Genomic DNA, 64,931 nt, shown 5'->3' with positions numbered 1-64,931 from the left:
ACCTGATATAAATGATGAATTGATGGGTGCTGATGAGTTGATGGGTGCAGCACACCAACATGGCACAAGTATACATATGTAACAAACCTGCACGCTGTGCACATGTACCCTGGAACTTAAAGTATAATAAAAAAATTAAAATTAAAATTAAAAAAAAGTTATATTCTCATAGAACTTCCGTAATGTTATTTCACTATCTCTGGTTTTCATTATTGCTGTTGAGAATTCAACTGGGAAACTCACTGTTACTCGTTAGGTAAACTGTCTTTTATCTTTGATTTCTTTTAAGATCTATTTGGCTTTAGTGTTCTGAAATTTTATGATGATTTTTCTAAATGTTGCTTGTTTTTATTTTTGTTTAAAGTTGGGCTTCCCTAACTTGAGGACTATTATCTTTCATCAATTCTTTTCTTTCTGGAACTGTAATTAAACCCATGGTAGACTTTATCATTCTAGCCATGTGTTTTAATCTCTATTTTATATTTCCATATCTTGTTATTCGTATAGTACTTTCTATGTAGTTTCTTCAGATTTATTTTCCAGTTCATTAATTATCTCATCACCTCTGTTTAGTTTGCTGTTTAACCCTCATACATTGAGTTTTTAATTTTAATGCTCTCATTTCTAATTTCTAGAAGCTGTATTTGATTCTTTTAAAAATTCATGTGGTCTTTCTTTGATAGTCTCACATTTCGTTGACATACTTTTGATACCTTCTTCATTTCTTTAAACATACAACCAATGCTTATTTCACAGTATAAATCAGATAATTCCAATTATAGTTTTTGCAATTCTGATTCTTTGGTTTGTTTCTGTGGATTCTTATTCATACAGGTTTTTCTCATGTGTGTGTGTGTGTGTCTGTGTGTGTGTGTTGGCTTTTTTTGTTGTTGTTCTACACAGGTAATGTACATCTCAGCCCCAAACCCGCATAAATGCAGGATTGGGCTAGGAAATCTCAGTAACTATTCACTCTTTTATTTCCCTCCACAAAGCCAAGTTTGAGACAGTCTCAGGTGCTTCATCTTTACCCACTGATTATGTCACCTTTATCGGGTCCAGACTTTAGGCAGGCTCTCAGATCCAACTTCCTACTTTGAGCCCAAAGAGTTTTGTTTACTATCCTCTATATGTGCTATCTCTTAAAGCCCAAGTTTTAAGCCAGAAATGTGTCAATCCTTTGACAATGGCCCAGAGAAGAAACATTGTTTCTTACTTTGCCACTCAATAAACACACACATTTGTGTGATTGTGTTCATATATATATATACACATATATATTAAATCAAAAAATATGCTTTTTATGATCCACCGTATTATTTTGTCAACTACTGTATAATAAATTAACCCCAAAACTTAGTGGCTTAAAACAGCAAACATCTATTTTCTCTGTTTCTGTGAGTCAGAGATCAGTGCACAGCTCAGCTGGGTCCTCTCGTTCAGGATCTCTAATAAGGCTACAGTCAGGGTATTGGCTGAAGCTTTGGTCATCTCAAGGTTCTACTACCACTTCCAACTTACTCCCAAGGTTGTTGGCAAGATTCAGTTCCTCGTAGCATATTGGAATGAGGTCCTTAGTTTCTCACTAGCTGTTGACCAGAGACAATCCTCAACTTCCTGCTGTGTGGGTCTCTCCCTAGGGAAGCTCACAACATGACAGCTGGCTTCCAACAGAGCAAGTCAATGAGAGAGCCAAAGAGGACCAACAAAATGGATGGCCAGTCTTTTCGTGATAAAATCTCAGGAGTGATATCCCATCACTTTTGCCTTATTTTATGTGTTAAAAGCAAGTCACTAGATTCAGCCAACACTCAACAGTAAGTGACTACACAATGTCATGAATAACAAGAGGTGTGGATCATTAAGGGTGATATTATTTGCTGCCTATTGCACCTACTGAATTGATATTCATGTTTGTGAAACACTGCTCCAGGCTACCAGGGTAAACATGGATTTTAGTGGTTATTTATCTCTTTAGAACAGTAATTATTTTCTCATTCCTGGCCTCTGAGGATTTCTGTTGCTTTCACACCAGCTCAGCCATGCTTTATTTGTTTTAAATTCAGTATTTTTAGGTGTTTTGTATTTGGAAGGACTCTTTATAAATATAGCCCAAAATATCACCAGAAATAGAAATCTCTCTTCTATATTCTACCATATACAACTTGAGTAAGATACTGTACTACTTAAAATTACCTGAAAGTTTACAGAAGAGCTTGAGGAAATGTGACCAGCTGTCATAAGATCCTTTTCTAAAAACGAGATTAGGTGATAGGAGAAATAAGAGTTTTATCCACGTGAAGTGACTAAATAGGAAGGGAAAGCATTCAGGAAGTGAATGGCCACTACCTAAGTCTGTCCTGGCAGTAAGTTTTTTTATTTTTTAGCTTTTTATTTTGAAATAATTTTAGATTTACAGAACAACTGTAGAATTCCTGTATACCTTTCATTCAGCTTCCACCAATGTTATCACTTTACATAAGCATGGTGTATTTGTCAAAACTAACAAATTAACATGGGTAAATTACTATTAACTAAACTACATAATTTATTCAGGCTTCTTCAGTTTTTTCACTAATGTCCTTTTTATGTTCCAGGATCCAATCCAGCATACCACATTGGGATTATTTGTCTTATTTCCTTAGAATCATCCAATCTGTGACAGCTTTTCTGTCTTTCCTTGTTTTTCATAACTTTGACAATTTTGGTCAAGTGTTTTGTGAAATGACCCTCAATTTGAGATTTTCTGATATTTTCTCATGTTTAGACTGTGGCTGTGGGTTTTAAGGAGAATACCATAGAGGTGAGGTGTCTTTCTCATCACATCACATCAGAGGGAAGATGATATCAACATGACTTATTGCTGATGATATTGACCTTGAACTCTTAGATTAGTTGTAGTCTGCCAGGTTACTATGTTTCTTTTCCATACTGTATTCTTTGGAAGTGAATCATTATGTCCAGCCCACACTCAAGGGGAGGGAAATTAAATGCCACCCCCTAGAGGGAGAAGTATCAACTAATTTGTGGAAGTTTATTTAAAACACTGTAATAATTTGGGTAAAATTATTTGAGCCTATGCAACTCTTCAGATTCTCCTTAAAGTTTCACTCACTAATTTTAGCATTAATCAGTGGATCGTACCTGCAGCAATTATTACAGTAGTGTTCTAATGATGATTTTCTAGTTCCCTTATTTATTCTACATTTATTATTTGGAATCCCTCTATAAAGATTTTTCCTTTCTCCCCTACTTATTTATTCAACAATGTATGTATGTAAGTAGGTACTCATAAATATTTAATTCTTTGGGTTATAATATAATACTCTACTTATTTATTTTGTTGGTCACCTTGTCCCAGCTTCACCCATTAGGAACTCTTTCATATTGGCTCCCGTGTTCTGTTCTGTTTTTAATAGACTTTATATTTTACAGCAGTTTTAGGTTTGCAGCAAAATTGAGCAAAAGGTACCAAGATTTCCCATATACTCCCTTCCTCCCCTCCACATGCATAGCCTCTCCCATTATCAATATCCGCTGCTACAGGGGTATTTGTTACAAATGATGAACCTACATTGACACATTGCTATCACCCGGAGTCCATAGTTTAGGATTCACTCTTGGAGTTGCACATTCTATAGGCTTGAGCAAATTTATAATGACATGCATGCAGTATTAAAGTAGTTTCGCCGCCCTAAGAATCCTCTATGCTCCACTTACTCATCCCTGTCTTTTCCCTTCCTGTGTCCCTTTGATATGCTCTTATCCTCCTTATTTTTCTAGCACCTCGTTGCTTTTTTACAAGATACACCAGCCTCTTCTCCAAGAAACTATGGTTCCTGTAATTGAAAATTGGTATTTGGAAACCAAGATCTGGATGCTTTTGTCACTTTTAGGGTATCATTAATTCAAGCCCTCTCAGCAGACAGAGCTAAGAAATATTTGTGTGCATGCTAACCCATCTGTATTTTAGTGTCTATTTATATATATGTTAAAATAAGCATGAGTTAATACCATTTCTGACCCTAAATTGCACTATAAGGCATCGTTCTAGACCTTCTCCCTTGTTTATTGTGAGCTTCTTTCTTAGACTATGAAATACCTGACTCTCATTATCTACAAGTTATTTATTTATTTATTTGTTGTTTATTTATTTATTCAACCCTACTACACTGGTAGTTTCAGAATTGTTAACTCATACCCCTGGGAGAAACAATTGTACCAATCAGAGTACAGTGTCTACACACAATTACTTTCTGTCGTTAGTCTTTAAATATTCGGCAAAACACTATTTTCATGGTTGTTTGTTTCAGGTTTTCTTTCTCCACCCCATTTAGTGAGGTTATGATATATACACTTGTAATACAGTTAGAACCATTTGTTGCAAAGTGCATTCAATATTGAGTTGCTCAGACATTTCGGTTGATTTCTAAAACCTTGAATGCAATAAAATTCAGTTTTGTGAGTTTTGACAAATGTATAAAGTCAGATATCCTCTTCCATAGTACCATATAGAACAATTCCATCACCCTAAAAATTCTCTTTTACAGCCCATTATAGTCAACCCGTCAGACCTCCCCCAACCCCTGGCAACTACTGACCTGTTCTCTGTTCCTATAATTTTGCCTTGTCTAAGATGTCATATAAATGGAACTGTATCACTTGTCAGCTTTTGGATATGGCTTCTTTCTCTTAGCATAATGCATTTAAGATTCATCCTAGCTGTATGAATATCAACAGTTATCTTAATTGCCAAATGATATTCTAGTCTATGATTGTACCACAATTTGTTTATCCATTCACCAGCTGAAGAGCATCTTGGTTGTTTCCAGGTTTTAGTGATTTTTAGTAAGGCTCTATAAATATTCTCATATACATTTTTGTGTAAACTTGATTTTTCAATTCCCTTCCAAAGGTATCTGTGAGTGAAAATGCTGGGTCATATGTCAAGTGTATGTTAAATTTTAAAAGTAAAATTTTCCAAATGCCTGAACCATTTTGCATTTCCACTAGCAATGAGTGAGAGTTCCTTTTGTAATACATCCTTGCCAGCATTTCATATTGTCTTGTAAATTTATATGTGTATTTAATTCTAGCCACTTTAATAGCTATATCTTGAAGTGCTTCTCATTACACATTTAATTTTCATTTTCCTAATGATTGATATTATCTTTTAATACACTTCTTTGCCATCTGTACATTTGGGTTGGTGAAATGTTTGTTCAGATGCTTTGTTACTTTTTAAAATTAAATTTTATCTTTTATTGTTCAGTTTTAAGTGTTATTTATGTACTTGGGATATACCACATATATAATGTACAAGCATATTCTTTCAACCTGTGGCATTTCTTTTCATTCTTTTGTGTCTTTCACAGATAAAAAAATTTAATATATAAATATTTAACAATTTTTATTTTTAAAATTTTCATAAATAAAAATGTTTAAATTATTACAGTTTCAATTTATCTATTTTCTTTCTTGTATGGATAATGTTTTTTGTAATGTAACTAAAAACTAATTGGCATATCCAATATTTCACACATTCTCATGTCTTTTTTTAAGAAGTTTTATCATTTTACATTTTATATTTAGACCTATGATCCACTTTGAATTACTTTTTGCATAAGGTTTAAGTATTCAAGTTCATTTTTTGCAATGGACTTCCAGTCGTTCTAGCACCATTTGTTGTTGTACCTTTGTCCAAAATTAGTTGACCTTGTCCAGAATTTGAGTGGGTCTATTTCTGGGCTCTTTATTCTGTTTCACTGATCTAGATAGCTATCCTTTTTCCAATACCACACTGTCCTGAATATTGCGGCTTTATAATAAGTCTCAAAATAATATAGTAAAGTTCTTTCCACCAACATTGTTTTGTTTATTTATTTATTTTCAATAGTTTTTAGGGTACAGATGGTTTTTGGTTACATGGGTAAGTTCTTCAGTCATGGTTTCTGAGATTTTGGTGCATCTGTCACCTGAGCAGTGTACACTGGCTCCAATATGTAGTCTTTTTTTTTTTTTTTTTTTTGGAGACGGAGTCTAGCTCTGTCGCCCAGGCTGGAGTGCAGTGGCGCGATCTCGGCTCACTGCAAGCTCCGCCTCCCGGGTTTACGCCATTCTCCTGCCTCAGCCTCCCAAGTAGCTGGGACTACAGGCGCCCGCCATCTCGCCCGGCTAGTTTTTGTATTTTTTAGTAGAGACGGGGTTTCACCGTGTAGCTCAGGATGGTCTCGATCTCCTGACCTCGTGATCCACCCGTCTCGGCCTCCCAAAGTGCTGGGATTACAGGCTTGAGCCACCGCGCCCAGCCAATATGTAGTCTTTTATCACTCACCCCCGCTTCCATCCTTTCCCCCAAGTCCCCAGAGTCCACTATAACATTCTTACTCCTTTGCATCTTCATAACTTAGCTCCACTTATAAGTGAGAACATAACAATATTTGATTTTTCATTCCTAAGTGACTTCACTTAAAATAATGGCCTCTATGTCCATCCAAGTTGCTGCAAAGGCCATTATTTCATTCTGTTTTATGGCTGAGTAGCATTCCATGGTATATATATACCATGGAATATGATATAAAAAAATGATATAAAGAAAATGGATACATTTTCTTTATCCACTCGTTGGATGATGGGCATTTAGGTTGGTTCCATATATTTGCAATTGTGAAGTGTGCTGCTATAAACATGTGTGTGCATGTGTCTTTTTCATGTAATGACTTCCTTTCCTCTGGGTAGATACCTGGTAGTGGGATTGCTGGATCAAATGGTAGTTCTACTTTTAGTTCTTTAAGGAATCTCCATACTGTTTTCCACAGTGGTTGTACTAGTTTACATTCCTACCGGCACTATAAAAGTGTTCTCTTTTCATATCCATGCCAAGATCTTTTCTTTTTTTTTTAAATTATGGCCATTCTTACAGGAGTAAGGTGGTATCTCACTGTGGCTTTAATTCGCATTTCCCTGAAAGTTAGTGATGTTGAGCATTTTTTCATGTGTTTGTTGGCTGTTTATATATCTTCTTTTGAGAATTCTATATTCATGTCCTTTGCCCACTTTTCGATGGAATTACTTGTTTTTTTCTTGCTGTGTTGTTTGAGTTTCTTGTATATTCTGGATGTTAGTCCTTTATCAAATGCATAGTTTGTGAATATTTTCTCCCACTCTGTTGGTTGTCTGTTTACTCTGCTGATTATTTCTTCTGCTGCACAGAAGCATTTAGTGATTTTTTAAGCATTTTGTAATTTCCAGCATACAGATCTTTTATACATGTTTTGTTGGTGTTATACCTAATGATTTTATCTTATTAGAACTATTGTAAACATTTTTTTAATTTTGATTTTGAATTCTTTATTGATTGTATATAGTATTATGATTGACTTTTATGTGTTGACGTTGTACCCTGTGAACTTGATAAACTCGCTTATTAGTACTAGGAGGGTTTTTCTTGCATTTGCTTTTGGGTTCTTAGTCATGAATTCTTTGCCTAAGCCTATGTCTAGAAGAGTTTTCCCAATGTTATCTTGTAAAATTTTTATGATTTCAAGTCTGAGATATAAGTCTTTGATCCATCTTGAGTTGATTTTTGTATAAAGTGAGAGATGAGGGTCCAGTTTTATTCTTCTATATGGTGGCTTGCCAATTATCCCAGCATCATTTATTGAATAGGGTATCATTTCTCTACTTTATGTTGTTGTATGCTTTGTTAAAGATCAGTTAAAAATAGATTTTGGGCCGGGCACAGTGGCTCATGCCTATAATCTCAGCACTTTCGGAAGCTGAGGTGGGCAGATCACTTGAGGCCAAGAGTTGGAGACCAGCCTGGCCAACATGGTGAAACCCCATCACTACTAAAAATACAAAAATTAGCCAGGTGTGGTGGCACATGCCTGTAATCCCAGCTACTATGGAGGCTGAGGCATGAGAAGCCCTTGAACCTGGGAAGCTGAGGTTGCAGTGAGCCATGATCATGGCACTGCACTGCAGCCTGGGTGACAGAGCAAGACTGTGTCTCAAAAAATAAAACAGAAATTAAAATATAGATTTCCTGGGATTTTCTACCCAATCATATTGTGGATGAACAGGGACAGATTTATTTCTTCCTTTACAATTTGCACGCCTTGTATTTCCTTCTTGCCTTATAATATTGACAGAAGTTTCAGTACTATATTGAATAGGAGTGATGAGAGTGGACATCCTTGCCTTGTTCCTGATATTAGAGAGAAAGGATTTAGTCTGTCAACATAAAGTATGGTATTAGCTGTAGATTTTTTGTAAATATTCTTTATCTGGGTAAGGAAGCTCCCTTCTATTCCAAATTGCTAAGAGTTTCATTACGAATGGATATTGTATTTTGTAAAAAGTTTTTTTTCATCTGCTGATATAATTTGGGGCATCTTAATCTATTTTGTGCTGCTAAAACAGAATACCACAGACTGGCTAATTTATTTATAAAGAATAGAGATTTATTTCTTACAGTTCTGGAGGCTGGGAAGTCCAAGATCACGTGGCCACATCTGGTGAGGGCCTTCTTGCTGCATCATCCCATGGTGGAAGGTGAAAGGGCAAGAGAGAGTGTGCTTATGTGCGTGCCTGTGCATGCGAGTGTGGGAGCCAAACTTATCCTTTTATCAGGAACTATTTTCTGAGTTAACTAAACCATTCCATCAATAATGCCATTAATTCATTCATGAGGGCAGAAGCCTTAGAGGTAGAGCCCTCATGACCTAATCACCTCTTAAAGTTCCCACCTCTCAATGCTGTTGCACTGGAGATTAAGTTCCAACACATGAACTTCGGAGGATGCATTCAAACCATACCATGGAGTTTTACATCTTTAGAATGGATTGCTTTGATTGATTTTAACATGTTGAACCAGCCTTGTATTCCTGGGATAAACCATGCTTTCTTGTGGTATATTAATTATCTATTTTGTATATAGCCAAATTTCATTTGCATTTTTTTAGGATTCTTATGTTTATGTTCATGAGGGATATTGATTTGTAGTTTCTTTTTTTATATCACTTATTTTTCTGGTTTTTATATCGGGGAAATGCTGGCCTCACAGAGTAAGTTGATACGTATTTTCGTCTTCTAACTTCATAGAGAGATTGTATAGAATTGATGCTATTTCTTCTTTAAATGAATGGTAAAATTTGCCATTGAGACTGTCTGGACCTGGGTATTTTGGGGGAAGATTTTTAATTGCAAATTCAATTTCAGTAATATTTATAGAAGGATTTAGATTATTTAGATTATTTGTTACATTTTGGATAAGTTTTGCCAGTTTGTGCTTTTTGAGAAATTTGTTTCATCTATGTTGTCAAATTTATGCGTTTAGAATTGCTATTATATACTCTTGTCATTGTAATACCTATGAAATTTCTAACTACTCTTTCATTCCTGAGTTTTTATTTCAGCTATTATGTTTTTAGTTCAAAATATCCATGTGATTCTTATTTATATCTTCTGTTTCTTCACTGAGTGCTTCTGTTTTAAATATTTGTTCCAAAATCGCTTGTTATTGTTCATTCAAACATTTTTATAATAGCTAATTTAAGATAATTTAATGTCTTATAATTCATGTCTGTTGTCTTTTTCCATGTTAATTGAAATGTTTATGGTTATTTGCATGCTGATTGATTGTAGTTTGTATCCTGGACATTGTGAGTATTGTCTTGAGATTCTCTATCTTGTTTATATCCTGTGGAGAAAGTCTATATTTTTGTTTTAGCCTTTTGTATATTTTGGTTCCAACATCAATTCAGTTTTCAAGCCTTTTGCAGTACCATATAGGTCTGTCCTGTGTTTGTACCATCTAGTGGTCAGTCTGAGACTTGGGTGGAGGTGTCCTTTCTAGCTGAGTTTCCAAATCTTTGGTATGCTAATGAAGATCAAAGCAGTCACAAGTCAGAGGTAAGCCCAGGGGTTCAAATCAACTTTACACTGTTTCTTTTTCAAAACTCTTCCCTCTCCTTTACCTTTTCAGTACTTTCCAGTTCCCTGGGCTCTCATTTTCTGTTTTCTTTTCAAAAACTACCCACTGTCGTAGTTGTAGCATTTCCAGAAATAAGTAGCAGGAGGAGAGAGTGAGAATGAGAGAGGGAGAGGGAGAGGAAGAGGAAAAACTAGTATAAAGATGTCTTCTTGACATCGTGGCTTCACCTAGAGGAAGGAACTTATCCCACACAGTTTTGATTCCTGGAGGCTCCCATTCTGGGCCACTATTGCTTCTGAGCCACCTTTGCTTTTACTGCCTCCACTGTGGAACCAAAGAAGGAGTAAATAAAAACCCAAGGGATTTCCCCCACTCTCACTGAATTTTAGTTCTCTGTTACATTCCTTGAGCCCAAACTCCAAGACTTCTCCTGCATCTCTGTCTGCTAGACAATGCTCGTTTTGAATTGCATACAATGTTGAATTCAGGCTCAGGATACTGAACGGGGAGAAAAGTAATGCTGAATTTGCAGTTGTTTAGTTGGTACTTCAAACTCTGGTGTCTTCTCTGATCTACCTACTTAGATTTACCTTTCAATTTTCATATAGTTGTTCATGCATTCTATCAGAATTTTATATTTGAGTTAGTGAGAGATAAAAGGTCTGAGAATTGGACCCAACTATATATGTTTTGTAAACAGCATGTAGTTGGATCCTACTTTTTAATCTAATCTGACCACTTTCTTCTTTAGTTGGAATATTTAGTTGATTCACATTTAAAGTGATTATCAATATAGTTAGATTAAAATCTACCATCTTTCTGTTTTCATTATATTTGTTCTTGATGTTTTCTATTTACTGTATTTGGCTTTTGTTTCCTTTTTCCATCTTTTTTCTGCCTTTCATTATTTTATTTGGTTATTTTGTGTGATCCCATTTTGTCTCATGTATTTATTTATTATTTAGATATCTTTTAAGGAAACCTTTTTAGTGGTTTCCAGAAAGTTTGTAATGTACATTTTTATATAATTTGGTTCACCTTTAAATAATACTGTACTGCTTCATGTGTAGTACAAGACTATCCCCAATTCCTTCCTTCCATTGTTTGTGTCATTGTTGTATTTCATTATTTTTTTTACAAATGCTATAAACATACAATACATTGGTACTATTATTGCTTTAAACAATCAGTTATATTTTAGAGCAATTAAGAATATGATAGTTATATTTGTCTTCATTTATTACTTTTGCAACACTTTTCCTTTAATTATGTACACCCAATTTTCTGATCTATATCATATCCCTCTGTCTGAAGAATTTCCTTTAATATTTAGACTGTAAGACAGGTCTGCTGATGCTGAGTTTCCTCAGTTTTTGACTGAAAAAGCATTTTATCTTAATTTTTGAAGGATATTTTTGCAGAACTTGGAATTCTGGATTGGCATTTTTTTCTTTCAACACTTTAAAGGTTTCATTCTACTGTCTTTTTGCTTATGTGATTTCTGACAAGAAGTCTGGTATAATTCTTCTCTTTGTTCTTCTGTGGGTAAGATGTTCCCCACCTACCACCTTCTTCCTGGCAGTCTTCAAGATTTTATTTTTGCCTTGATTTTCTGTAATTTGAATTTGATATATCTGGGTGTGGGTTTTGGTTTGGTTTTGGTATTTACCCTGGTTGGTGTTCTCTGAGCTTCTTGAATCTGTGGTTTGGTGTCAGTCATTAATTTGGAAAATTTTGGCCATTATTGTCTTCACATATTTCTTCTGCCTTATTCTTTCTTCCCCTTCTTGTGTTCCAAATACATATGTGTTATACTGTTTGATATTGTCCCACAGTTCTTGGATGTTTTGTTCTGTTTTCTTTTTTTTTGCTCTTTTTTTTCTCTTTGCATTTCAGTTTGTGTGATCTCTATTGACCTGTCTTCAAGTTCACTGATGACTCAGCTGTGCAGAGTCTATTGATGAGCACATCAAGGATAGTCTTCGTATCTGTTACTGTGTTTTTTCTCTCCCATTTATATTTGATTCTTTCTTATACTTTTCACCCCCCTGCCGAAATTGCCTATCTGATCTTGCATGATAAACTTTCCCAATAGTGCCTTTAACATACTAATCATAGCTATTTTAAGTTTCCTATCTGATAAAGATGGAAACACTAGACAAAGGGAATTCCAAAAGGGGGAATGGGCAGGGGGGAGCAAGACTTGAAAAACTACCTATTGGGTACTGTGTTCGCTATTTGGGTAATGGGGTCACTAGAAGCCCAAACCCCACCATTACACAATATACCCAGGTAACAAACATGCACTTATAACCCCTGAATCTGTAATGTACAAAAATGAAAGCAAAATAATCCAAGTAAATAAACAGATTCCTTGTCTGATATTTCCAACATCTGTGTCATAACTTATTTTGGTCCTAATGATTGCTTTTCTCTTCAGACATTGTTTTTATTCCTTGCCTTGATTCTTCCCTTTGTGCTACACCCTGGAGATAATATATGCCTTAAATCTCGTTTAGATGTATTCCACTGTTATTTTTACTGATGCTTTTTAGCCTGGTAGTGGGGGAATGGGGACCTGGGACATTCTATGCTATTCTCATTAAGTCTCAGTCTTAGGCAGGCTTACCCTGAGTGTTGGAGGTGTGTCCTTCACAAGTGTTCCTGCCTCTCCTCCTGTGTTCTAACCCAGGTGGGCCTTGCCCCTCCCGGGTTAGACCTTTTTTTTTTTTTTTTTTCAATTTTCTCCCCCAGCTGTACTGAGTTTTCACCAGTGCACCTCAGTTTCTGTTGCCCTTTCTTCTGAGGACTAAGACTTCTTTCCCTTTGGGAAGATAAGGTAGATTGGTATGGGCAGAGTTTCAGTGATGTTGGTCAGTCTGCTCTGCCAGCTGCAGTGAGTTTCTCCCAGTACTTTCAAGCTAGTTTTTGTTGCCTTTTCCCTGAATAGTAAGGCTTTTGCTCTATAGAGAATATAGGGAAAATAGTCTGTGCAGAATTTCAGCAACAGCTATTGTACTGTTCTCCCCAAGCCAGAACTACAGAATATCTTTCTCAGGATTCTTCTCAGTCTTCCTTGTCAGCTTCTGGGGGAGTTCCTGGAGGAAAACTCTGCAAAGGGGTGCAAAACTGCCTATGTCTGCAGCCCCTACAGGCTTCACATTCTCACACTAGCCCATAACCAGCCTCTAGCAATTCATCATAATTTTTAGCTGAATCTTCTTATGAGTTTGTATGTTGTTCACTGGTATCTGCAAGGTATGCAAATGCCTGGTCCTGTGGCTCCCTTGAAGATGGTTGTTTCTACAGGTTTGTGGTACTGCAACCTCAGTTTTCTGATGAGTCGGAGAGACGTTCTTAATTTTCACTTTCCCAGCTTTTGTTCTTATTGTAATGGTGGGAGACGTGTTCTTTACAACTCTACATTTCTGACCTAATACCAGAAGAGCATATGAATCTGAGGATAAGCTTTTGAGGGTCTGTTTGTCTTTCAGCATCCATACCCCAGTTTACCAATTCCCCCACGATGGTGATCATGGTGGGTTTACCAGCTCGAGGCAAGACTTATATCTCCACGAAGCTCACACGATATCTCAACTGGATAGGAACACCAACTAAAGGTATGTCTCTGAAAGTCTTTGTTCAACAACCCCATAAAAGCCACTGGCTGAAAACCTTACTTAGGTAGAAGGCCAAAGTCCTCAATACCAGAAATGCCCCATCATTATTATTATCAGCATTAGGACTACTGCTATCACTATTACTACATTCTTATACAGTTTATAACTTCTTGAGCACATACTCTGTACCCAACACCACTCTAGGTGCTAAGCATAGGAAAACTAGTGTTAAGATTAAATGTCTTCTCTCAAGAAGTTCCATGACCTCGAAACAACCCTGTGAGTAACATTCTATTTTTATTGCCATTACTATTATTGCCATACCAATATTACTACTTTTATTAGCATTACCACTTCTTCACCATTTCATAGTTGAGGAAATTGAGGCCCAAGGGGTGAAGTGCCTTGTCTAAAGGCATATGGCCAGTAAGTAACAGAACCAGGATATGAATCCAGGTCTATTTGATTCTAAGCCTGATACTGTGCCAAGTCTAATGCATGGTTCTACTGATTGGAAGAGAAAAGAATCCCACATTAGCCCTATAGTCTCCTTTTCTCCATTCTTTTTGTCTCCTTCTTTCTCTTGTTAATCTCAACATGCTGTCTCTCTGCCCTGCTTCCTTCTATCTCTCCCCCTCTTCCTTCCTCTCTCCAATTTGTTTCTTTTTCCCATTTCTTATTTCCATTCATCTATGTTCTCTTTATCTAATTCACTGGTGAAGAGTTTCCCAATGGTTTTCCATGTGCCCAAACTCCTGCTAGGCGATGAGGATACAAAACTGGATGAGACTCACCCTGTCCTTGAGGAGTTCTAAGTCTAGCTGGGATATATAAGAATACCTCATATCATCTAGGAATTCTAGAACAGGAGCAGGATGCTGCATGAAATCACAAAGGGGTTTGACAACTGGAAGGCAAGGAAAGCTTCCTACGTAGGATATGTTTGAGCTGAGTCTTGTGGGAGGAGTAAGACATTGGCAGAAGGGAAGGAGAGAAGGAACAGCTCTCATGGAGGACTGCAAGCTCTCAGGAAAATCTGCTGAGTGTAGAGGTACATGGGACACTGGCAGATTGGTTTCTGCCTTAAGGGCCCCATCATGGGTTCAGGGTTTCTGATTCCCCTGCTTTCTATCTTCTTCACTCCACTCAATTCTCTCAAAGGCCTCCAGAGTCATATTTCAAAGCACAAAGCTGAACGTGCCTGTGACCTCCAAAGGTCCCCTTGGCCTGCAGGTTTAAATCCATAGTGGATGACTCACCATCCTCCAAATGTGCTCTTCCTTCTGCCAATGCCATACTCTTGCTCAAGCTGTTCCTCTACCTGGATGTCTTTGTTCCTGACTCCCACTGCCCATATCTGCCTGTAAAAGGCGCCTACCCTAAAAAGCCTTGTTCAAATGGTGAAACCTTCTCAGATCATTCCAAGTAAAATTAGTCTTTCCGTCCCTCTCACTCTCTTCCATGGCTTCATATTGTCTTTGTCAGAGCATTTAACAAACTCTGTGGGAGCTCTCCATTTACTGGTTTACTCACTGTCTTACCTGTTGGACTGTGAGTGCCTTAAGGGCCCCATCATGAAGATCAGGCTAATCCCTGAGACCCAGAGCTCATATCCTGCTTCACAGAGTAGGAATCAAAAAGTATTTGTTACGTGAATGAATGAAATATTAACTCTTTGGCTGCTTATCTTCTTTCTCCTCCTTTCCTTCCCTCCTCTCTAGTTTTTCATCATTGTAAGTGGGAAAGTATGGCCTAGAGATTTACATTTAGAATCTTCATCATAATATAGAAAAATAAAACAACTTTGGACTAGAAGTCAGGAGGTCTAGTCTATATCTGTCACCAACTCACTCACTGTTTGACCCTTGGTGATTAATTTTACTCCCTAGATCTCCATTTCTTCATCTTTCCACCGGAGTAGGGCATTTTAAGGATTGGTGTTTATGATAAAGTAGAATAATGGAAAGACCACCAGCTATGTTGCCAAATAGACCTGGGTTTGAATCTCAGATAGATATCCACAGATAGGAAATAATTGTGCAAGTTTTTCCTATCTCTGAACTTTCAGTTTCCTCATTTATAAAATGGTAATAGTGATCTCTACTTTGCAGGGTTGTTGTGAGGAATAAATAAACTGGTAGCCATAATTTGAAGTTTTAAAAGCAATTTTATAGCTACAAATTATACCTTCTTCCACCTCTGAGGTCCCTCCCAGCAAGGACATTTTTTGGCCACTGGGATCTTCCCAACCTCTTCACTGGCGCTCCCTGCTTTCAGTGTTTAATTTAGGCCAGTATCGACGAGAGGCAGTGAGCTACAAGAACTATGAATTCTTTCTTCCAGACAACATGGAGGCCCTGCAAATCAGGAAGTAAGTACCCAATATTTTAGCAACCTGTGCTGTCTCGTGGCTGAAAGTCCCTTGTTCAGATACTGGGAGAGTAGGGCAGAATAATCTGGACCAGAAAGGAGGCCCTCTAGACTCTCCAACAGTAGTTGGAACAGCCCTTCCATTATCCTGCCCAAAGCCTGTTTCTGGTCATAACCATCCACTTATCAAAAACCTTTAATGGTCTTCTACTTCTGACAGGAGAGAGTAGAAGCTTCTCAGCTTAGCATTTGAGGCAAGAATCTCAATAGCTTGGCCTACTCTAATTTCTGTAGTCTTATCAGTTCAACCTCAAGGTCTCTCTACACTACAAGACTCTGAGTAAAGGCAGAATAGAGCCTGGGCCTTATGCCCTCAATATAGAACGCAGCAGTGAATAATCACTAAAGAGATTTTTGCTGAAAGCATAAATACATTGCCACTGTCATGCCTGTGTGTTGCCCATGCCAGGAATGCCTTTTATTTCACAGACCACATGCTCTACCTGGGTTCATAAAACAGTTCAGCTTGAGTTCCATTAGCTCAAGGGTTGGAAGCCTTAATATTATGGCTTCTGCCGTTGCTCAGCTTTTCCTGATTGTGTCACTTTATACCTGCCCCTAAGCTGTGTAAGCTGTGCACATACAGCCACTTTCAACTGTTTGACCCCTCTGTGCTTAGCACGGTGCCTAAAGCACAGGGCACATAAGTTAGTCTAAGACATGAGAGATGATACAGAAGATACTGCAGACAATGAGATAAGGGTTGTCTCTTTTTCTTTCCTGGTCTATTTCAGGCAGTGCGCCCTAGCAGCCCTGAAGGATGTTCACAACTATCTCAGCCGTGAAGAAGGTCATGTCGCGGTAAAGAAATTTGTTATTTTTTCCTTGGGTATCTACTGGGAAGGGAATTAGCTAATATGTACTGAACATTTACTGTTGTTCTGAGTATTTGCATATATTAATAATTTCATTTTATGCTCCTGCCTTGAGGTAGGTATTGTTATTATGCCCCATTTCAGAGCCCAGAAGAATGGTTCACAGAGACATTAAATAATTTACCAAGGTGGTACAGCATATACCTGGCAGGGCCAGAAATGGAATCCAAGTTTTGTAGCTTCAGAATCCCCACTCTTAACCACTGTGCACTACCAGTCCACCCCCAATAATTCAGCAGGACTATATTAGAATTTAAAACTGCAGTACAAACAGTTTTGAGTTCTAGAGACTTACCTAAATATCTAGTCAGTAGTTTAGCTAGGATTTGCAAATTCTGAAAGGGGAGGAGATTCTCAAATATGCAAATGGTCCAATCTCAGGTACTGAGGCTAGGGAATTGTTTCCTGTTCTTGAGGACTTCTAAAGTGATAAGGAAGGAAGAAGCTTCAGCTAGGAATTGAGAGAACCAGTTCTAGCTCTGCTCTGTCAGCAACTCTTGGTGACTTTGGTCAAGGCAAGTTCTTCTACGCCTCAGTTACCTCACCTATAAAATGACCCTAATAAACACCCACAATTTCCTCTTGCCTTATTACACTCAGGGTAGCATACATTTCTGGACAGACTGCAAGGGCCCAATATGTGCTTGTGAAATTCTCATAAGCCAATCATGAATCCTTCCTATCCTTCAAGACCTTGTTCAAGTTTTACCTCTATATGGAAGCCCTCCACTTAGCACAGGGATGGGCAAAGACTAGGTGTTCTGTTAGCACAAGATTCAGAGTAATCCAATCTCGTTACCTGCCTCTAGGTTTTTGATGCCACCAACACTACCAGAGAACGACGGTCACTGATCCTGCAGTTTGCAAAAGAACATGGTTACAAGGTATGGTAACACTCCAACTCTTATTTAGAGCCTATTTCTCCAGCACAAACCCCAAAGAAGGGCAAACCAGGGGACTCAGAGCAGCCAAATCCACAACCATAAGCTCAACATTTTAATTTGGTTCTCTAACTTTCCAGGATATAGTCAGAAGCAGCAAAGCAGAACAAGAAAGGAGGCAATGGAAGATGCCTAATTGCCTTCCAATTAGGCAATGGAAGATGACTGCAGACAGGCTGGCTATGGGGAAAGAGTGGACAGAGTCACTACAAAAAGCTTATATAAGACCTAAACCCAGTAAAGATATAAAACAACAATCTGGGGTCATTCAGTTTAGAGCCAATCTGCCTCATGAAACTCGGAAGCCTGAAAGTACCACTGTATGAGAGCATTATGTTGTCAGAGATGCCCCTGGAGATGATTTAGAACCATTGAAAAGGAGTAAAGCTATGTTCAGCTCCTATCAAACATAATTTGCTGCTGGAAGTCTCTTTTCTGTTTCTTTTATAGGTGTTTTTCATTGAGTCCATTTGTAATGACCCTGGCGTAATTGCAGAAAACATCAGGGTAAGGACCACCAGTTACTTTTCCACTTTGCTCTGCCTTAGGCTTAGATCATGCCTAAGGCAGAGGTGAGATTGTGCTTAAGGTAACTCCATGAGATTAAAGAAAGTATTCCTCCCTGATCTTCTCCTCCTAGTTTTCGTAGGAAGCATTCCCTAACCATCCTGGCCTACAATGACTCTATTAATTTTAATGAAGCCAACATATATAGTGCCCTTTATATGCTCCAGACACCAGACTTGACTGTCATTAATTTTCACAACAAAACTGCATATTAGAGATTATTTCCATGTTAGAGAGAGGAAACTGAGGTTCCAAAAGGATAAATGAATTGTCAAAGATTCATACAGACAGAAAGGGATAGAAGTGGGACTGGACCTCAGGCTTGACTGTCTGCCTCAAAAGCCTACATTTTTTATTCTACCCCAAAATTCATACCAGAACTACCACTGCTCTTAGATTCTAGGCATGTGGTCTAGAACTAGGTCATTTACCACGTTTTGTTGTTCCCCACTTCATCAAATTACTGGAGCTCAAGAACAGAAGAGACCTTAAGGGTAATTTTCTTCTACCCTCCATCAGATACTTGAAGTCTTACCTAAATGTATATCTAGGTTTTCTTTTTATACCTGCAATGATAAGGGGCCCATTGCTTTCAACGAATGCGGTCCAGTCTAGCTGGAATCTGCCTCCTTGTAATTTTTATTAATTGGTAATTTTTTTAACCTTTTGGGACACACAGCATGTTCATTTCCTCCCTTCCCTCTTCATCCTCCCATCTATCTATTTATCAATTCAACAGAAGTTGACTATATACCTGGGCTTGGCCATTCTGGGCATTAGAGACATATATATGGATAGTGGAGAGTCCTTCCCTTGAGCATATATTCTAGTGAGGAAGACTGGCAAGTATATATACAGAACTCTGAGAACTGAGGTGATATGAGGGAACAGAAGCAGCTTTGGGAAGACAGTGCTGAGGGCCTAACTTTGCATGAGGGCAGAAATCAGGGAAGCCTTCCTAATGGAGGTAAAATTAAAACAAATAAGGATATATGCGATTGTTATTACAAAAGTGTTCTTCACACATGAATGACACTTCAGTTTGCAATGACCTTGAAGAACACATAGGAATTTGGTGGGTGAAGAATGGAAAATAAGGATATAAGCATATACTAAGTATGGCATCTCCGGAGAGCTATAAGTAGCTTAAATTGGTTAAAGCCAAATGTGTGGAGGAATAGGAGAGCCATGGGAGATAAGGTTGAAGAATTAATTTGGGGCCCAATCATGACAAGCCATGAGCGGCCTGCTAAAATAATTCACACTTTTTTTCTAAAAGTTATGACAAAATGTATAAGGGCTTTAAGCAGGAGAATACTTTGGCCAGATATTCATATTAGAAATATCCTTCTGGCTGCCAGTATGGTGAACACATTAGAAGTAAAAAATATGTAGACAAAGTAATTGGGCACAAAGCTATAGTGAACACAAGCAAGAATGAATGGATATTTAGAGGAGATGATAGAGTGGAGAGGATTTGGTACCTGCTAAGAGGTGAGGGATGATAGAAAGACAGACATCTAGGATGACTCCCAGGTTCCATTTAGGAGCAGATGACGGGGTAGGTGATAGTGCCAGTACCTGAGATGAGGACTGCGGGAGGAGACAGTGGGTATTGGTGAATTAGGAGAGGCCAGTCTTTAGAAATCCAAAGACAGCACATCATAATCTCCCGGTAAACACTTGATACAGGTAAGCCATAATGACCCCTGGACAAGATCTCTAGTTCCACTTCTTCAGCCATTTCTCACATCACAATTTCTGGTCCTCTTATAAACGTTCTTCTTTTGTAAGCATTGTATGCTCTGCGACTGAGTATAATGTAACAGGCCTTCTTTGAGATTAGGAATGAGGAGTCACACAATCAGCTTCTTTTCAACTGGCCGATTTTTGTAAACTTAGGCAAGATGTGTTCTCCAGGTCTCAATTTCCTCATCTTTATAATGAGGCATCTTGTACTCAGTGGTCTCTAAGAACCTTCCAAAGAAAACCGTCAGAGACTCTGTCTCCCAATGTCTCCCTTGATACCTCTGTTCTCCCTGATCCCAGCAAGTGAAACTTGGCAGCCCTGATTATGTAGACTGTGATCGTGAAAAGGTTCTGGAAGACTTTCTAAAGAGAATTGAGTGCTATGAGGTCAACTACCAACCCTTGGATGAGGAACTGGACAGGTAAGAGCCAGCACCCCAAAGTCAAAGTCTAGATCTTTTGCCCAGTTTTGATATCCTGTAGAACCTGGAGGGAATATCCTCCCTTTCTGAGCCTCAGCTTCTCTATCTGTAACATCAGGAAACTGAACTTGATGATTTTTCTTCAAGGATCCTTTCAGCTCTGATTCCTTGATGTGTAAGGTGTTCCTAAGACGATTAAAATAGTGTTTTCCTGAGCAATATGAACAATTCAGGACCCCCTCCTGAACAGAACAAATGCCCCCCTCCCGTGGGTGTTGCGATTATTATTACAAAAGTGTTCTTCACACATGAATGGCACTTCAGTTTCCAAACATGTTTACCTTCTTTCTTACAATTAATCCCTTAGGACTCCTGTAAAGGAGGCTGAGATAAGTCTTATGATCATAAAATTTCAAGAAAAAGAAATTGAGTCTTAGAGAACTGAAATTACTTTCCCAAGCTCCCATCACAAGGGGTAGAGCTAGGATTCTAATTACATGTTCTGTCTCCTAGTCATGTCTCTTTTCACAACATTCCCATGTCTCATCAATCAACAAGTATTTGGACCCTTTGGGCTATGGTATATGTAGGGGGTATAAATAGGGGCAAAAGAGGTGGGTTCTATCCTCGGGTAGCTTCTATAGTGCTTTGACATATGAGAATACCCATTGAAAAAAAAAACAAGAAATGCTTTGTCATAATACCGACTAAAGAGAGGAGAGAGCAGATGTGAGTTTTAGATGTAGAATGTTCCCAGAACCCTACTCTCTTTGAAAATGTCTTGTGATGAGAAGAGACCCCAAGTGAGAAGTATAAAGAGGCTTCGAGTGGTCATCACCACTCTAAGAAATCTAAAGAGTGGCCTTGCCCAATTGAAGTACCGAGAGATCAGCACTGTTATTGCCCCACTCTTTAGATGGAGAAACTGAGACCCAGATCAAGTCAAAGGCTTACCTTGGGCTACACAATGAACGAATCAGTAGCACAATATCTGTTCGAACTCATATCTATCCCAGTTGTGCAGATTGTTCATTGTACAGGCACCCTGGTCAAGGGTACACTCGCTTCTCTCACCAAGATGTGTGCTGAAGTAGGGCTGTGTGACCCTGAGGAAAGTACGGCTTTTGAAAATTATCACAAAGGAATGACATGGGCTAACAGCAGCATATGGTGAAAGGAGCCTGAAAGCCAGAGTGGAGGGTGTAAGTGAAAGAATGGCATTGACAAAGCCCCAGCCCTGGGCCCAGACCCTGCGGTTGCTAGGTTGCTGTTTGATGAATTAGTTTGAGCCAGAAGAAGACAAATGTAGAAGGTCAGCTTTATGTCATCATTTTTCTATCAACAGACATTTACAGTCTATGCATCAGGTCCCAGCCCTGAACATGGAATCAAAAGAGGAAAGGGCTATCCCTGATTTGACAGAATGTCCGGTTAGTTGGAGACGACAATGAGTACACAGTTGGTCACAACTCTGGTGACAGTAAACCAAGTGGGCTGTAGGAACATGGGACCCAGTCCAACTTGGAGGAAGAAGGTCTAAAAGAGCTTGATTACCCAATAAGTAGACTACACATAGGGTACCAGCAAGATAGGGGCTACCAAACTAAGAAAAATAACTATCTTAAAAACATTTATTTATTTATTTATTTATTTTATTTTTGAGACAGAGTCCTGTTCTGTCACCCAGGCTGGGGTGCAGTTACATGATCTTGGCTCACTGCAACCTCTGCCTCCTGGGTTCAAGCAATTCCCCTGTCTCAGCCTCCTGAGTAGCTGGGATTACAGGTGCCTGCCACTGCACCCAGCTAATTTTTATATTTTTATTAGAGACACAGTTTCACCATGTTGGCCAAGCTGGTCACTAAATCCTGACCTCAAATGATCTGCCTGCCTTGGCCTCCCAAAGTGCTGGGATTATAGGCATGAGCCACCACACCCAGCTGGCTTAAAGGCTTTTATAATATTGGATATTTCAAAAACAGCATCAAGGTAGTCAAAGTGAAAAAATATAAAACCAGAACTTGAAAGAATCTCCCCATATTCTATAGTTTATAATTTTTATTTTAAATAAAAATTTAAAACATTTTTAAAATTTTTAAAATAAAATTAAAAATTTGGATGGAGGTAGGCATTAGCTACTCTACTATTTTTGGTGTGGAATACCTCTAAATGACTTCACATGATCCTGGTCTCAAAAAAGGCTTCCTAAAGAGTGAATATGCTGGTTCTTGAGGTATGAATGCATAGCAGCTCAACTTTGGAAATCAGGCAAAGAGAATAGTACTTTGTAAGTGCCTAGTTAAATCTGAACAAGAGTAGAGAAATACAGAAAATATTCCAAGTGTAATAACAAAGGTATGAAGACAAGAATGAAACAGAGAAGATATGGGTATGGGCTTGGGACCATAAAGTGAGGCCAACCGGGCCCAGTGTGAGAAGGCAAAACCAGAAAATCAGACTAAGCTGAGGAATTTGGAAGCTCCTAGAGCCTCAACGGACCTAGTGTTAGGAACAGACAGTAGCCAGGCAACAAGTTTACATCAGATATTTTCTACCCCTAGGCTCTGAGGGTTCTAGAAGAAATTACTGGAGGGGGGAGTATTTGGGGGTTCTTCCTGAGAAGGTGGCATTGGGAAAATCACTTTCTCTATGCCTCAGTTTCTTCACCTTTAAAACAGAGGTGATAATCTCTGCTCTGTAGTAATATTATGAGGATTCATGCACTTAAAAGTTCCCACTCCCTGCCAGATGCACAGAAAATGTTCAACAAATACAAGTGCCCTGTGGAAGCCATTGGGCACAGGTGGGCATGATGAGTGTGGTGCAGCCATAAAGGACTTCTCTAGGAAGATCTAGGGAAAGGCTTTCTGAAACCAAACCTGTCGGCAACCTTACCTGCCTCAGGTTAGTGCAGTGCAGCTCTTTTCACTTGGTTTTGTTACCATGCAACCAGGGCTGCTGGTGTCACCCCATTGCCCCAGCCTTCCACTCCTCTTCCCAGGGATTTCTCCAAACTCTGTACAGGCCAACAACTAAACGAGTTAATGCCTGGTACAGCGTAGGCCTCAGAAGTCTTGCTCCATGTTTCTAGTCTTCTGATTAGTCAGTGCCTACACTCCACCCTCCAGCTTCCACACAAACAGGTGGTTGAACAGGTTGAATATCATTCAGTGTATAGGTATTAGTTCATGACAAAGCACAGAATTGAGGATACAGTAAGGAACTTGGGACAAGGACCACAAGTTCCCCAATGATGTTGTGGACCACCTCTGTATCCCCATGCCCCACTACTTGGCACACCTTAGAGGGAGTGACTGTTTATGGAATGAATGTTGAGCACTGATCATGTGTTTCCAAGTATTTGTTCCTGACTGGCCAGAGAGCTCCCAAAGCACAGACACTGGGTCTCCATGCCAAGCACAATGCCTAGAACACAGGAGTATGTTTGGAGTATGTTTGTTGACTGCATAGCAAATAGGAAAATAACCCAGGCCAACCCACCTTCTGAGTGAGGAGAGAGACACACACATGCACAGACACACATATGCACACAGACGCAATCTGGTAGTTGTGTGTTGAGTATAAAGGACAATATGTAGCAGAGGCTAAAAAAAGAGAGAGAGAGAGAGAGAGGGGGGTGAAGAGCTCAACTCAGGATCAGAAAGGGTAGGGGAGTGAACAAGTCAGGAGCTGCCAGTAAGACATTGGAGTTAGCCAGGGATACAAAGGATTACTGCTTCTCTCTGACTATGTTAGGGATGTGAACCCCAGAAGAGAGAACCCAGCTGCCTGTAATAGTATGAGTGAAAAGGCAGTATGGCTCAAGCTGAGGCTGAAGGAAGGAGACAGGGGGAAATAGCTTATAATGAGCTCCTTTGGGTGGCCAATAACCAAGTCTCTAGGACAGGTACTCGGTACAGGGCAAGGCATGGCATCACATTAGGTGATAGCTGGGTTGTGGAAGAGGTTTGAAAGGGTGTGTGGTTCAGGGTTTCTTTCGGAGTCAACCCTACCACCATTAGCCCCTGAGCTGCCCTTGCTCCTGCTTGGGTCTGGCCCAGCCACCTGTCCTACATCAAGATCTTCGACGTGGGCACACGCTACATGGTGAACCGAGTGCAGGGTCACATCCAGAGCCGCACAGTCTACTACCTCATGAATATCCACGTCACACCTCGCTCCATCTACCTATGCCGGCATGGTGAGAGTGATCTCAACCTCAGAGGCCGCATCGGAGGTGACTCTGGCCTCTCAGTTCGTGGCAAGCAGGTAGGGTGGACCACACACACCCAGATGGGTTGGCTGGGCTGTCCTAGGTGGGCTGGAGGTGTAGTGGTGGCCACATTCTGGGTCCTGAGGTGGGATGATCCAGGGATGGGGTAGAAGCAGATTCCATCACTCCTACTCTTCCATCCATCAGCCACTCAGTCTCTTCCCAGCCACCAAATGGTTCCCTATGCCACCTGTTCTGCAGGTCTAAGAGCTTGGCCTTGGCACCCAAGGCCTGCCCAAAGCCAGCTGCTCCATGACAGTGACTCCCTTTGCCCTTCCTGACTGGTTCCATCATCTTTCTGACAACGTTGTGCCTTTGCTGGTGCAGCTCCCCCACCTACTCTACCCTCTTCTGTCTCCTCTGTCAGTGGGTGACCATCAGTGGCACAGACAGCTGCCCTGAGAGACCCATCCTTGAACCACTCTTCTCCCCAATTCTGCCCTCCCCACCTCACCCCAACACAGGTGTCACACTGGTAGCCCCTGTCCCCACCCATGACAGTGTCCTTCCTGTCCTCCCCACTCCCTTCCAAGGGCCAGCACCTGCTCCAGAAAGCCCTCCCCATCCTCTCCTCCCTCCCAGGCAGGTTGCCATGCCCTGGGCTCCAGCTCTCCCAGTTCTGGCCCATGTGTGGCTCTCCTGGCCTGAGTATCTTCTCCACAGCCCAGCACAGTGACCTGCATGTTCCGGTTGCTGGCTAAATACAGGGATCCATTTCCACAGCATTTGGTCCTGCACCTGGGCTTGTTAGCACAGGTATTGTTCCTGCTGGCAGGACTGCTTGGGGATGGAACAGGTGGGAAATGAAGTGCAGGATGGACAGTTGTTGTCATGATTGTCATTTATTGGACACCTATGCACAGTCACGGTGCCATCTGCTTCTGCATGTGTGGCTCATTTCATCTTCACCACAGGTCTGTGGGGTGGGCATTCCTACCACCAGTTTATGGATGAGGAAGCAGAGAGCAGCCCCAGGGCAGGTGGCCAGGATGAGACAGAGCCAGGGCTGAAAGCGGAGCCTACTGACCTGCCCTCAGCTCCCCCACTGGAGATGGGGGGGTGCCCCAGGCAAGGCACTACCCTGGATGGCCACGCCCTAGTGTCTCCCTTTCTGTTACCTCCAGACTGACAGCCTCCCCTCAAGGTAGACTCTAACCTGTGACTCCCTCATGTCCCACTCCTCAGAGCAGAGTCAGAGGCTGCTGGAGGTGTGACCCCAGCCCACTGCAGCCCCTGCAGCCAGGGCCATCTTGGGTGGAGCCAGCCTGGCCCTACCCACACAGCTCGGAGCCCAGATGGACATGTGGCTGTCTCCACAGGGCATGCCTCCCTGCACACAAACCTGTGTGTGTGTGCATGCACACAGCTGATGCCACCTTCACGCTTCTCACAGAGCACCAGGCCCAGTTTACAAAGCACCTCCCTGTCGAGGTAGCTCTCACTTGTGCAGCACCCACTGTGTACCAGGCTGTGGTCTGGGTACTCCCCATCCACTATCTGAAGTGTGGCCCCCAGAGAGCAGGCCAGGTGAGCCAGTGGTCTTTGGATATGAGGCCAGGGAGGGGCAGGGATGTGTCCAACAGCACAAGGGACCATGTAGGGTGCTGAGGGAGTTTAACCTACGGATCCTACCTCCCTGTCAAGGGCTCCTTCCACCAGAGCATGCTGACTCCTGACTCATTTCCATAATGAAATGTATGTATGAAACGCCTATATCCACATATAAAAATGTGTGCCTGGACCTGTGCACCTGTGCAGATGTTCCTAACACATGCCATCAGCGGTTAACAACACACCTATACACAGAGGAGGAAATCACTAGCTCCTCTGGGCTCCCACAGCCCTTTATGGTTCCCCTCGGTGCTGCCAGTGTTTCCCTCACTGGACTGGCCATGTCTTGAGAACAAGAACACCCCAGCACCCAGCACAGGGCCATGAACACTCAATACATGTGTGAATGTCCTTAGAACCTGGGTACCAGGAACCCTGCTTAAGCGATAAGTGTTCACAGTGTCAAAAAGTAATGTCTCCCAAATCCCACAACCCCTACTTCCAGTCCATACTCTGGTACCCCCAACCCTAGAATTCTTTGTCCTTGTTGTCTAGAGTCTGCTTTCAATGCCTACATGGGCCTATCCCAGAGTCTGTCCACCTGAGGTCAGGCCATATAACACGACCAAGGGGTTGCTATTTGTGGAGCATGGGGATTAGTGGAGGTGGAAATGTGGACAGAACTCAGTTGTGTGACTTGGTTATCCACAAGCATATACTAAAGGCACATAGAAGTGCAGGATGGAGCCAGAAATGGAGAGATAGACTGTGCATGGAGTGCCTCCATTGGTACTCTTGTCCCAGGCTCCACAAATATTGGAGGTGGGCCTGTTTGAATGAATGAATAACCAAGTAGGGGTTTTGGTGAGCAATCATCAATGAGCGCGCGTGCACACGTGAACTCTCTCTCTCTCTCTCACTCATGCTATTTTCTATTCCTTTGGCCTGCCATCACATGGGAAAGAGTATGGCTTTTTATAAATTTGGAACATTTAACTCTTTGCTCTGCTTGTTCATCACCACTTAATTTGTGGCAGATCTGAGCTTGTTCTTATGGCCACTCTGCTCTCTCTCACCTCTCCTTTTCCCCTTCTCTCCTCCTCTGCATTCCCATGCACTAGTATGCCTATGCCCTGGCCAACTTCATTCAGTCCCAGGGCATCAGCTCCCTGAAGGTGTGGACCAGTCACATGAAGAGGACCATCCAGACAGCTGAGGCCCTGGGTGTCCCCTATGAGCAGTGGAAGGCCCTGAATGAGATTGATGCGGTGAGATGCATGGGGTGAATCTCCTGTGTGGAGGGGGTGACTTGAGTCTGGGATTATCCCCTGGGTTGCCTCTGCTCCAGCCCCTATGGGGAGCCTAATTAATTCAACAAACTTTTTTGACAACTAGCCATGTGCCAGACATTATTCTATGTCTTGGGGATCCAGTGAAGGCCAGAATAGACAAAGTCTCTGCCCTCATCCTAAAGACAGACAGTAAATAGGACATTACATCTCAGTGTGACAAAGGGCTATGAGAGGAGAAGTAGAAGGGATTATGGAGGATCAGAGGGTGAGGGTGCTCCTGACTCAACTTGGTGGTGGGGGATTTACAAGAAAAGCTTCCTGGAGGAAGCTAGAGGTGACATAAGAAGGAGGCGAAATGGTCTGGGGAGTGGGGAAATAAATTTAATTCAGAGACAGAAAATAGCTCATGTGAAGACCCAGAGATAAGAAGAGAGCATGGCAAGTTCAGGGAACTGAAGGAAAGAATAGCACAGAGGCTGGGACAGCAATAGTGAGATCTGGAGAAAAGGGAGATGAGGCTTGAAAGGAAGCCAGGCCACCAGGCTTTATAGTTCATGTTGAGGGATTCAAATGCTGCCCTAACAACAATGAGATGCCATTGATGGGGTCCACATCAAGTAGGAGTAGTCTGACTGTGATGCACATTTTTAAAGAAAGCCCACTCTGGGCATGTGTGGAAACTTGGTGGGAAGAAGGCCAGAATGAACATGTAGACCAGTAAGAAGTTGACTGCATTAGTCTGGTAAGAGGTGGGGGCATGTTGGACCAGAGTAGTGGCATTGGAGATGGAATGAAGAAGGACTTTGGGAATGTTTCAAAGGTGGAATCAGGTCAGGTGCAGTGGCTCATGCCTGTAATCCCAGCACTTTGGGAGGCCTAGGTGGGAGGATCACTTGAGCCCTGGAGTTGGAGACCAGCCTGAGCAACATAGTAAAACCCCATCTCTACAAACAATTTGAAAATTGGCTGGGTGTGGTGGTGCATGCCTGTGACTTCAGCTACTCAGGCGGCTGAGATAGGAGGATTGTTTGAGCCTGGGAGGTTGAGGCTGCAGTGAGCTGTGATCATGCCACTGCATTCCAGCCTGAGTGACAAGCAAGGCCCTGTCTCAAAAAAAAAAAATTTAAGGTGGAATCAGCAGGGCTTGATGGTGCACTGGCTGTAAGGGATGCGGAAGAGGGAGACATGAAGGACCCAACCTTGGTGGTATAGCAATCTCTCTTCAGGGTCAGGTTCTTCCATGAGCTCTTTGAGAAAGGAGCTGTTTCCTCTCCATTGTTCACCTGCACTGTAGGTACAATGGCACTGGGCAGCAGCGCACAGGTTATGATTGTTAGGCATCAACATAAAAGCTTCACCACTTGTGTAAATAACTTGCGTTTGGGTAGGTTAACTTACTTACTTGCCTGCTAGATATGCCTCTATAGAAACAGACATGTATGTGTGTGTACATTCATACATATGTGTATATAAATATAGAGGTACAGAAATACACATAGTTAGAAAAGGGCTATACAGCATTGTTCTGTATACCACATACATTTGCTATAAAATATATGCAAGCAAATATGAAATTTCTTCATCATAAGTTTGGTGGCTTCTTATTTCTGGTCCACATGTGGTGTAAACATTTATTGAATCCCTCCTTGTTTCAGGTTTTGGAGTGATACTGGAGGTGGAAATTGATCTAATTCATTCCTGTCTTCACTGAATTTTCAGGCTAAATAGGGTAGACAGAGGAATAAACAGAGAAATAGAGAACAGCATGTGTGATACAGGCTCTGATAGGCAAGACTATGGGTACATAGAAGTTGGGGCAGGACACCTAACTCAGCCAAGATCCACCTGGAAGAAGTGATACATAGCTGAAGCCTCAGGTTTGAGTAACAGTGAACCAAATAGAAAGGATCAAGAATGACATTCCAGGCAGAGAGACAGGGATAGGGAACTTCATAAACAAAGAGGTTGATTGGATGTGTTGAAATGCTAAGGTTGTAGTAGTACAAATGGAGAGGGAAGAAAAAAGGAATCGATTTGAGAGAGATTTAGGAGGTGGAATCTCAGAAATTGGCTATGAGGGGTGAGTGAGAAAGAAGCAAGAATTTAGGATGATAAAGCAAGAATTTAAGTTTCTGGTTTATTTTCCATGATTAATAAAATATTAATACTTGATTCTAATGATTGGGTCTTTAAAATGTCCCTTGCATATTCTGTACTAATATATTTTACTTACATTTTTCCAGTATTCAAAACACTTCTATGAAGTAGTTCTAATTCTCCACATTTTGCAGACAAGGAAAGTAAAATTTGGAGAGGTTAAGCAATTTGGCTCAATAATGAGTCAATGACCATTTCTATAAGCAACAGCCTCCTAGTACTCCTCAGAATAAAAAGTTGAAGCCAATCTGGAAGGACCTCATGTACCCAGTAGGGTGCACTTTCTTCCACGGGCAGTGTGGGTTGGAGAAGTTTCACACTGCAGAGATGTTTGTGGGTTGGGGTAGGGGTTCACTTCCTCACCCCTGATGGGGGCATGGTAGATGGGCCCAGTAGACAACAACCAGAGGCCACTGGCCCCCTACAGGGAGATATAATTGGAATCCACATACCCAAAAGGAAACCTTAGAAACCCAACATAACTTTCCACCACCAGCAGTAGTCACCTCACCTCTGGGAGTTTCTCAGTAGACTTGGAATCTCTCATAAGCACCTTAGGAACTCATTTTCTGAGCACTCAATTCCTTTTTTGAATGAGGAGAGTGTATCTCCCCCAAATCCACTCTGAAACCATTAGGAATTTATTAATTTTTCCTGTCTGAGATGTCTGTGGATGCCTGTTTATCTGCCAGAGTTCCCAAAGTAGAGGTCTTCAGACACAGGCACACAGATACTCTCACATATACACCAGAGACATAATGAGGGACATATGCATTAACAGACACACATGCCACAGACACACTGAGACCTGCATGGAAAGACCACATGGACACATTCTCCAATGCTTAGACACCCTGTACACACACACACACACACGAGCACACAACATATGCTGAGACAAATACACAAACACGAGGCATAAGTCCTTAAACATACCACAAGTACATATCATAAGCATGCTCCACACAGACTTGTAAACACAGCCACGAATTCTTATGCCCATATTTTTATAAAAATACATACTTATATGTATAATGTACACCTGCAGACCTATCTGTACAATCATAGAAAAACATCATACACTCAGCCTGAACACATCTATCCACACACACTCACTGTCACATCCATACAGCCGCACACCTTATACACACACACACACACACATACACACTTACAGATAACAGGCACAGACCCAGAGCTGTGTTCACAGAGACCCAGGTGCTCATGTGCTACTGTTCCACAATCATCGAAGAATTATGGCAAAGACTCTGTGGAATTTCATCTTGTGAATACTTTTGCCCCCAAATACTTTTTCTCAGGGTGTCTGTGAGGAGATGACCTATGAAGAAATCCAGGAACATTACCCTGAAGAATTTGCACTGCGAGACCAAGATAAATATCGCTACCGCTATCCCAAGGGAGAGGTAAGGCTTGGGGGGTGGCCTAATGCCTAGGACTACTCCCCAGTGTCTTCATTGCAACTGCCAGGATTCCACAGTTGTCTAGACAGCTTTAGAAACAGAGTAAGCATATCTTGCAGCAGCTGCCATCCCACAGGCACATGATTATCTGGCCATTGGTTGTTTTAGATTCTTGGCTATAGGCAACAGATCCATCCCTTTCTTTTAAAAGCTACATAATTTTCTTGCTTATTTTCTTTCTACTTCAGAAGTGCTTACTTTATCCTGGACCTTGTCTCTGGTATCCCTTCATGAAGACACTTTAAATAGTTCAACATACTTTGATTTCCTGATATTTCGTTGCCAAGTTGCCTAAAGCTCCAGCCTCTCTGGGCAGTTGGCATTGTCCCAAGGGACAATGGGTAATAATTTAATCAACTTCTTTGCCACTACATGAACCAGACCATCAGTTCCCTATCCCCATATGAGATGAATGCTCATTGCATTTGATCAAGCCTCCACTTAGCCAGTTCCACATTTTAGAGCATTTATTAGTCACACTTTAATATAAATTGCTGGGAAAGTTATTACAAAAGAAGGACATCTGGGAAGATAAAACAATAGATATTCTATTCAGTTATACAACACTTTCACATTTTTTCTCTTCACCCTCAGAGATGACATTATAAAATTCATCTTAATTTGCCCTCATTTTCCTTTAGGTATTTAGAGGCTGTGTTATTAGAGGTATACAATATTAAAGCAATTATACTTTCTCAATGAATTGGACATTTTATCATTACATAGGACCAAACCTCTTTCTTCCCGATAATCCTTTTTGCCTAAAAATGTATTTTATCTGACATTAATATAGCTGTACAAGATTCAGTGACTTCTGGTGACTGCTTACCTAGTTCACTTTTAGCTATTCATTTACTTTCAACTTCCCTGTGTATCTTTGTTTTGTGTCTCTTATAAACAGCTTACAGTTGGGTTTCCTTGTTTTTAATCCAAACTGAAAATATATGTCTTTTGAATGGTAAGGTTGGTATATTCACTTTTATTGTAATTACTAACTTTTTTAGTTTATTACTATTATCTTGTCTTGAGTTCTCTGCTTAGTTTTTTCTCTTTTCCTGCCCTCTTTAGGATTGATAAAGTTTTTATATCCATATTTAAGTTATATAATTTTTTTCCATTCATTTAGAGATTACCCTTAACATTTAAAACAGTTTTCATCGTGATTCTTTCAATTTTTAGTCTCTATCTCTGAAGGGGTGGCCTGCCCCTCCACACCTGTGGGTGCTTCTCGTTAGGTGGAACGAGAGACTTGAGAAAAGGAAATAAGACACAGAGACAAAGTATAGAGAAAGAAAAGCGGGACCCAGGGGACTGGCGCTTAGCTTACAGAGGACCCACGCCTGCACCGGCCTCTGGGTTCCCTTAGTATTTATTGATAATTATCTTTACCATCAAAAAGATAAGGGAGTGGCTGGAAAATAGGGTCATTGTAGGGAGGAAATCAGCAGTAAGACATATGAACAAAAATCCTTGTAACATGAATAAAATTAAAGGAAAATGCTGTGCCTTGAGATGCATATGCGAACATCTCCATAAACCTTTTAGCAGTATTGCTCCAGCAAGCCCCACCTTATTCCTAAAGGCAGTTTTCTCCTTGCTTAGTAAACAAACCATTGCCCAGGGAGGGGCAGGAGACAAATGTTTTTCTCTTTTTTGAGATTTAAGAGAATGGTGATGACCTTTAACCACAAGCAGCCTTTAGGCACTTGTTTAACAAAGCACATTCTGCACAGCCCAAAATCCTTTTAACCTTAAGTCACCTTCGCACATGTCTCTTGCAAGGACAAAGTTGGAGGTAAGGTCACAGATTAACAGCATCTCAAATACAGAGCCAAATGGAGTCTCTTGTGTCTACTTCCTTCTATATAGACACAGTAACAGGCTGATCTCTTTCTTTTCCCCACATATCTCAATAAGGATGTAAGGTCAAAATGTATTTCAAAATCACTCATAATTCTTTGCTGAGTGCTATTATGCAACCAACTCGAATCCTTAACATTTTAATATTCATTATTAACAAAATCTAAAATCAATATCTCCACCCTCTACCTAAACAGCAGAAGAACTTTAAAACTCTGGCCACTGTGTCTCCTAATTTACATGTTGTTTGTATTTTAGGTCAAACTTGGTCTTAACCCCCAAGTGAATTATTACTGTTGTTGTTATTATTGTATGCAATGTTTATTTAGACTTAACCACATGTTTACCAATTCCTGTGATCATTCTTGCCCCTTGCACCTCAAATCTTCCCTCTGAGTTCATTTTCCATCTTTCTTTTTTATTTTTATTTATTTACTCATTTATTTTATTTTATTTTATTTTATTTTATTTTTGAGATGGAGTCTTGCACTTTCTTTTTTTTTGGTAATTTTTCTAATTTATTAGTTTAATATCCCTCCCATTTAAAAATTTAATTTAATATACTTAAAAAATTGACACATAACAATCCTACATGTTTATGGAGGTACATAGTGATGTTTTGATACATATAGTATATAGTAATCACATCAGGGTAATTAGCATATCCATGATCTCAAACATTTATCATTTCTTTGTGTTGGGAACATTCAATATCCTCCTTCTAACTATTTGAAACTTATAATATAAACTATAGTCACCCTACAGTGCTATAGAACACAATATTATATTCTTCCTGTCTAGTTCTAATTGTATACCCTTTAACAAATCTCTTTTCTCCCCCCAACCCTTACCCATCTCAGCCTCCAGTATCCTCTGGTCTACTTTTTACCTCTATGAGATCAACTTTTTTTTAGCTTCCATATATGAATGAGAACATGTGGTGTTTAACTTCCTGTTCCTGTCTTATTTCACTTAACATAATGTCTTCCAGTTCCATTCGTGGTGCTGAGAACAACAGGATTTCATTTCTCTTTTAAGGCTCAGTAACATTCCATTGAGTGTATATACCAAATTTGCTTTATCTAGTCATCTGTTGTTGGACACCTAAGGTTGATTCCATGTCTTGGTTATTATAAATAGTGCAATAAACATGGGAGTGCAGATGTCTCTTTGATATAATAATTTCCTTTTTTTATTATACTTTAAGTTCTAGGGTACATGTGCACAACATGCAGGTTTGTTACATATGTATACATGTGCCATGTTGGTGTGCTGCATCCCTTAACTCGTCATTTACATTAGGTATATCTCCTAATCCTATCCCTCCCCCCTCCCCCATCCCCACAATAGGACCCGGTGTGTGATGTTCCCCTTCCTGTGTCCAAGTGATCTCATTATTCAATTCCCACCTATGAGTGAGAACATGCGGTATTTGGTTTTCTGTTCTTGGGATGGTTTGCTGAGAATGATGGTTTCCAGCTACATCCATGTCCCTACAAAGGATGCAAACTCATCCTTTTTTATGGCTGCATAGTATTCCATGATATATATGTGCCACATCTTCTTAATCCAGTCTGTCACTGATGGACATTTGGGTTGATTCCAAGTCTTTGCTATTGTGAATAGTGCCACAATAAACATACGTGTGCATGTGTCTTTATAGCAGCATGACTATATTTATTTTATTTTATATATATATTTTTTGAGATGGAGTCTTGCACTTTCACCCAGGCTGGAGTGCAGTGGCGCGATCTCGGCTCACTGCAAGCTCCGCCTCCCAGGTTCACGCCATTCTCCTGCCTCTGCCTTCCAAGTAGCTGCGACTACAGGCACCTGCCACCACACCCAGCTAATTTTTTTGTATTTTTAATAGAGACGGGGTATCACTGTGTTAGCCAGGATGTTCTCAATCTCCTGACCTCATGATCCACCCACCTCAGCCTCCCAAAGTGCTAGGATTACAGGCGTGAGCCACTGTGCCCAGCCTTCCATATGTCTTTAGAAGCTTTTTTAGTGAGTAAACACACCCTTCTTTTTGTTTAAAAATGTCTTGGTAGGAGGGGGTCCTCAATCCTAGTGATGCTTGGCTGGGTAAAAACTCTAGGTTGACAGTTGTTTTCTCTCAGCACTTTGAAAGTATTACCCTCACTGTCTTCTGGCTTCTACTGTGGCTAGGAAATCTGCTGTCAGTCTAGTTTTCTTTTCTCTCTGGCTACTTTTAAGGTTTTTGTATCATTGTTGCTTTAAAGTTTCTTTCTAATATGTCTAGATGTTAATTTCTTTTCATTTATTAATATATTGCTTGGGATTAGTGAGACTTCCTGAATCTGAGGCTTGGGATTTTTCATCAAGTCTGGAAAACTCTCAGACATTTTATCTTTAAAAATTCATCTCTCACATTCTATTATCTTCCTCTGGAAATACAATTGGATGTATGTTACTTTACTCCTGCCTCTATTCATGTCTCCTAACTTTTCCTTCCTATTTTCTATCTCTTTGTATCTTTTGCTGCATCCTGAGTAATTTCTTCAGCTTTATCTTCCAGTCACTATTTCTTAAGTAGTATCTAATATGCTCCTTACCCCATCCACTGAGTTTTCAATTTTAATGACTATTTTTTTATTTCTGCAATTCTATTTAGTTCTTTTTCAAATCTACATCGCATTTTTGATGGCATCTTGTTTCTTCCTTACATTTTTTATTCCACTTTTTATTTCTTTAAAAGTTTCGAACATATTTATTTTATATTGTGACATCCCTTATCTTAAGTTTTTAGGGTTCTCTTCTTGTTTCTGCTTATTCTCACTCATGGTAGCTTATTTCCTTGTGTGTTATATGAGCTCCAGCTTGGCAAGAATTTATCTATGGGAATCTCACACAGCCTGAGTTGAGAGAATCCAGACAGATTTCCGCTTGCTTCTTCTAAGCAGTCCTGGGAGCTAACGACTTAGGATCACTTTTTATTAAACTCTCAGCATAACATTATTCAAATCACATGGGTAGTGTAGCTCTGAATCACCAGCTCACCTGAGGGAAGTCTGGTGGTTATAAATTCTTACAGGAGGATTTTCACTTATTTCCCCTGAGAGCCAAGGAGAGACAGACACATTTTCTTGTTGTTTCTTTTTGCTTGTTAAGAAACTTTTTCTAGTTTGCACTTTTGCTGAGAGTGTAAAGATTTGGCCTTTGAGGGTCTCAGATTTATGTGAGAGTATCAGTCTCAACTCCCCACCTTGTGCACACCCGAGGCCTTATCTTCTACTTCTATAAGGTTTTTAAAACTCAAAACTCTTAGTTACTATGATTGGCAAATGCCCCCAGGGCAGCTGTGCCTTCTACATCTACATCACTTTTTTTTCAGCTTTTCTTCATTTTGGGGCCCTATATTTATAAAATTTTCATTATTTTTGTGAAAGGTCAGCAGTGCACTTAAGAAGACAGTTTGCAGTGGGGAGTTTTATTGTTGTTATTGTTATTTAGTCCACTGTATTGATACACTTATTTAGCCCACTATATTGATAGCCCCCATTTAGCAGATAGTGAAACTAAGACCCTAAGAGGGAAGTGAGTTGCCTGAGGTCATACTGCCGGGTCAACAATTGAACTGGCACTGGAACCAAATGTTCTTGATTCCTAATTTAGAGTTCTTCCCCTCTGGGCAAATGTGCCTCATCTCCCTTTCTCACTCAAGTATCTCTCTTACGTTTAGTCCTATGAGGATCTGGTTCAGCGTCTGGAGCCAGTGATAATGGAGCTAGAACGACAGGAGAATGTACTGGTAATCTGCCACCAGGCCGTCATGCGGTGCCTCCTGGCCTATTTCCTGGATAAAAGTTCAGGTACTACCCTAATCTCTGTTTTGGGGATGTTTGATGGTATTTGAGACACTGACACCAGCAATTAGATATCTATATCTTAGTAGTTGAGAGAAGAGTATTTAGAACAAGGATGCCTAGGTTCAGATTCTTTCTCTTTCACATACTAGCTGTACCGCCTTTCACAAATTACTTTAACCTCTCTGGCCTCAGTGTCCTCATGTGTAAAATGGGGAGAATAACAATGAATTTTAAGTAACACAAGTAAAAAATTTAGAACAGATCATGACACACTGTATGGGCTATATGTTAACTGCTATTATTAGTATAGTATTGTTCTTAGCTAACATTTTCAAAGCCAACGTTAACAGTCTGCCTCAATCTGGAAAAGATGAGCTAGTATTTCTCTGAAGCATGCTACCATCAGGTGATAGTGGGGCCTTTCATAGCTTCATGATCCTGATTACAAGTTTCTGTCCTTGCTATAGGGGTAATTTCCCCAAGATAGTGATGTTTTCATTTTAAATTGTTTTTCAAATGATAGTTTATTTTAAAAAAATATCTAGGCATTGCATTTATACAGTATTTACACACTGACTACATAGGCTGAACTGCAAACTGGGGCAGCTGGCCTGGCAAAAAAACTGTTATATCACTTTCAGGCATGAGATTCCATTTCCAATGTGGATGCTGAAATGTTAGCATTTCCAGGATATTTTTAAGGTATCTCAGAACAAGGCAAAATTATATTCAATGTCTACAATGTTTTACAATCTTGGATCTTTTCTACAATGCTGGTTTGAAAATAAAGAACACTGTAATATGGAGTCATCCAGAATTGGAACCCAGGGCACTTGAGAACTTGACATTAAATAAGGAATTTCCTCTGCCCAGTCCTCAGTTTCCTCACTGGAAATAGGTGATAGGATGTGCGGTGCGGGTCCTTGCACGGGTAGATTTCTCTGTGTTCACATCTCTACTTTTCGAGGCAATGTTCTGAGACCATGAGACAGGTGCTGTAACTCCCATTGTCCAGATGAGGAAATGGAGACCCAGAGAGGTGAAGTGACTGGCACAAGGTCATGGGGCTCAGAGTGTCAGGGATAGACGTTGATCCCAGGTACATGCCAGAGGACTTCCCCTTTCAGATATGTGTGGAGTGCTTTTTACACACAGGCTACCTGTACTGGGAGCCAGACAGGGCAGCACTGGACAGATGTTCTCACCGCCCCCCCCACCCCACCCCATTACTCAGGTGAATGCTGGAACAAGGCCCAGAGAGATTATGTGACTGAGAATACAGACCCACAGAACCTCAGGGCTTGGGCACCCTCAGAGTACATCTAGTCCAATCCTGTCCTGTGAAATGGGAACACTGAGGACCAGAGAGAGCAGAGGCTGGGCCAAGGTCACTAGTGGAGGCAGTGGCAGAGCTGGGTCAGAGATCTCAGGCAAGTCACTTCCCTTCTCTGAGTCTGTTTCCTAAAGTGTACAAGGAGGGTATACGGTAGTACCTCAGTCTATCTTTAAGGGTGTCATGAGGTAGTGGGCAAAACACCCTTGGCCCAGGGCCTGATGATGACAAAAACAAGGAGGAGCAGCCCAGGAACGAAGTGGATGGATGCCCAGGAAGAAAAACAGCCAACCTAATGTCTCAGGAGGCTGGGAGGGCAGTGGCAGGCCTCAGAAACCTAGGGTGGAACCTGCTGTTTGGGGAAGCCATGAGGGGTGGTGATCCTGCAAAATGAAGGGAAATGAGTGTTATGTGCAGGTGGGCAGGAAAGTGGGTATCAGGAGAGATTGCCTAGCAGGTGGGTATATCACCCCCAGGACACTGCGAGCCCCTGGATGGCCGGGGCAGTTGACAGCAGGGGCCAGTGCATGAATTCTGGTGTCACAGGGTCCCAGGTTCAAGTCCTTGCTCTGCTGTTTCCTGGCTGTGTGACTTGCAGAGAGCATTTTCCCTCTCAGAGCCTCAGGTGGCTGAGACCATGAAATGGGCTTACTGCCCCCACCTCTCGGGCTTGCCCGAGAAATGGAAACATAGGTCCAGACAAGAAATTGTACATGAATATTCAGAACAACTTTATGCATAATGTCAATAACTGGATACAAGTGATGGACAAACGCTCGTCCATCGCCAGGCCTGGGGCAGGAGTGATCAGAGGGAGCAGGCCCGGCTGGGAGAAGGTTGTGAGTGCTGTCCACTGCCACAGCAGGGCCTCAGAAAACACTTGCTGACGTGAACTGTGGGCCTTTGTAGTGTGGGGTCTGTGGAAGGCCCCAGCGTTGGGGCAGGAGAGAAGCCTGCCTGGGTCTCCTGTTGGCCCTGTGAGGGAGGTGGTAGCCGTCTCCAGGGTGGCCGGCCTGGCCCTCCTGCAGGACACGCAGTCCAGTCCACCACCATTTTCCAGGGCATTCTTGCCTCCCTGCTCTCCTCCTCTCTTCCCAGCTGCTCTGAGCACTGCCCCTGCAGGGTTGGGGGGAGTGGGCCCCTGGTGAGGCCCCACCACGGCAAGGGGACATGGAACGGGGAGCATCCAGCAAGCCTGGGGGCCTGGGGAGGCTGTGTCCTGGCCAGCACCCTGCCTCTGAGGGCTGCTTCTTGTTCCTTTCCGGTGGAGCTTTCGTATCTCAAGTCCCTTCCACACACAGTGCTCAAACTCACTCCTGTGGCTTATGGTAAGTACTCCCACCTTGATTCAAGGACAGGCATTTAGAGGCTATGAGCATGGCCCTAGTGCCTACCATTTGCCTACCATTTGCCCAGAAGAGTCCTGCAGGAGGTTTCCTGGGTGGGTGTCCTGCAGGAGGTTCCCTGGGTGGGTGTTGGGGTGGGACTGATGGTAGTAGGATAACAGGGAAAGAGTAGGATGGCTTCTAAATCTGGAGATGGCGCTGACTTTCTGTGTCTCTGCCAGAGCGCCCAGCACAGAGCACCAAGCTGTGGAAGGGGGATTCCCCAAAGGGACCAGAGGAAAATTGTAGGTTAGGGCCGTATTGGAGAAAGAGCACAAAGACCAGCCTGGGCAGTTTAGGCTCTTTCTTGATACGTTAGCTATGAAAGGTTCATGAACAGGGGAGGGACAGAATCAAATCTATTCTGGGGTGCGAATAGGGCAGATGACCTACTGAAGCCTGGAGTAAGGTACAGTCCACAGGGATGAAGCTAAGGGAGCTTCCACAGGCATTAGGCCCCCTCTGTCAGCCCCAAGCCCCAATGATGCACCCTCCTCCGTCTTCAGGTTCCCTAGAACTCCCTCGTGACCTTCCATACTCCCGGTGTTGCCACAACCACACTGTCCTCCAGATAAACTTTGCCTGGCACTGATCGCCCAAGGCAGTGGCCCCAGGACTCTTCCACCTCTTCACCACCTAACACAGCTTGGAGGATCCGCAGAGCTACATCAATATTACATAGATGAAACTGATGTCCTGCAGACCTCGAGAGCTGTGGGCAGCCAGAGTTCATCTTTCATCTCCATCCCCATTTACAAATGAGCAACTGAAGCTCAGAGAACTAAGACTGTTAGGGGCAGAGGTGACAGGATGCCCTGTTGACTGCCTCTTAGGCCTGGTGTCTTCCCCACACATCACACAGCTGTCTAAATTCTCTGTACAGGCGAGTCATGATCTGTACACAGTATGAAGCTGGGGGTGTGGCTGGTGATGCGGGGGAGGTGATACCTCAGGGAAGACCTGTGCCTACCTTGGGGGCTTATGGACAGATGGATTGTTCTTTTCCAAGGCTGCAAAGTGGAGTCCATCTACCTGAATGTGGAAGCCGTGAACACACACCGGGAGAAGCCTGAGGTAGGTGGGGGACTCCATGGCCCAAGCTGGCTGTGGACACAGCACATGGTGAAAGCAACTTATCCACAGAAAGGATGCCCCAACCCCACGAAGCCTGTGTGTTTTGCACCAACAGAGGGAGCAACCAGCACCCAGAAATGTGGAAACCACAGCCCAGACCCAAGGCACCATGGAGATGCAGGGCTGGGGCAATTCCTGCCAAAAAGGCCTCAGCCCAGGCCTACCTAAGGGTCAGGATCCGAGCCTGGCTGAAAGAGAGGAGCCTGGCAATGAGGACAAGAGGCAGGGGGGAGGTTGGGGCCCTGCACTGCTGTCTACTTCCTATTGATCCTGTGCTCTCTCCTCAGAATGTGGACGTCACCCGGGAACCTGAGGAAGCCCTGGATACTGTCCCTGCCCACTACTGAGCCCTTTCCAAGAAAGTGTCCTCGTCGCCTTCCACCTTTAGGAAATGCTATCCTTGCTCTTCTCCTACTCTGCCTTGGCCTCACTGAGGTACTCCACTGCCAGTGAAGAAGTCCTCCGCAACTCCCAAACAAGCCTCACTTACTGGCCACAACTAAGGAGCTATCTAGCTCCAGATGAAACTTTCTTTCTTAATTCCTATTGTCTGACGAATAAAGACCCTTACTGCCTACAAGAGGAGAGGAGGAGGTCATGGCGAGGCTTATCCAATTTTTCTCAAGGTACTGATCCTAATCCTGACCCAGCTCTGCTGCTATGAGGGCATGGAACAGGTAAGGATTTCCTGGAGGGAAAAGTTCTACAGTAGCACCTCCAAAGATGGGGGAGAAGATAGGTGCCTGTGAGTTCCTGTGGGCCTTGTTCCAGCAAGGTGGCTGTGGGCATGACACTTTCATCCTTACACTCAGGGAAGAATCTGGCACTTGAGCCAAGTGCTCCTTTCTTCTCCAACTCTTGCTGCCATCCTGAGTGATTTCACTGTTTATGTGAATGATCCAACCAATACTCTGGCCTCACAGTCCCCTGACCCCCTCAACTCATCTTCTGTCCTTCAACTACCTACTCCATGGATTTTGGTATCATCTTCCTGGTCTGATTTCTTAAATGCAAGCATCCAACTGTCTGACCACTGCCCACCCACTACCCCAGTCCTTACAACTCTATATCATCCACTGAATCCCTAACAGTATGCCTCCATACAGTAGGCATATATGTAGTATTTCCTTCTTTTTTTTTTTTTGAGACAGGGTCTCACTCTGTCACCCAGGCTGAAGTGCAGCGGTGCAATCTCAGCTCACTGCAGCCCCGAACTCCTGGGCTTATGCGATCCTCCCACCCCAGCCTCTGTCACAAGTAGCTGGGACCACAAGTGCACAGCACCATGCCCGGCTAATTTTCAATTATTTTGTAGAGACAAGGTCTCACTACGTTATCCAAGCTGGTCTTGAACTCCTGGGCTCAAGTGATCCTCCCATCTTGGCCTCTCCCAAAGTGCTGGGATTACAGACATGAGCCACTGTGCCCAGCCCTGTAGTATTTTTTGAATGAACAATATTTGTTGCTGTACAGCATCAAGAGCAGAGTCCTTTGAATGCTCTATTGTCCCCCAATCTATCCTTAGTGTTCTCTCCCTAACTATGTTGGATACTATGGGCCATCTCTTCAGCCACTCTCCATGCAGCTACCATAAGCCAGGTACCAGTGACCCAGTGGTAAAGAGACAGACTCATACACTTGCTGCCTTTGTTCCCTTGTTCTTCCATCACAACCACCCAGCAAGACTTAAACCCTGTATAATCCACCTCTCCGTTTTTTGTTGTTGTCTACTACAGAAGTTGCCGATCCCTGCTTGAAGCAGATCTATATTTATCTGCATCTACAGCCACCCTTAAGTCTGTTCAAAGTCAGAGTCGTCTTCTCTGGTACCCTATTCCATCCCACCTTCTCAGGGATGGGCTACTTCAGTCAATTTCTGACTCTTCCATATTGATCTCCTGTCCCTATTAGCTTTTGCCCCACAGTCTATACAATATGCCCAAGTTTTCCTCTCCTATCCCAATTAAACCCTCCTTTGTTCTTATGTCCACCCCTAGTGACCTCTGCCCTTCCCTCCATTCTTACACCAGTGATTCAAAATGAATCTGTACTTACTGTCCAGAAGCCTCTCCTTTTGCCTTCTGCTCCAGGCTTTCCCTCTTCATATCTTTCCTCAACCTGTTATCCTCTTGCCTGCCATGCTTTCCCCAGGCCTCTATCCTGCTGAAGTCATATTTACCTTTGAGCCAAAAGCTGGAGCCCCATTTTCTCCAAAGAGCTCTGCTGATCTCCAGCTCTTCTGTGAACCCAAGATGCCACTCCACAACTACCTAAGCACATTAAAAGACAGAAAAAACTCCAATTCATTTTGCAAATTTAATGTAACTCTGATACCAAAATATGACAGCACACAGAAAGCAAACAATAAAGCAGGAAGAGCAAACAGATTTTTCCATCACATGACACCCTCAGCTGATTGGCCGTAGCTGCTTTGACTGCTGTGTGGACAAAGATTCCAAGGATGTACTTTGGCTCCATGGGAAGGACTGCTGCAATTTATTAGCGGTATCTGTAAACATGGGGAATAAATCTGAAAACAAAACAAATAGGAACACATTTTAGCACCAAATGCACTGTCTTCTCATAATTCCTTCATTGCCCTCACCTTTCCACCCCGCTCTCCTGCCTTAGTGTTTCTTATAACATCTCCCAGCTCTTATACCCATCCCTGTGGGTCCTGGCTATGGAAATATTGCAGTTACCTGAAACCTCACTAGCCATAGGAGAAGCCACAGGCACCAAGACTGGTGGCTCCACTGCTGAAGCCAGCACTGGTGCTCAGTCCACCACCAAAGCCAACACCAGTGTTTGGTCCACCGCCGAAGCCAGCTCCTGTGCTCGGTCCACCGCTGAAGCCACTGATGCTTGGTCCACTGCAGAAGCCAACACCAGTGCTTGGTCCACCATTGAAGCCAACAATAGAACTGGGTCCACTATTGAAGCCCGTGCTGGTGCTGGGTTCGCCAGTAAAGCCAGTGCTGGTGTTGGAACCACTGCCAAAGCCAATGATGGTACTCAGTCCTCTGTCGAAGCTGGCATTAGGCCTACCGCCAAAGCCATCGCTGGTGCTGAGGCCACCGCTAAAGCCAGCACCGGTGCCAAGTGTGCTGCTGAAACTAGCATTGGTGCCCAGTCCACCACCAAAGCCATCACTAGTGACCAGTCCACCACCAAAGCCAGCACCGGTGCCCAGTCCGCCACTGAAGCCAGCGCTGGTGCCCAGTCCACCACCAAAGCCAGTGCTGGTGCCTGGTCCTCCACTGAAGCCAGCGCTGGTACCTAGCCCACCATCAAAGCCAGAACTGGTGCTTAGACCACCACTGAAGCCAGCACTGGTGGCTAGGCCACCACCAAAGCCAGCACTGGTGTTCAGTCCACCACCAAATCCAGCACTGGTGCTTAACCCGTTGCCAAAGCTGAAACTGGTACTGGTGCTGGGTCCATCACCAAAACTAGGGCTGGTAGCACCACTAAAGCAGGCACTGGTGCTAGGAGGGCCACCAAAGCATAGGTTAGTATTAGATGCACTGCCAAAGCAGAGGCTGGTGCTGGAAGCTCCACCAAAACAGAGGCTGGTGCTATGAGCACCACCAAAGCTGACACTGGTGCTGGGAGCAGCACCAAAGCCTATGCTGTTGCTGGGAGTACCACCGAAGTCAGTAGTGGTACTAAGTGCCCCACCGAAGCCAGCATTGGTGTTAAATGCACCGCCAAAGCCGGGGTTGGTGCTGGGTACACCACTGAAGCCAGCACTGGTGCCAACAGCACCACTGAAGCCGGCACTGGTGCTGATGGCACAGCCAAAGCTGGCATTGGTGTTGAGTGCACCACCAAAGCCAGCACTGGTGCTGGGAGAGCCACCAAAACAGACACTGGTGCTTAGTGTACCACCAAAGTCAGTGCTGGTGCTGACAGCACCACCAAAACCAGCACTGGTGTTGAGTGCACCGCCAAAGCTGACACTGGTGCCAGGAGAGCCACCAAAGCAGACACTGGTGCTTAGTGTACCGCCAAAGTTGGCACTGGTGCTCATAGCACCACCAAAACCAGCACTGGTGTTGAGCGCACCGCCAAAGCTGGCACTGGTGTTGAGAGCACCACCAAAGCCAGCACCGGTGCTGGGAGAGCCATCAAAGCAGATGCTGGTACTTAGTGTACCACCACAATTGGCACTGGTGCTGGAAGAGCCACCAAAGGAGACACTGGTGCTGAGTGTGCCTCCAAAGCCAGTGCTGGTGCAGGGAGAGCCACCAAAGCAGATACTGGTACTGAGTGTACCACCAAAGCTACCACTGGAGCTGGGAGAGCCACCAAAGCAGACACTGGTGCTGAGTGTGCCTCCAAAGCCAGTGTTGGTGCTAAGCGCACTACTGAAGACTGTGTTCGTTGTGGGTGCACTGCCAAAGCTGGTGCTGGTGCTGAGTACACCACTAAAGCCAGCCGTGGTGCTGAGTGTGCCTCCAAAGCCAGAGCTGGCTGCACCACTGAAAGTGGCACTGTTGAGTGGGCCACTAAAACTAGAGCTGACTCCACCACTAAAGCTGGCACTGGTACAAGGCGTGCCACCGAAGCTAATGCTGGCTTCACTGCTGAAACTAGTGCTGGTGCTGGGTGCACCACCAAAGCTAATGCTGGCTGCACTGCTGAAGCTGGAACTAGTGCTCAGTGTGCCACCAAAGCTAATGCTGGCTGTATTGCCGAAGCTGGCACTGGAGCTGGGTGCACCACCAAAGGTAATGCCAGGTCCACCACTGGAGCTGGGTGCACCATTGAAGCTAATACTAGCACCATCGCTGAAGCCAGCCCTGGTACCAGCTCCTCTGCTGAAGTTGACGTTGGTGCTGGCATCTGCATTTTCTTGGGCTCTGGCCTCAATTTCAAATGAAAATCTGCTCCAGGCCTGAGCATCGTCACCTAACTCTTCCCTTGTTAGGCAGTCGATATCCATGTCATCCCAATTCCAGGGCCCAGCCACAGCTTCCTCTCCAATCCCCATTTGGGCTCTTGCCTCAGCCCTGGCTTCAGCCTCAGCCACAGCCACAGCTGCAGCTTGGACTTCCATCTCCACTGCCTCGCGGTACTGCACAGCCCAGTCCTTAGGGTCTTTTTTCTGCACCTGAAATGGGGATGATAATCATAATAAGAAAATAACCCTAGTAATCATATATTAATCTATGGGCTTTGTATTGAACTAGTAGCAATACTTTTTAAAAATTCTTAGTTACTGGGGCTCTGTCATGGGTCAGTTCTGAAATCGCTTCAGCTCTGACGATTTACATGCTATATGACCTTGGACAAGTTACTTAACCTCACTTAGCCTAAGTGTCTTCATTTATAATTACAGGAAATAAAAGTATATATGTTATGAACTGAAGTGTTGTGCCTGTCCCCAAATTTGTACGTTGAATCCCTAACACCCAGTGTGATTGTATTTGGAGATAGGGCCTTTATGGAAGTAATTAAGGTTAAATGAGGCCATAAGGGTGGGGTCCTGATCAATAGGATTAGTGTCCTTATAGGAAGTGACACCAGAAAACTTGCTCTCTTCTCTCTCACACACAAAGCCATGTGAGGACACAGCAAGAAGGTAGCCATCTGCAAGCCAAGAAGAGAGCCTTCACCAGGAACTGACCCTAGTGGACCCTAACCTGGGATTCTCACCCTCAAGAACTATGAGAAAATAAATTTGTTTTTTAATCCACCCAGTCTATGGTATTTTGTTATGGCAGCCCATGCGGATTAATACAAAGTATGAAGAATCAATGAGATGATGTAAACTAGATATCTAGCAGCACCCTAGCACATAAAGGAGGTTCCATATGTTTATATATGAGCTCCAGGCTGCTCTGTACCTGCCCATCCCTGTGCATTGCCTGCCCCAGCCAAGGGTATCCCATTGCCTTAATATGCCAAGCTCGGGCAGCTCTCCTATTACCTTGCATGCAAACTTGAGGACTTTCATCTTGCTAGTCTCATGGTAGGAGCGCAAGCCCCAGAAGAACTCATATTCAGGTGGTCTGCTGTTAGGGACCCTCTTGTACTCCAGGTACCTTGGAAAAAGGAAATGAAACTTGTTTCTAACCAAGCAAGCCTGCTGTCTTAAGCACTAGACACCAGGTGGCCACCTCCTCCAAAGAAATACAAACAGCCCCTAGAGAAGGATTTCTAAGACCCTCCAGCCCCAGACTCACTACCAAACACGGTTCATGGTCTTGGCCTCCAATACTGAGCCATTTCCCACTGGCCCTGTACAAAGCAGTCCCTTGGGCTTCTCCAGGGGAGACATGTATAGGGCATGATGTCACAGGAAGGCCAAAGTATCATGCCACCTGTGAGGAGTAAGCCCAAATTCCTGTTGGGTGTGTTGTAAACAGAGGAGCCATTCTTAAGGCCCTCTGCTCTGAGCGCACCCCACTGCAAGGGCCTTGTGTTGAGTCTGGCCCAGTCCTGGAAAGGTCTGCCCGTGGGAATTTTAGACAGTATCAGTTCTAGAACACAAGATGCCCATCCCTCTAAAGCTAGTGTAAGAAAGGCACTAAGCACGTTCTGAATAAGATCAGTATACCCAGAACACTTCAGGGCCAGATAAAGCCCCAAACACCACTTACTTCTGCTTCACAAACTCGTCTGTGATGAGCTTCCTCACTTCCCCAAAGAGTGAATGCCTCACCCTGACAATGGGAAAAATAACCCATGAACACAGATCAGAACTGCCCAGATGAGGGCAGAGGCATTTCCCAACATGGAAGAGATCTCTCTAGCACATAGGGCAGTCTCAATGAAGCGAAGAAAGTAGTGAGCACATGGCCACTAGAAGCAAGCAGTTAAGACCAGATGCCTCTTTGTCGGGGATCCCTGAAGGTCTATCTAACATCTCAGAACAGACAGAGGACATAGAGGAGAGAGCGAGCAGAGAGTTCAGGACCATTTGCCCATCATCCACCCAGGTCAGAACCCTGGGCCCTCTACCCAGTCCAGCACCCCACCCACTCCACCAGACCACCAGACTGATGCAATCCTAGGACCATCCTCTCTTGTCAAAGGACAACACGGACAGCAAGCGCTGAGAAGCCCAATCATACCCAGGGTGCAGCCCCAACTTGCGCAGCACCTCCCAGATGACAGCTGCGAGGGGAGGCAAGAGGAGACAGGGACAGAAATTGAACACATGGAATCCAGACCATGGCCGCCCATTCAGCTGCATGCCCAGCCACTCACCCTCACTGGCCTTGTTGCCATTCATAAAAATGACACTCAGAATCACCATGAGGAGACCCAGCTTGGGTGTGTCCTTGGTCCTAAGGGAATAACAGGACAGAAAGAAGGTTTATGTTCAGCAGCCATTCACAAAAGACACACCAGTCAGCTTACTAGGCTAGCCTCTCCCAGATGCCTCAGATACAGAATTCTGCCCAGTCTCTGCTTCCAGCTCTATGCCACCCTGGGCAAAGCACTTAGACTTGCAAGCCTTGGTCTATTATTCAGTAAAATGGGAAAATCATATTCTCCCTTCCTCAGGTTGCCAAGAAGACGGAAGAATGGCTGTCAACCTGGTACAACACAAGCACTCAGTCCATGTGAATCCCTTCTTTCTCTCCCAGAACCTTCAGCCCCACTGACACTCCTGCGCTTCATGCATCCTGATCCACCCACACCAGGAAGCCCTCCTTGAGAACCACTCTGCCAAAGCCAGGCCAGGCACTCAGTCGGAAGAGGCAAGCAATGGCAGGCCTGCTTTCCTGAGAAGCTTCTACAGAGACAGCAAACCTGACAGCAGGAATGTCCCACCCTAGGCTCCTACACCCATCAGTCATAATCAGGTGCCACTCCTGTGAGCAGGGCTTTTGAGACTCTGTTTTTCCTACTCCCTAAGAGGATGGGGGAAGTAGGACAAAGAAGGGGTAGCAGCACAGATAAAAGCAAAAGCTCCCTTCCCACTCCAGCCCTTTCCCAGCTTACGTTCCCAGTATGCCTGCAGAGGATTCCCGAGTGCTGATGAGAATATACAAGCTACTTTGCTTATCAATTTCTTTCAGATTGACTCGAAACATCTGCCAAGTAAAAGAATAGCCTGTGAGATCACAAAATTCAGCTTGGGTATCAGTGAACTTTCTGGGCATCCTAAAACTCCCAGTGTACTTAGGGGGTTTGCATGTGTAAGAAATCAGTGAGATAATGCACATAAAGCACACAGCCAAGTGCCTGGCACGCAGTAAACACACAGCAAATGTACTATTGTCATCAACATCATCTTTGTGATGAGCAGGAATCTAGGGAGACAGAGAATGGGGATACAAGGGAGAGGTGAGATCTGAAATACATGCAGAATGTGTCAAACCATGGATAGAAGCTGGGACTAAGTTGAGTGGCTTGTGTCCTTGCCATGCTTTCATCACTGACATGCTGTGTGACCCATGGCAAGTCTACACCTCTCCCTAGGCCACTGCCTGCCCATTCACACAGTAATGGGGCTGGATTAGCATGTCTCTGTGATTCTCTCCAAAAGAGACATGTATATCTTTGCTCAATTCAAAGCTTCCCCATTGCGCCCATCCGTCAGCACTGCCCCTTCACCTTCTCCAGAGCGTAGCTTGCTCGTTCAATGATTTCTGGGAAATATTCATCGTATTCTTGGATGACATCCCTCAGCATGTCTGTAGAAAAGGAGAGGTGAGAGTAGCTGAGCTTAGCAGGGGCCACAGAGCTGCAGCCCTTTTGCCAGTCCTGTTGGGTCAGTGCAACCAGAGACCTGAAGTGAGTTAATGGGAGATGCCAGCCATGGCAGAGTGTGAGGAGGGCAGGTGTGGAGATATGAGAGAACAAAGAGGCCATAAAGTGTTACTACCAGACTATGGGAGGAGAGGGGAGTGGAGAGGAGAGCTCAAGGAGGAGAGTTGGTAGGACACTACCTGAGCGCTTGATGGGGATCTTTGTCTGGTCCTTAACCAACAGGTATTTCACCAACTTATTAGCCTGGGAGGGGAGGAATAGATGGAGAGATCTTAACATGCTTGCAGAAAACTCAGGAGGTGGCAGAGCAGAGGGCAGGTGAAGAAGAGAAGAGACTAGACAGCATTGGATTCTTACCCTTTCTTGTAAAATGGCCACATCTCGCGGTGGCGCAGGCCTCCGACTCCATGGGATCCGCCTGTAATTATTGCCACTTCTCTCATCCCCATTCAGATGCTTGGACTTCATCATCAGAAAGAAGGAAGGTCCAGAGTCACCAGGTGAAAGAGATGCCTCTGGCTCCTCACCTTGCCTGCTCCAGACAGAAAGTCCCTCTAACCCTCTCCCTCAGCCTTGCTGTAGTGGAACCTGATCCTGACCTTGCCATTGGCCACCCTGAGTCCTGAGCTTATCTTTCACTGTCTTCCAGGAAGGAGTTTCATTCCTCTGTCAGGCTAGGAACAACTCAAGATAAGAGCCTAAGGGTCTTTCTCTTCCTTTGGCTACCACCGATTATGCTGGCTGGTATCTCTTGGACAAGTCACTTCATTTCTCTGGGACTCAGTTTTCTTATGTGTAAAACTGGGACCTATGATCCCTTGTTGGTAAAAGTTACTTTCAAGACATTCAGACATACCTTGTGTAAATGTCCCCAACACAAAGCCTGGCACATGGTAACTATTATTTAAATACAAGTAGAATTACATACAGGTTGTAGCTGAGTGTACGGATGTCTTATTTCCTCACCAATCTGTGAACTACTAAGGGGCAGAAACTATGTCACCTTCTTCTCAGCATCTTCCATAGCCTATCTGAACACAGGGACTAGCTCAAAGTAAAACTTTTATAGAAGAAATGAACAAACTAGACGGGTAAAAATGGAAAAGAAGCACAAAGTTAAGGATGGTAATGTCAGAGATCTCACCTTTCGGTTTCTCTTGCCCCGGGTCCTGGTTGTGGGCTCCAGACTCAACTGAGCCAGATAGTCATCTGCCAGGGCCTGGACAGCAGCAGCAACCTGAGTCTCAAGGGCACTTACGTTGGTCTGAGCAGAGGCCATCTTGGCCTGGGTCCCTTGGTCAGCATTTGGAGTCTGGCTTTCAGTTGCCCGAGCCTTAGTGGAAGCCTTCCGAGCCCTAGACCCTCTCTTGACCCGCAGGGTGGCTGCCAGGGCCTGGTTTGTGACCATTTGAGTGGCAAGTAAGGCCTCAGAAATCTCAGAGACAGAATTTGGGCCCCTACTGGCAGCCTTCTTGCCCTTGGATTTTTTGGGCCTGATAGCTACTACTGAGGCCTCAATCTGCCTGGCAGCTGTCTCAGTGACATTTGCAGCCTCTATATGGTCAGTGTCAGTATTTATGACCTTAGCAATTGTCTTCCTGGCTTTGGAGGCTTTCTTGGTTCGGATGGAGGCTGCTGTGGTGTGGATACTGGCTGTCTCATTGGTAATTTGGCCTTGGGTGGTAGCTGTATGGGTGGCGGTTGGAGCCAGTGAGACCTCGGTGACACTAGCTATGGCCTTATTCGCAGCCTTCTTAGCCTTGGAAGCTTTCTTAGGCTTGATAGAGGTAATCAAGGTCTGGGAACTGGCTGACTCATTGGCAATTGGAACGTGAATATTCTGTGAGATGACTGGTAGGTTTAGGACCTGTAAGGGTGAATTGAGCTGTGTAGCACCACCCTCACGGCCAGTTGGGGATTGGGAGCCTTGGGCTGCCTTGGCAGTAACTCTCTTCATCTTGTTGGCTTTCTTAGGCTGAGCAGTGACTGAAGAAACCTGAGTATTGGTTACCTCAGTGGTAGGTGAAGCCTGACTGATCTGGGTAATGACTGGCAGGTTTAAAGCCTGCAAAGTTATTTTGGGCTTGTTGGTGGCAATCTCATTGGCAGTTGGGACTGGAGGGGCAGCAGGTGCAGCCTTAGTAATAGCCTTTATAGGGGCCTTCTTGGTCTTGCTTTTCTTAGGCCGGTTGACAACTGGTGGGTCCATGGCCAGGGAGTCCTTGGTTGCCGCCAACAGGGTATGCATCAGCAAGACACTGTCCTCTTCTGTAGTCTCAGTCTGTATATCTGGAGGGAAGGGAAGCCCCAGGCTCCCAGGGGGAGGCAGAGGGCCCTACACACTTAGAATTATGATCCTCTGGGCCATCTGGCCTCCCTAAAGCCCACCCCTTTCCACAAAGGCCTTCCCTTCCTCTGAGCAGTGGTTAATTGAAATGGGGTGAGGGAAGGGGTAGGGAGCAAGGAAGGAATAGAGTCAGGCAGGTTTTCCTCTCCTCCCCTTCACCATGTAAGGGAGGAATGAGATGAGTTAGGCAGGGAATTACGAAACTACACGGTGGAAGGGGTCTGAAGAGCAGTAAGTTAACTCAGGACGGGGCAGATGGCCTAGAGAGAATGCAGAGAAGCCTCACCTGAAATGGAGGCACCCTATATCCGTAGTCATTTCTCCTATCCATCTTTCTGGGAGACCGAGTAACAGCTGAGTCTGAGGGGAATGGGCCTGAATTAGAGAATGAGAGGGAGAGGGAGATTCATCAGACATCTCACCTATCCTTACTTAGGAGAGTCTCATGTAACCTTGGGCCCTAATCCCATCAACTCCTGGATTTTCATACCTAAAAAACCCAGGCCATCTGGTTTCCAAGGCCCAGCTCCTTTTGCCTCCCAGAGGGTCAGTTCTACGACCCCGCCCCTTTACACGCCCCCTCCGCAACTAGATAGTGCGCACGCGCACCGACTAGAGGAACCCTCACCCCCTATCTTATGCCCACCGCTCTCCCAAAAGAACCGGTTTTTCAAGGCCCTCTGCGCGCATGCGCCTTGGTAAACCGGACAGTTTCTAACCAGCTCAATCCCACATCTGCCCCCTGCTCACAGAGCAACAGAACATCTTGGCGCCACCCCTGACTCACTCGTCTAACTGCATCACATCTCGATCCAACCCTTCCCCCAACACCAGCCCCCTCCCTCCCGCTCCGCAGTACCACTCCGCACCGCACCTACCCCAACACAACCCATCTCTCCTCTGCTGTACTGCCACACAACGCCCCTTCCCAATACACACCCCTCCCTCCGCTCTGCAGCATTTCTCTGCACCTTCCCTTCCTTTAATAAGCCCCCTCCCTCCGCTCTGCGGTACGTCTCTGCACCACCCCTTCCCCAACCAACGCCACTCCCTTCTCTTTCCACGTCCGCAAGTGTGCAGCTCCGCCCTTTCTGCAACATGAATACCCCACCCCCAAATCCAACTGTGTGAACCTTCTGTGTATTCCTGTTCTCAAACCCTACCAGGTCCTGTCTCTTCCCTTTCAAATCGGAACCAACCGGGTCATATCCCCTTCTTTCTCCAGTCTGAGTCTGGTCCTTTCCGTTGCTCAAAAGGGATGCTGCCCACTCCTTTCTCTGGGTCCCGATCCCTCCATTCTGTGGCCCAAACAGGGTCCTGCCCCCTTTCTCCAGCCTAAACGGAGTCCTGCCATCTCCTATCTCCCTCCGGAACTGTGTGTATCCTCCTCCCCTCTTGCCACCGTCTGAAGGATTTCTCGATCCTTCCTTTCTGCGGTCCCAACTAGGTCTGCATCCCTCCCTTCCACGGCCCGAACCGAGTCCAGATCTTTCCTTTCTGTGGCCCAAAGGGGATTCTGCCTCCTACTTTCTTCTACGCGAACTGGGTCCAGGCACCGCTAAAGGCGACTTTGATGCGGTTAGGTCCCGAACCCTAAGCAGGTTTTCTTCAAACCTTAGGGGCATGTGGAGTCAGGCACGTCGAAACCGCAGCCAGGAAGCCCCCAGAGGGTCTTCACTAAAGCCAGGCACCTCAGCTCACCTCGTCTTCTTGAATCCAGAAGGCGTCTGCTCTCTCCAAGCCTCTCCTTATGTCTGAGCCTATCCCCCTCCCTGGCCGGAAGTGGTCCTGCCTCTTTCCGCCTCCAGAGGGGGTCTCCGTTCCTGCCCGTCAGTCTCCTCCCCTTCATACCTACTTTCAGCTTTCCATTTTCCTCAATGTAGCTCCCTTTTTCTGCTTAAGACCCCTATTCAGTTATCACTCCCTCTTCTCCATTTGACTTCTCTGTTCCCCACTCTATCTCTGTTCCTATTTGATTCTCCTGTTTCCCCTAAGAGGAATGTGCTTCTCGGAACTCCCACACCAACTCTTGCTACAGACCCTCTGTCCCAACACTATTTACATAGTGTTGTTATACCTTGTGTCTATGTCTCTCTTTGCTAGAGCTGCTCTGGAGCAGGGGACTAGGTCATGTTCATTTGTGTCTTTCAAGTATTACCAGATTAAAACATTTAGAGGCTCTAAACACTAAAAGATAGGGTGCCTGTACATCATGTGCAATTCAGAATAAAAACAGTAATGTATAAAAATCCATGAAAAGTTTTTATTGATCTCACAATGACTATATTGATGCTTTAAAAATATCAACTTGTACTTAGACTGTCTCTTGTGACATGGTGCACTGTTCCCCCATGCAGAAAACAATTCGTGACATTTATTTATTCATTCAATCATTCAAAAGAGAGCAAGGTTAACTATACTTATGTCAAATAAAATAGGCTTAAAGTCAAAAATCATCAAAGATCTTAAAGGTCATTATATAATGATAATGAGATCAATTCATCATGAATATCTAAGAATTATAAATATATTTAATATATGCACCCAACATAGAAGCACCTAAATATATAAAAAAAAATTAATAGATCTGAAGGGAGAAGTAGACTGCAATACAATAATGGTAGGAGACTTCGAGACCCCATTTTCAACAATTCACAGATCAGCCAGACAGAAAATCAATAGGGAAACATTGAACTTGAACTACACTTTAGACAAAAAGGACCTACAGAATATTTTATCCAATAGATTATACATTATTATCAAGCACAGATAGAAAATTCTCCAGAATAGATCATAAGTTAGGCCAAAAATAAGTTTTAACAAATTTAAGAATATTGAAATCACATCAAGTAATACATGCACAGTGTTACGGAACGAGAAATCATTAATGATAAGAATTGTGGAACTTTCATAAATATATGGAAATTAAACAACATACTCCAGAATAACCAATATGTCAAGGAAGAAATTAAAGGGAAATTTTAAAATATCTTGAGACAAGTGAAAATCTATACACAACATACTAAAACTTATGGAATGCAGCAAAAGCACTTCTAAGAAGGAAGTTTACAGCAATAAATACATACATCAAAAAGGAAAAAGACCCCAAACAATCTAGCATCACACCTCAAGGAACTGGAAAAAGAAGAACAAATAAGCTCAAAATTAGTAGAATAAAGGAAATAATAAAGATCAGAGCAGAAGTAAATGAAATAGAGGTTAGAGAAACAATAGGAAAAAAATCAGTGAAACCAAGAGTTGGTTTTATGAAAAGATAAATAACATTGACAAGCCTTTAGCTAGATCAACTAAGAAAAAACAAGAGAAGACTCAAAATCAGAAATGAAAGAGGAGACATTACAATTAATACCACAGAAAAGCAAAAGATTATATTATAGTATATTATGTATATTACATATATAAGTACATATAATATATACTATACTATATATAATATATACTATATTATATATAGTATGAGATACATAATATATATTCTATATAGTGTGAGATATATAATATATATTCTATATAGTATAAGATATATAATATAAAAATATAAAATAATATAATACATAATATAATATATGTAAATATGTCTGTATATTTATATATAAATACGTATATAATTATTATAATATATAATGACCTTTAAGATCCTTCCTTTCTGCAGTCCCAACTAGGTCTGCATCCCTCCCTTCCACGGCCCGAACCGAGTCCAGATCTTTCCTTTCTGTGGCCCAAAGGGGATTCTGCCTCCTACTTTCTTCTATGCGAACTGGGTCTAGGCACCGCTAAAGGCGACTTTGATGCGGTTAGGTCCCGAACCCTAAGCAGGTTTTCTTCAAACCTTAGGGGCATGTGGAGTCAGGCACGTCGAAACCGCAGCCGGGAAGCCCCCACAGGGTCTTCACTAAAGCCAGGCACCTCAGCTCACCTCGTCTTCTTGAATCCAGAAGCCGCCTGCTCTCTCCAAGCCTCTCCTTATGTCTGATCTCATACAATGATCTCACGCAATGGGAAAAGAGAATCAATTAAATCTGCATATAACAACATGGATAGTTATCAACATAATGTTAAATAAAGAAGTGAGAAATAGAATGAAATTTAAAATACAGTGCTCTTAGAAGTTCCCACTCTGCTATGGCAGTATAAACCCCCTACAGGCACCACCACATTCATTAATTATACTTATAAACTCTGGTCAAAATTTTTTAAAGAAAAGAAAACTTGCCTAAGCACTCTGCAAAGTAACTAAAACCAGACAGATTGTGGAAGAGAGTTAAAACGTAGAGAAGCGACCTGCATGAGGGTAAGTTGTCCAGGGTTTTTTTTTTTTCCTCTCAGCCTTGCCATGAGTGTATCCCACTCACAGACTGGAGCAGAGCATATGACTAAAACTGTGAGGGATTCTCTGCCATCTTTCTGGTCAAAGGAAGCACAAAAAAGAACTTGGGTAGGATGTAATATGAACAAGAAATCTCAGAAGGAAAAGAGATAGAGAAAACATTCCCATATATGTGTATGAAACCACACAATTCTCACCCCAACCATTAAACCATGCATGTTCAAGAATTAACCAAACAAGTATTTTAAAGGCTTAGGGAACTGAGCAGAGAATTAAATCACCTACGTAAGTCTCAGCCTCATACATGCATATGTGTGTATATATATGTATGTATCGCCAAACTGGTTTTGAGAACTACACTGAGATTTTAACTATAACCCAGAAAAGGCAAGACAGAACTGATGGCAAAAATCTAACTGGGTGGATTTCCTGCTAAAAGAAAAGCATCAACATTTTTCAGAAGATTATAACAACCCAGAGGCTACACAAAATAACATTTGCAATGTCCAGGATATGACAGAAAATTACTCCATGTCAAAGAACCAGAAAACGTGCCCCATTCTCAAGGAAAAAGAAAATCAATATATGACAAAACAAAAGAGACCCAAATGCTGGAATTATGAGACATAACTTTAAAGCAGCTATTGTAACTATACTCCATAAGGTACAGAAAACCATACTTGAAATGAATGAAGGGAAAAGAAACTTCAGAAGAGAAATAGAACCTGTAAGAAAAACACAAATGAAAATTTTAGAACTGAAGAATGCAATAAGTAAAATTAAAATACATTAGATAGGCTCAATAACAGAATGCCAATTACAGAGGGAAAAATATTTACCTTAAAGATAGATTGAGAGAAATTATTAGATCTGAGTAACATAGAGAAAAATGTTCGGGAAAAAATAAACAAATCTCAGAGACCTGATGAACATTATCAATGCAGCTAACACATGTATAATTAGAGTTCCAAAAAGACAGGACTTGGGCAGAAAATACATTTGAAGAAGTAATAACCAAAAGCTTTCCAAATGAGGCAAAAGATAAATTTTCATATATGAGAAGTTCAGTGACCCCAAGACAATATCAATTCCATGAAAGCCAAATCGAAAAACCCATTACTTCATTTTTTAAAAAATTTTACTTTAAGTTCTGGGATACATGTGCAGAACATGCAGGTTTGTTACATATGTATGCATGTGCTATGGTGGTTTGCTGCAACTATCAACCTGTCACCTAGGTTTTAAGCGCTGCATGCATTAGCTATTTGTCCTGATGCTCTCCCTCCCCTTGCTCCCCAACGACAGGCTGCAGTGTATGTTGTTCCCCTCCCTGTGCCCATGTGTTCTCATTGTTCAGCTCCCACTTATGAGTGAGAACATGCAGTGTTTGGTTTTCTGTTCCTGTGTTAGTTTGCTGAGGATGATGACTTCCAGATGGACATGATCTCATTCCTTTTTATGGCTGTATAGTATTCCATGGTGTGTATACACCACATTTTCTTTATCCAGTCTATCACTGATGGACATTTGGACTGGGAACTGTTCTATATGGTATTGGGGTGGTGGATACATAACTCTATGCATTTATCAAAACCCATAGAACTATACATCACAAAGACTAAACATCAATATATGCAAAAAAACAAAAAACAATTAACCAGGATATACAGGGATCTCTGGATGACATATAGACAATGACAAACGAATCTAACTATATTACAAATATATGCTACAATGACATATATTTGCATGGTGAACGTTGAAAAAGGAAGTGAAGGACAAAAAAAGGAAGAGCTTACCTAAGTAACTTTGTGAAGATGTGAAGAAAAGGAAGAACTTACCCAAGTAACTTTGGAAAACTGTTTTGACTAGAAACTGAAAGGCTAAAGACAAAAGGAACTTTACATACATGCTGTAGTCTAGGTTGTAAATTATTTTTGTCATTGTAGTGTGGGTTAGTAATTTGGAAACTGCTTTACATGTATACTGGGATTGAATAAATAAGTAAAGGGATGGTAGATGGTGGGAGCCAGACTTCTTGCCATTAGAAAGAGGTTACAGATAAGTAAGATGGGTAGGCTACAACTCAGCATGCAGTCCTGAATTGAAGTCAGAAACTTCAGTATGAAATTTTGTTTAGTTGGCCAGGCACAGTGGCTCACACCAGTAATCTCAGCACTTTGGGAGGCTGAGGTGGGCAGATCACCTGAGGTCAGGAGTTTGAAACCAGCTTGGCCAGTTTGGCAAAACCCCATCTCTACTGAAAATACAAAAACCAGCTGGGTATGGTAGCACATGCCTGTAATCCCAGCTACTTGGGAGGCTGAGGCAGGAGAATCGCTTGAACTCAGGAGGTGAAGGTTGCAATGAGCCGAGATCGCACCACTGCACTCCAACCTGGGCAACAGAGCAAGACTCTGTCTCAAAAAAATATATGTTTACTTTAATATACACACAGATGGATAAATACAGAAACAATTAAATGTATCTATGTATACATGGTTTAAGCATAAAGAAGAAATACATTCTCTAGCTTTCATTGAGAAGGCCTAGAAATAATAACACCCCCAATAACAATAAGTAAACCCATCACTTAGATAGTGGTTTCTAAATATTGTTTTCCAATAAAAGGAACCAGAGCCCTTTGGAGAAATGACTGATTCTAGGACTGGGCTTAAAAAAAAAAAATACAAAGTGAACTTGTGACATGTTGTAGTACCAGAAAGTAAGGAAATACTCAAAAAAAACAAAAGAATGGGGTATGTCAAAAGGACAATAGAGCCCACTCAAAAGAGCTCCCAGTGGCCAAAGCTGAAACAATTTGAGCAAGAAAACAAATTATATAGTATTGGATTTCAAAAAATATGAATAATAAAATAAAATTTAAAGCATATGCATGTTGCCGTACTGATAAATAATATAATGAATAAATCAGTGTAGGAGAAGACACGAGTCTTTCTTAAAGAAGAATTTCAAGTATAATATGTAGCCACTCTGTACTACTAGGAGGTGGAGGTTAACTACCCCTTCATTGTAGATTGAACTTAGTGACTTAATTCTAAAGAAAAAAGTATGAAAACGGAAAAACAGTAATTTTATTGTGAATAGGATTGTGAATAAATCTAGCAAACTCTATCTTAACCAAGTAATCAAAGTTAACATCACTAGTGATGTCATGAGGATATCCTGTACTCCCTGATATGATGTAAAATCCCATAAACTCAGTTTAATCAAATAAACAAAAATAAGACAAACTCTAATTGAGGGACATTGTACAGAAAGGCTAACCAGTATTCCTCAAAACTGTCGAGGTCATGAAAACCAAAAATAGACTGTCAGAGATCAAAGGATACTGGGAGACGTGCCAATTAAATGCAATGTGGTATCCTGGATTGGATCCTGGAATACAAAAATGACATTCATGGACAAACATGAAAGTCTAGAGTTTTGTTATATATTAGTGTTGGTTTCCTAGGTTTAGTGAATGTAACATGGTAAAATAAGATGATAAAATTAGGGGCAAGTTAGTGAGAGGTATACAGCAATTGTACCATTTTTGCAATTTTTCTGTAAATCTAAACTTACTCAAAAAGTTCATTATTTTTAGATGTTTTTATTTTTTATTTTTATTGGTAGATAATATGTGTATATATTGGTATGGTCCATGAGACATTTTGATACAGGCATACAATGTGTAATAATTGCACCAGGGTAAATAGGGTATCCATCACCTCAAGCATTTCTTTGTGTTACAAATATTCCAATTATACTCTTTTAGTTATTTTTTAATATACTATAAATTATTGTTGACTATAGTCATCCTGTTGTGCTATCAAACACTGGATCTTACTCATTCTATCTAACTATAATTTGTACCCAACTCCTAGTTTGTTTTTTTATAATTTCAATTTTTATTTAGATGTAGGCAGTTCATGTGCAGGTTTGTTATAAGGGTATATTGTGTGATGGGGCATGAATGATACCATCACCCAGGTATTGAGCATAATACCCCATAGGTGGTTTTTCTGGCCCTTTCTCCCCACCCTTCTTCCCCTTCTAATAGTCCCCAGTGTCCCTTGTTACCATCTTTATGTCCATAGGTATCCAATATTTAGCTCCCACTTATAAGTGATAACATGCAGTATTAGGTTTTCTGTTCCTGTATTAGTTTGCTTAGGATAATGGCCTCCAGCTGTATCCATGTTGCTGCAAAGGGCATGATTTCATTCCTTTTATGGCTGCATAGTATTCCATCGTGTATATGTACCACATTTTCTTTATCCAATCCACCATTAATGGCACCTAGGTTGATTCCATGTCTTTGCTATTGTGAATAGTGCTGCGATGAACAAACTAGAACATGTGTCTTTTTTGTAGAACAATTTGTTTTCCTAAAAAGTTTATTTTAAAAAATTGTAGAAATTACAATCTGGGTTTAATTTGCTCTCACATGTGCAGTATTGCTGCAAAAATGTGTTTGTATGCATTATATTTTTAAGAACTTTAAGTCTCACAGATATGATAATCCTTACTTACCCCAGAGCAGAACTAATATGCTTATGAATTTGAACACCAGGATTGGCAGTAGAATTTGAAGTTCCTGGGGAAATTTTCAAATGAAATGAGATCATTTTTGTAAAGGAGTCTGTAAAGTTGCTTGTTTATCATAGGTGTGCAATACACATGATCTCTTATTCCAAATTATTGCTTAGGTACTTAGAAAATGGTCAATAAATTTGAGCTAATGTTTGTAATAAACCTTTTATTGAAGTATACATATAGAAAAGTTCACAAAATCATGTTTGTACAATTCAATGAATTTTCACAAATTGAACACATCCATGAAACCTCTACCCAGGTTTTAAAAAAAAAGGTGAACATTACCACTTCCAAGGAAACTCTCATTGTCTCTTCCAGTCATTTTCTCTCCACTCCAGGTTTATCACTATCCTGATGTCTAATGGCATAGATTAATCTTGCCTCTTTTTGAACTTTATATATATAAAATAATGCAGTAGGTAATATTTTCTCTCTGGCTTCTTTCATTGAACCTTATGTTTGTGAGGTTTACCCATGTTGTTGCATATAGTGTTGATCATTCATTTTCATTACTGTATTCAATTGCATAAAAATACCATGTTTTATGAACGCATTCTACTGTTAATGGACATTTGTATTGCTTTCTGCTGTTACAAAATTAGTAATGCTGCTATGATAATCTTTTTGCTATAGTATTCTCTGGGGCACATATGAACACATTTTCATTTCACAGAAATAGGAGTGGAATTACTCGTTCATAAGATACACAACTGCTTCTTATCATTATTTTGTTGTTATTTTATACCAAATATTTTGCAATTATTGATATAGTTTCACAACATCCCTGTGAGGTAGGTGGGATTCTCCACTGCCATGCATAACTCCCAGATCCTACTTTTTCACTTCTCAGCTGAAGTGAGTAGGTTAGGTTGGTTATTCCCAAACTTTCCTGGAAATTTCAAACTGAAATTTCTGGGTAACTGAAAGGCTGCAGGTGTGCTACATCTCACCAAGATGTAATACAAACGGTTCTAGCAGTCCAGGACGAAGACATAAAAAATCTAGCAGTAGCTGCAAAAAATACTGGTAGGATATAATGTAATAATAAGACAGCTGCCAATCCTCGAGGGGCTTCTAATTCTTTGGTAGTATGAACACAATTGCTGAGATAATAAAGACTTCTTGAAAAGAACTCTTAAAATCTCTTGTCAAGGACACACAAGACAAACTAATGCAAAAGCGTGCCAGGTTTGGTTGGTAGACAGAATTAGCTACTTTTAGATTTACAAAGTTTCTTACATACATTGACACTGAAAGGAAGAGTGTGGCAGCCAAAGGTGCCATCTCCTCATAGTCCTTGTCCCTCACACAAGAAAGGATGACACCAACACAAAAGGGGCCAGATGACTGCAACATGTGCTGTGGGATAACCTGGTGCTGAGGAGCCGGCTCCAGACTACAGCTAAGTGGTTTATATTTTGCAGCTCTATTCTTCTAGGGATGAGGCAGAAAGCTTTATACCTTTTCAGAACCTTAAAAGTAATGAAAAACTTTCATGACAGCCTCTCTAGAGGGATAGATAGGCAAGTAGGAGTTGGCTTTGTGACAATTCCTCCCACCACCTCACATTCTGGGAGGATCAATGTGTTCAACTATGACTCAGATAAGCTGTGGTTCAAGCCTTTGCCTGTGTGGCCTATGTGGATCATGCAAGTCACTCAGAATTCAATTTTTCACAAGAGGTGACAGGAAAATATTCATCCCCACACATTTAAATATTCCTATCTTAGCAAGTTAGCATGCTTCTCTTAATTCAGAGCTCAAAAATTGCAGTAAATCTTTACATTCTTGAGTGGAGCATATTGAGATATTTTATGTTTTTAAAGTTGGTTATCATAATTCAGGAGTTACTCCATATAAAAAATTATAGACACGAAAAGGAGAATAGAGGACCACAAATCCAGGCTGGAGATGTGGATTCTGGGTAGGATTACTAATCATGCTGATTTGCCCATGTGTAAGGAGGGTTCCCAGGATGTAAGGCTTTCAGCACTAAAATCAGACAAGTCCCTGGGAAACTGGGGTTAATTGGTCACCCAAAATGGCTAAGATTTTGGCTAAGATTTTGCTCACTCTTAACCAATGCAGCACAGCCCAAAAAACTAGCTCCTGTTAGTATGATCAATTCAAACTTGTGCCTAGGAAAAACTACAAGAAATAGCTAAAAGTTGTGAGATTGCTTTGTAATAGACAGAGTGATTTTCACATTGACTGTCCCATTTATTTATTTATTTATTTATTTTATTTAGAGATGGAGTTTCACTCTGTTGCCCAGGCTGGAGTGCAGTGGTATAATCTCGGCTCACTGCAACCTCTGCCTCCTGGGATCAAGCAATTCTCCTGCCTTAGAACTTCCAAGTAGCTGGGACTACCGGTGTGCACCACCACACCCGGCTAATTCTTGTATTTTTAGTAGAGACAGAGTTTCACCATGTTGGCCAGACTGGTCTCGAACTCCTGACCTCAGGTGATCTGCCTGCCTCAGCCTCCCAAAGTGCTGGGATTACAGGCATGAGCCACTGCGCCCGGCCTGTCCCTTTTAAATTTATCCTTATAACAGAGCTATTATTATTACCACATCTTAAAGATAAGGTTAAGTAATTCACGCAAAGTTACATATTCAGTAAGCAGAAGGTTCAGTATTCAAACCCAGCATACCAGACTTCTGGGACTGTGCATTTCATCACAAGGCTAATATGCCGTAAACATTTAGATTCATTTCAAGCTATGGAATGCACTAATTACAAGCTCAAAGATGCAAAGCATTTCTATATCTTGGTCAACCTGGGGTAGGGAGAAAGTGACCAGAAGAGAGAATGAGGGTTCTTTTTTCTATAAAGTTACTATATTTGTTGATTTAATTACTCTCAAATTGTTAAATACTTGAGGTACAGAAGTGAACAAGATTAGGACCCCCAGTAGGATGCTCAAGCCTACTTGGAGGTTAGACCACAACCAGGCTCCCCCTACAGAGATAAGCCGTTAAATATGTCATCCAGCTGCAGCAAGAAGTGTTGGTAATTGTACACACTCCACTTTGATCAACCAGCAGGAAGTCCTGGGCAATATGATTGTCCACTACTGATCATTCTGGAGAGTTTAGCACAAGCAGTATTCTGTGAAAAATGAACAAAGTGCCCATCATAAAGCTAAAGAGAATCATATTGGTGTTCAGAAACTTAAACTTGTTCTTTTGTTTAAAGTGGAGGCTCCTTTCTGGAGTCAGTGGATGTTGTGAAATTTCTGAGAAATATTACACTTAGATTTTTTTATTTTTTTATTTTTTTTTTATTTTTATTTTTTTTTGCTTGATTAGAAGTTGTGGGTTATGGAAGCAATCTGGGGTAAATTGGCCAGAGACCTTGTGGACAAGGACTGAGGGATAAGAGAGAGAAGCTGATTGACTTTCTTCCCACTCTTGACCCTCCAGAGTTAAAGATGTTCTCACTCCACCATACAGGGTTGTTTTCCTCTTTCTGTAGCCACACGACCAGTATAACCAATTCCTGTAGCAATCATTTCACTGTTGTCTGAATTCACCCATGTCTTACACATACTGTATTCCTGATCTCATCCTTATGTGGCTCAGCGGTTTTTTTTATAGTCTTTGTACGTTCTTGGAACATCTCTACTCCCTAACACATGGGCCATGCCAGAGGACCACCTTAGGAGCTGTCACCTCATATTTAAAATTATCATCAATATCTATAATTTCCCAAATTCAGAAAGCATAGTTGGGCAGTAAAAGAAGCATCATGTAGAATCACCCATATACCCCCAACTTTTTATTTGATGCTTACAAATTCCACTAGCCCTGTTTCCCAGGGGTAGGTGTGAAAGGGAAAAAAGTAGAATGAGGGTTAGTTCTCTTGAAGCCAGTTAGGACCTCTTCACCCTCCCACCATACCCACCAACCTCATAATTAAGTATTCTATTTAAATGAGAGGTACCCTTTTGGGCCACAGACCAAACTGCCTGACTGAAGCATGTGCTCCACTGGAAGCTGACCCTCCGTTGTCCAGTTATCTTTTTCTGCTTGTCCTTTAAGAGTTTATTCTGGAGGG

At 42.4% G+C, this 64,931-nt stretch overlaps 2 protein-coding genes across 7 annotated transcripts; one reads left to right on the top strand and one right to left on the bottom strand.

The window, feature by feature from the left end:
• The first annotated feature begins 13,463 nt into the window (after nucleotides 1-13,463).
• On the top strand, nucleotides 13,464-41,190 carry PFKFB1 (6-phosphofructo-2-kinase/fructose-2,6-biphosphatase 1). Its single transcript, XM_011946595.1, has 12 exons — nucleotides 13,464-13,557; nucleotides 15,835-15,928; nucleotides 16,722-16,788; nucleotides 17,672-17,746; nucleotides 18,254-18,310; nucleotides 20,420-20,541; nucleotides 24,603-24,810; nucleotides 27,487-27,633; nucleotides 31,134-31,238; nucleotides 36,865-36,994; nucleotides 40,719-40,783; nucleotides 41,131-41,190. The coding sequence occupies exons 1-12, from the start codon at nucleotides 13,464-13,466 to the stop codon at nucleotides 41,188-41,190; spliced, it is 1,224 nt and encodes a 407-aa protein (XP_011801985.1).
• Nucleotides 41,191-43,145: 1,955 nt separating this feature from the next.
• On the bottom strand, nucleotides 43,146-53,930 carry TRO (trophinin). 6 transcript variants are annotated; one of them, XM_011946584.1, is made up of 13 exons: nucleotides 53,622-53,930; nucleotides 52,207-52,295; nucleotides 50,718-51,908; nucleotides 49,931-50,035; nucleotides 49,753-49,816; nucleotides 49,418-49,497; nucleotides 48,803-48,894; nucleotides 48,062-48,141; nucleotides 47,926-47,968; nucleotides 47,452-47,514; nucleotides 46,779-46,893; nucleotides 43,546-45,959; nucleotides 43,146-43,373 (listed from the first exon to the last, which is right to left on the bottom strand). In XM_011946584.1, the coding sequence occupies exons 1-12, from the start codon at nucleotides 53,767-53,769 to the stop codon at nucleotides 43,557-43,559; spliced, it is 4,473 nt and encodes a 1,490-aa protein (XP_011801974.1). In that variant the 5' UTR covers nucleotides 53,770-53,930; the 3' UTR covers nucleotides 43,146-43,373; nucleotides 43,546-43,556. The 6 variants fall into 6 exon arrangements, with proteins under 6 accessions (XP_011801974.1, XP_011801977.1, XP_011801979.1 ...); XM_011946587.1 differs by having other exon boundaries at nucleotides 45,852-45,959; XM_011946589.1 differs by having other exon boundaries at nucleotides 45,852-45,959; nucleotides 52,207-52,280.
• Nucleotides 53,931-64,931: the final 11,001 nt, after the last annotated feature.

The sequence above is a fragment of the Colobus angolensis genome, unplaced genomic scaffold (assembly GCF_000951035.1).
Source record: "Colobus angolensis palliatus isolate OR3802 unplaced genomic scaffold, Cang.pa_1.0 Scaffold250, whole genome shotgun sequence".
In the NCBI taxonomy this organism is placed as follows: domain Eukaryota; kingdom Metazoa; phylum Chordata; class Mammalia; order Primates; family Cercopithecidae; genus Colobus; species Colobus angolensis.
Note: the sequence above shows the minus strand (reverse complement) of the source record. Positions and strands in the feature narration are given on the sequence as shown.

Coding starts and splice junctions, on each gene's coding strand:
- PFKFB1 (XM_011946595.1), top strand. CDS start 13,464: ATGGTGATCATGGTGGGTTTACCAGCTCGAGGCAAGACTTATATCTCC. Junction 13,558..15,834: donor GATAGGAACACCAACTAAAG/GTATGTCTCTGA, acceptor CCCTGCTTTCAG/TGTTTAATTTAGGCCAGTAT. Junction 27,634..31,133: donor CCCTGAATGAGATTGATGCG/GTGAGATGCATG, acceptor ACTTTTTCTCAG/GGTGTCTGTGAGGAGATGAC.
- TRO (XM_011946584.1), bottom strand. CDS start 53,769: ATGAAGGGGAGGAGACTGACGGGCAGGAACGGAGACCCCCTCTGGAGG. Junction 48,895..49,417: donor CAAGCTACGCTCTGGAGAAG/GTGAAGGGGCAG, acceptor TTTACTTGGCAG/ATGTTTCGAGTCAATCTGAA. Junction 47,969..48,061: donor TGGCAACAAGGCCAGTGAGG/GTGAGTGGCTGG, acceptor CTCCCCTCGCAG/CTGTCATCTGGGAGGTGCTG.